Genomic DNA, 69,367 nt, shown 5'->3' with positions numbered 1-69,367 from the left:
CCAGGAAAATGGAATATGAAACTGGCCATCAACTTGATTAAAACCAACCTTGGGTTTTGACCATTTGGTTCCAGAAGTGGGCATCCAAAAAATCCAGTTGATGAGCTTTGCATGTGGCTAACAGCAACTTCCTAAGGGCTTGCATTTGAAAAGGGAACTCGGAGTAATCTCTGCCAGCCAGCTTTCTGACACAAACTCCTTTCTTCTCGCAGATCTACACAGGCTCTTCCATTCAATCTGCTGTAGCAGCAGCAGCAGCAGCATCTAAAGGAGCCTTTGTTCCCCAAGCTGAGCAGTGGATCCTGGGCAGTTTGTCCATTTCCAGCAGTGACACATCTGCTGCTCAGCTCCAGGAGAGCCTGGGAGACTTCGTGGAGCAACTGAGTACGTCTGGTGTATTTCTTGTCTGAGGGACAGTGTATTGTGTGCACGTGCCAGCAGAGCTGTAGCAAATGATCCTCCTCACTTTGGTGTCCCAGAGACATTTAGGACTCCCCACAGGAACTGCTGTGCTCTGAGGCAGCGAGAGAGCGCTCTGGCTGTTCCTGCTGCCTCTGAGGGCAGCTTGGACTGGCTCGGCTTTGCCTGGCATTCCCTTGCCACTAAAGGCAGAAGCAGGAATTGTTCTTGGATCAGCAGAAGGCTGTGGCCCAGCAAATGATCTATGCAAGTTCTGTGTGCTAGTGGCCAAACTGAACAGAGTATTTAATTCCTAAATTCTCCTTAGACTCCCGACTTCCCACCTGTTGTCAGCACCAAAAGACTTCACAGAAACTGATTTGGGATTTTGTCTTTTTGTTGTGGTTCTGTTTTCTGTGTGGTGTTTTTTATAGATTTTTGTTTTGGTTTTGGTGGTTTTTTGGTAGTTTTTTTTTTCTCCATCCTGAAAGAGCTGTTCTGCCCCATGTGTCTTACTGGTGTCATTTTTAGGACTGTTTTTATTGCCTCTACTACATCTACAAGGTTTTTATGAGAATGCTGTATTTTTGTCAGTGAGGACTCCTTTGCAAGAACATCAGGTGACAGCAGAAACAGAGAGCAAGAGATGTTTTCATTGGGCCCACAATGAAGAAACAGATACTTGTATAACAATCTGTAATTAAAATCCTAGTTTTATTTTTATAAAGATGTGTCCAAGAGACACATCCACGTGGTGTGATCAGATAAAACAGCACTGCAGGCATTTCTCAGGAGCGAGCCTGCAGCCCCTGTGCTGTGTATTCCTCAGATCCATGGCACTTTTTCATCCCTGATTCCCAGCCATTCCCATGACTCTTAGAATCCTACCTATTGGCCCAAGCCCTGCTCAGATCAGTCTCTGGGAAAACACATCAAGCCCTCTGTGATTCTGCAGCACAACCCATTTAATCTGCTTCTTGCCCATGACAGCTGCCAGTGCTGTGCTCTCAGAAAAGACCTGGTGGGGCTGAGGAAAGATCCCAGCTGATTTGGTGTCTACCTTCACCTGCTGGGACACAAAAGGGCCTTGATCTGCACCTGGCTGTGTCTGATCTCCAAGGCAATGCTGTTGTGTCCTGAACGGGGGCCACAGCTTGTCAGGGGCTCAGGCTGGCTGTGTCTTCTTGCCATTGCTTGTCAGTGCTCATGCTTGGCCTTTGCCAGCCTTGTGCTGTGCCCTGCTGTGCTCTCTGCGCTTCATTTCCTTCCAAGGACTGGACAAAATCAGTCTCTCTGCTGCCCATTTGTACTGCACAACTGCCTGTCTTGTTGCTGCTGTGCTTGCTGCCCAGCTGACCACAGAGGGTTCAGAGCCCCAGACAGCGGGGCTGCCTTTGGCATCTCCTGCAAGTTCGGATCTCTGCCTGAAAGTCAGCATCTTGCATTTTGTTTCCCTCAGGGAGAATGGTGAACAAGGAAAATCCTGTCACAAAATACATTGAACTGGAAAGTCTTGGCAGCGGGTGAGTCCAACCACAGTCACTTCTACACAGCCATGGGCCAGGGGTTTCATTGGGGGAATATCCATCAAGTGGGAAGTCAGACAAGTTGTCCACATGTTTAGACAGCGGGCTTAGTCTGCCCCATGTCTCAGTACTGGCCAGAATTTGTCAAGTGTGCTCAGAAGGCATTGTCAAAGACATCTCCATGCTGCCAAGGTCTTGCCTGCAGCAAGGAACAGAACCTGGGAAATCTGCTTGAACGAATAAGCTGCCTTTTGGAGCTGAGGCAGTAAATCCCAAGGCTTCAGGAACAGGCCCAGTGCCCAGGCACTTGAGGGGAAAATGCATCATCTGCCTTCTGGCAGACCCCTCCTGCAACCTGCAGCTTTTAGGCATTTACAGCAGAGCTCTCCTGTCTGGACTGGCTTCCACTGCAAGATCTAAATGGCTTCTCCTTTCTTTGCTGCTGTTTTGTTTCTAGGGGTTTTGGAGAGGTTTCCAGAGCACTTGACATTGCAACAGGAGGAGAGGTAAATGTCAACAGCCCCTGCAGCCTCTGCTGCTCTCCAGGCCTTTCCCCACTGCTGACAGCTGTGGCTGGAGCTTTGAGTAGAGCTGTGCTGAAAAGGCACAAGAAGCACAGACTGGAGCCAGCCTGCAAATTGCACTTGGAACAGGCTTTGTGGACAAGGCAAATCGCCAGTGGCCACATGTCCTGTAACTGACCCCCAAGGGAGCAGAGAAATGGGCTGTTGGAATGTCACTTCCTAATTACTCCAGTGATGAGGTCTAATCACAAAGCACTTGGGCACAGTTTGGCTGTGCCATTCCAAAATCACTTGCTCCATGTGGGTTGTGGTCTCATGCTACCAATTTTCTCAAATTACTCCTTTTCAATGTCATTTGAGGTGGCCATAAAGAAAATAAATGTGCAAGGAGTGAGCAGGAAGATACTAACCATGAATGAAATCAGGATCATGGAGAGTAATAGGAGTCCCAGGATCGTGAATTACTTAGCCAGGTGAGTGGTCACGGTCCTATCCCTTGAATGTTTGTTTACATACTACAAGCATGAGAGCTTAAAAACCCACTTTGGTCACTGGCAGGAAATAGAGCTGTTAATGATTATTTCTCTACTTATCTCCAATGGATGGGAAGAGACTGCATTTTGTCTGCATGAATCCACCCTGGCAAATGCAGACTGAAAATGGTTCAAAAACCTGCATCAGCCCTATCTTAAGAATTCAATACCTTCTAAGTTCATTGCCTCCACAGTTCTTTGGGACTCAGTTTTTCAAGTTTCTTAAATGCTGATGAACCATCCAAGAGAGGATTGCCCTTGCATTGTTGCCCCTCTTTTCCATTGCTGTGCATGCCAGGAAGACTAGGTGCTTATTTCCAGAAATGCCATACGTGACAGGTTTTTTATCTGGGCTCTTCCTAAACTGCCTTTCTCCTTGAGACAGCACAGACTGCAAACACTGCACAGCCTAGAGGCATTGTCTATGCCTTTACTTCTGCCCTTGTCTCCAAGGGACCCAGAAACAAGACTCAAGCAAAAAACCAACCTAGGCGTGCATGTTCACCTGCATGGCCTTGTTTCCTTTTTTCAGCTACCTTGTGCATGAGGAACTCTGGCTGGTGATGGAGTACATGGACGGAGGCACTCTGAGAGATCTCATTGACGAGATTCAAATGTCTGAAGGAGAGATTGCAGCTGTCAGTCGGGAGGTCAGGGATCCCATCTGTGCTTCCAAGGCCTTGAGCTGCATTGTCTGGGAAACAGGGGCTCAGAACGGGAGGGATTTCATGGGCCAGGCTTGGTTTCTGTGCTGCTGCTCGGCTATGGGCAAGCAAGAGCATCTCAAGGGAAATGTCTGCCAGTGCCCCTACACTCACTGGACTCACTTCCTGTACTCTTATCCCCTGCTCTTGTATTCTATCTCTGTCTCATGCATTGGCATTTGCAGTTCTCCACTGAGAAAGGTGCTGCTCTGCTACTGTGGGAGCAGCAGGCTCTTGCTCTCAATGGCGCTGTGTTCTGCCATTCCTCCCCATCCCCCTGCAAAGGGAACCTTCCACAGCTGTTTCCTTGCTTGTGCGATGAACTCACAGCACTACTTTTTGCCCCCCTGGTTCTCTTTTCTCTCTCAGTGCCTGCAAGGACTGGATTTTCTTCACTCCAACCACGTGATCCATCGAGATGTCAAGAGCAACAACATCCTTCTCAGAACCGACGGCTCTGTCAAGCTGGGTCAGTGTATTCTTGCTCAGCTTCAGCCTTCCAGGAATGGGGGGTGTGGGGCTGCTTTCAGTGACTGCCAGCTCCCCAAAAATGCTGCTGCTGGCAGTGCAGGGGTCCCCCCTGCTGTGGGCTGAAGGCACAGTTGCAGGGTGCACACAGCTATGACAAGGAACCACAAGCAGCCAAGAGTGCTATTGCTCTGTGTGTGTGTCTGTGTGTGTTCCTTCCAGAGGGAGGGAGCTGCAATCTAAACCTTCAGGGGAACAAAAGGCACTGCTGGAGGAAGTGTAAAAAATGGGGGGATGTTTGAAGTAGCCAATTCATATTGCCTTGGCTAAAGCCCTAAGGAAAGAGAGCAGGGAGTGTTGTCCAGGAAATTCAAGTGCACATTCTCAAACTTCCACTGGGGAATTCTCTGGCTTGGTTTCCTAATTGAGAGTATTAAAATTAAAAGAGTATTTTGCTTTCTCCTCAGCTGATTTTGGCCTTTCTGCTCAGCTCACCCCTGAGCAAAATCAGCGGTGCTCGGTGACCGGGACTCCTTGGTGGATGGCACCTGAAGTGGTGAAGCGTCAACCATATGGCCCCAAAGTGGACGTGTGGTCTTTTGGAATTGTGGCAATTGAAATGGCCGAACAAAAAACTCCTTATGACAGTTTCACTGCTCGATCGGTAAGGAGCAAATACTCTCTGATCCCGCTGTCTTTCTCACCTGTCCCGTGTTCTCTGCTCACTGCACAAAATCCCATGGCCATCTGCTGGAAGTACTTCCACCAAGGCCCCTTCTACAAATGGCCCTGCAGCACATCAGCATCTGCTGGAGCTTTGGTTGCAGCACTGGGGGAACTCAAGCCTTACCTCGCCCAAACCATCTCCATTCTCAGGCAGCATTTTGCTTTGCCTTAGAAGTCGTTCCAGCTCTTTTGGCTGTGTAGATGGCCCCAAGAATAGGAAACAAGCATCTCAGAGCTGGTGTTATCTTTCCAGAAATGAAGCAAAGAAACTCAAGCAAACCAAGTTTCAAAAATAGTGCTTTTGAGAGAAGAGGTGCAGCCTCATTCTTCTCACAGGGAAACTTGCCTGAAACCTGGAGATGAGGCTGTAAAGCCAGAGTCTCTTCTGCTTCTTGTGCAGTGCTGCTGAGACACTCAGTGACCACCTTCTTTCCTAACCCAAGCCACTTTCTCCATATCACCAAGCTGGAGCCTGGTGACGGGGAGAGCCTGCCAAAACCTCCTGTTTGTTTCCTGGCACTTTCTGGGATGGGCACAGCGTTAATGCATTGACTTGAGAATCCAACGAGCACAGGCTTACCACAGGGATGACACTTCTGATTTCACCATGAATATTTTCCTTTTGCCACATAAGGGAACCTGAAATTTTCAGAGTGCTGAGAGACAGAGCTGCAGGTGGCTCCTGTGTGCCCAAACAGGCATTTTCAACCCAATACATTTGTGGAGGCATCTTAATGTGTCTGTGTTGAAAATGAGATTCCAAAGGTTTGTTTCCTTCCCTGAGGAACACCTGCTGCATTTCCTTTCTTTTCTTCCAATTACCATCATTTTCAAGAACAGGACAAAAAGCTGGATGAGTTTTGCTTTATGGCAGCTGTGCTTAAGGGACCAACAAGCACTGCAGAGATTCTTTTCATATAAGAATCCTTGGAAATAGTAGAGTTAGTTAGAATAGCAAAATCCCTCTTCCAAAAAGGCTGCCAAGCTGCTGGGAATCCTCCGAGAAGGAAACACGTATTTGCTGATGTAGTTGCCACTAACTAGAGCAGGCAATGAAATCAGCTGCCAAGGCAAGATCTGCTGATCTGATGTTGGCAAAGCTGTGGCTTTGGGGCTTGGGTTTTTTCATGATACAGGAAAGTCGTCATCCAAATGCTACAGGAAAGTCATGTCTGCCTCTCTGCCAGGGCAAAAACTGCCACTGCAGAGTGGAGCTGGAACAATGGGCTCTGGGAGAGCAGTTCCAGATGGGAAAGAAGCAGGTGGAGCCTTGTGTTTCCTTTTTCTCCAGGCTAAATTCCACATAGCCACAGAAGGGAGCCCACAGCTGCGGCAGCCCGAGCAATTCTCGCCTTTGCTGCGTGACTTCCTGAGCTGCTGCCTGCAGAAAGGCGAGGCGCAGCGCTGGTCTGCCAAGGAGCTGCTGCAGGTAAAATGCCAAAAGGGCTGCAGGTGAAACAGTGTCCCAGGGATGGGCTCCTCCTCCACTGAAATCCAAGGCATCAGATGAGCCCCCATCCTCCTCCCTTCCAACCTTGGTGCTGTTCAGCTGACAGTGGGGAGGAATCCTAGACTGGGCTGGGCTGGCAGGGAGTGCTGGGTTTTAGCACTGGCTAAAATCACCAGGGCACTTACTCATTTCTTGCTGGGAGCTATGGATTAGGAGAAGGGCAAAACAGGCTTCAAACTTCAAAGGAATAACAAATTTTATTATCAGGCCCACAAGAATAAGAAAGGTCTCATCTGTGCAGTGAAAGGGTTCAATCTCACCCAGGTCATGGCAGTCACGGTGTTGGATTTCAGGCTGTGCTGGGCCCCTCTCTCTGCCCGGGAGCCGCTGGGAGGGGAGGCTCGGCCTGGAGCCGTCACTGCACGCTGGGGAGAGGGTTTAGTGTGGGCAAGATGTCAGCAGCCGTGGCCTGGCCCAGCCTGGGGCCGGGGTCCCGCAGCCTCCATCCCCCGCCCGGGAGCCGCTGGGCTCTGGCCCGGCCTCCCCCAGGAGCACAGGCCGTGGGCGAGCAGGGCCGGCCTCACCAGAGCTCCGTTACCTTCAGGCTCCGGAAGCAAAGAGGGCCAGTGCCCGGGCTGCTGGTTTTCAAAATGTGCATCATCACAGAGGCGCATCTCATTTCTAAATGGTGCAAAATGTTGTCAGTTCTCAGAACTAGCCAGCCATTGGCCTGTCTCAGGCACAGGGGAAGCTCCCAGCAGCTTCTCTCAAAGAAATCACTTCCGTGCGGGGTTTCTTACTTCTTTCCCTAAATGTCAATTCATCTCAAACTAACACACAGGGATATGGAAAGGTCATCTAGTCTGTGTCCTGCAATGAGCAGGGACATCTTTCAAGAGATCAGGATACTCACACCTCAGATATTTCCAGGGGTGGGCCACCTACCAGCTCTTGGGGCAACCTGTGCCACTCTTGCCCCATGCTCCTGACCTACTCTGACTCAATCCCCATTTTGTTTAAGAAGTATTCCCCTGCCTTTGAAGCTCTTAGCTTGGAAAATCATGCTTTCTTGTTGTTTTCTTTTCCTTTCTGCAGCATCAATTTATAACATCGGCCATGCCTGGGTCCAGCCTGGCACCTCTCATCGTTGCAGTAAAGAAGTGGAAGGAGGAGGCAGGAATGCAACAATCAATTTATAAACTGTCTTCTCCATGAAAAACTTAGAGTAGGATTATAGAGTAGGACTGCAGAGTAGGATTGTAGAATAGGATTATAGAGTAGGATTGTAGTGCAGGATGGTAGTGTAGGTTTGTAGTGTAGGATTGTAGAGTAGGATTTTAAATAAAATTTCTAAAATCTCAACTCCTTTGGAACATTTCTCTCCTTCTGACCCTGTGAGAAAGCTCAACATTTCCTCCTGAATTGTCAGTTTTTTCTTAGAGGTGGAAAGTGACATTGATGGCTTCTTTGGTACAGTTTGTAAGGGGGTAAGGCTCCTCTTCATTCATCCTCTCCAGACCACACTGCCTTTGGAATATGGCCAACTGGACAAGTTTTGCCCAGCTCTGGCATTTCTATTTGAGGCAGAAACAGCAATGGCATTTGCAGGAAAAACCACAGGAGGAGCGGTGCAACGCAAACATCCTGTGCAGATGCAGGCTGTGCAGATGTGACTCAAGAGTATTTGAGTTCCTGCCACTTGGATTTGTATCCCTAAGAGAAATCTCTTTGGCTGGAGGAGAGTCTGGCTGAAGAGAGAAAGCAGAAAGAGCAGTGAGGGTGCTGTGCAAGGTCTCCTGTGGTGCAGAGCTGTCAGCGCCTGTGAGGTGAGAGCGGGCCCGGCCTCGGCCAGGCTGGAGCCCCAGCAGAGCCCTGGCAGAGCCCGGAGAAGCCTGAGCCTCGGCACAGGCAGGCTGGAAGGAGGCCCTTGGAGCTGCAAGAGGCAGCAGCCTGGCCCTGGCTGCCTCTTGCTGGCACCAGGCAAATCCTCCGCTCTCAGAGCCAAGCTGGCAGCTGGCTGCTCCTGAGGGGAAGCGGCGCCGTGCTGGGCACAGCACACACTGGTGCCATGGGCTGTCTGGAGTCTGCACAGGAGGAGAGAAAGGCAAAGAGCAGCCCAGGGCTGCTGCCCTGCCTGACCATTGCTGCTCTTCTGCCGCCTGCCCTGGAACTCCTGGCAATGGTCAGCAGTGTGTGCAGCACTCTGGGCACAGGGGGAGGGAGCCGGGCTGCTCCGCAGGCTCCAGCACAGGGCAGTGTCCTTCAGGCACGGCATTTCTGCCAGGGGAACCGAGGCCAGCGTGAGGCACTGACAGCAAGTCAGGGCACATCTGCACGAGCCAGTGCCTCACACAGCTCTGGGACCAAGCGCCTGCTATCCTGGAGCTCTGCACTGAGCCACAGCAAAGGTGTGAAATGCAGAGGGTTTGCAGAAATATTCAGGGGCACCAGGCCAGCCTGCTTGGTGCTCTCTGGGGCACAGCAAGCACTGTGCAATGCAGCTCGGAGCTGCTGGCAGAGAGGGACTATGGGCATGTGCCTGAGGCTTGTTCTTGAGTAGTGATTTGGGAGGGAGCAGAAGTGTCTCAGTAGGCAATTGGTGTTTTCTTCATGAATGGCTGAATGAAAGACACAATGTGGCTTTACGCAGCAAGAGCACTTGCAGAACTTACTAAGTTTGTGTTGAATTCCCAGAAAAGGAAGCAGAGGTGTTGAAGTGTAACAAATAGGGCTCCTGAATTCCATTAGCTTTAACAAACAATGCTGAACCCTGTATTCCCCCACTGCAGTGATTCATGTCTGCAAGTGGCTATCTTAGCCTTGAGAATAAAGAGAGTGGTCCTGGTAAGAAGGTAGCTGGAATGCATTCACAGGAAGAAAGTGGTTTTAGGAATCTCTTGACATCCAGAGGAGAAGAGGAGGAACGCTTGTTTCCTAAAGATTGTGTCAGGGACTGCAGTCGTGTTTGAGGCCCTGCCACATTTGATCCATGTTTGAGCAGGTTGACAAGACAATGAAGAAAAACTGTATCGTTTAAGGGATGGGAACTTGACCCTTGCAAGAGAAGCAATGTATTGGTCAGTCGGTGGGCAGTTAACTTTTGAAAGAGGAACAATGCATAATGGAGGCCTTGTTGGCTTGGAGTCGCTATTCTGAGCCATTGTGGCCTCATCTCATGCTGGCCCTGTGGGAGCTGATGCTGGAACTGGGAAAATGCCACTCCTGAGCAGGAGATATAAGGCCTGCGTCTGGGGTGGAGAGGTGAGAAGGACGAGGTGCACACTGTTTTGATGCAGGGGATGTCCTGAAAGGGCACTGCCTACCTGCCCTCCCGCTGAGGACGATGCTTCAGCTCCTTCTCCCGCTCAGCGGGTTTTTGGGAATGCTGGGGTTGGTATGCAGTATTTGCTACTGCAACTAATAGAATAAATTTGCTTTGCAACCCCATCTGAGTCTTGCGTTCTTTTGTGCATGGGTCTCCTCCTGAACCTATGACAATGACTACCAGAGACCCTCAGGACAGCCCTACTCTCATGTTGATAAATTCTGAGATGAGATTTAAATATGTCAAATAATTTAGGGGAATGTTTAGCCTGTGAGCTTCAGCAAAGTATTGAGTATGTCTTAGTTCCATGGATACAAACGAGTAGGTGAGATTGCTGGGTGTGCACAAGTTAGGGAAGGGATTTCCCACACAGCCAGTGCAGAAATACAGTATTGCCTTCTTTCTAACTGTTTCTGAGCTGGATGTGGGGATCACACCCTGCTTGGTAACTTTCATTTTGGCCATTTCTGTTGAGCAGGTAAGAAAGGTTGAAATGAAACCTTTTCCAGCTGTTTCCCTCTGGTTTACGTTTTTGGGGGCCAAAGCTCTGTGCCGTAGGTGGCCTGAGTGTGTGAGGAGCAGTGCAGCCCCCACAAAGCTCTTGTTTTTCCCACAAGTCATCATGACTTGTTCCCAGGTGTGCCCAGCAGGAGGAAGAGCCCGCAGTGCGTGGGCACCGTGCCCTGCCCAGCCGGGGCTCTCTGGCACAGAGCAGCACCAGCACCAGCACCAGCACCAGCACCAGCACCAGCACCAGCACCAGCACCAGCACCAGCACCAGCACCAGCACCAGCAGCGCTTTTCAACCCTGCCCTGCCTTGGCTTCACCTGGGGGACAGAAGCCTCTGGAAATCAGCACCGCCAGTCACGTTCCCAGCTTGGAGCAGCTGCTGCTGGTGGGCAGATCTGTGGACATGATTTTCTGAACCTGAGACAGTTTCAAGCTCTCAGGGGCTGATCTGTTCCCAAGGGAAAGTCTGTTGAGAACTTTCTTCTCTCTCAAGGACTGTAGTGAAAACAAGGTTTTAGTTTCTCAAAATAATCATACAGATGTTCTGAGAGTGTTTCTCTCTTGTCCCACCAATGGGATGAGGGAGCTGTTGTTTCTTCTACCAGTCAGCCTAACCTGTATTGGAACACCTTATAAAAAGGGTTGAAAAACCCCAAAATAAGGGCTTTAAGGGCTTTTGCCTCATGAAATAAACCTCTGGCTGTTTCGTGATTCAAACCCTCGTGCTCCACTTTGTGTCCTTAGCGACACAGATCCGGCCAGTTCCACCGCTTCCAAAGGGGAATTAAGGCAGAGGTAGAGACGGACACACAGAGCAGCCCTGGGCTTGTCCAATAAATGGACAAATGTATGGGGGAATGGGTTTGGAATTATTACAGCTCTTTTGTCAATAGTGCCTTTTCTCCTGCCCTTTTCTCCATTCACATTTCCTGTCCTTTCTCCCTCACATTTCCACCCCTTCCCAACCAAGACTGTCACACTTCTCCTGATCATTTTTACTCACGATTCCCAGCCTTTTCACCTCATGTTCCTCACACTTTTCCTCTCACATTTCCCACCTTTTTCTCCCCTCTTGGTTCTCTCCTTATCCCAGTTTTCCTTCTCAAAATTTCTCCTTATGTTTCTCACTTTTCTCCTCATCGTTCTCACTTCTTTCTTCTCATGTTTCTCACACCTTTTTCTTCACATTTATCATTCTTTTCTCTTCATGTTCCTTACACTTTTCCTCTCATATTTTGTGCCCTTTTTTCACTCATATCTTCTGCCTTTTTCCACCCTCAGGTTTCTCTTTTATTTTTTTCCCCTCAGGTTTCCACAATGTTTCCCTCACATTTCCTGACTGTTTTACTGTTTTTAATAGTTAAGTTTCTCATGTTCTTCCCCTCACATTCTCTCCCTTCTCTCCCCTCATGTTTCTCACCCTTTTGCACTCATGTTTCTTAGAATTTTCCCATCATCTTTCCTGCCCTTTTCTCCTGTCACCTTCTTCTCCTATTTTCACTCACATTTCTCACTGCAACACCATGGACCAGCCCCTGGGAACCCCAAGGAATTCATATCAGGAGCCAGAGAACCCATTCATCATTTCAGTGCCATAATTAGATTACAAACTGTCAGTGAAATACCTGAGAGGAATGACAGATTTGTCTTTATAAACAAGCTGTGGGTCTGCTGATACATGAAACCAGCACTGAGAGATAGAAGAAACAATGAGAAAGTTTCCACTGATGGATGAATGGAAAATATCTATTTGTCTTTACAGACTGTAGGATTGCTGATAAATGAGATTAAATATTGAAAAATGAAAGAAATAATGCAAGAAAACCATAAATTCCATAAGAGTTAAAAATTAAGAGGGAGGGTTACACATTAGAGGGGAATCTTAGGTATCAGGCATTCCGGGAAGTCTGTACCTCTCCAATACCTCAGGCAGTGGGGAAAGAGAGGGACACGGAGCCGGGAAATTGGGATGAAAACAAGGTTGTGTCTTCCAAAAATTTGAGAGACCCCAGGGGAATGCCCCATGGCCTCTCCCTTTATTCACATGAAGTCAAAGGACTCCCCTGTATCCTTTTTAGACATAAACCTCTGGGGTTTGTGGATTAATTTTCCTGACATACTCAATCAGACAGCTCCCAACCTTCTTCCCAACCAATCCACTCAGATGAGGAACACAACATTTCACCATGGGATGGATCAGATTACCTTTTAGCAGAAAATCGAGGCAGAGTTTGTGGAAAGGTAAATGACTCAAACTGCTCTTGGCAAATAGATCACAAAGGAAAAGTGGAGGAACAGATAAAAAAGGAAATAAAAAAGCAGCTCTTGTACTGGTCCAAACGTAGAAAGGATGGGAATGGGACATAGTCTCATGGTACACTCACAGACCGTGGGTTAAACAAATGCTGTTTCTCCTCTCATGTGCTACAGCAACTCTCATCTTTTTACCATGCACCACACCTTGCTGAGTGCAGCTCATTCAGCAGCTGAGCAAGGGGATGCAGGTGGCAGCCAGGCCTCCTGAGCCACAAACGGCTACAAAAGGACAGAGAATGAGGCCACCGACAGCAATCCCAAAAACAAAGAAGAACCAGGAAGGAAAAACAGAGGCAATGAGAGAATCTGCTTGGAGATAGGGCCAGGGACTTGTACATAAGGAAGCAATGGGAGAAGTCACCAGTTTCATAAAATGTTACTAATTGACAAGGACTGCTGCTCAAACCAAGTCCCGCTACATGCCTGAACTTCCAAAAGAACAAACACTCCACAGAGCCAGGAATATCGGGTGTTATACAAAAAGGACATGCAGCAGGCGGATCGGGAAGGCTGAACCTTCCAAGCACCTCGGCCAGTGTTGGGCAAAGGGACAGGGACACGCGGCCGGGAAAATCAGGACAAAAACGAGGCCGCGTCCTCCAAGAACTGGAGAGAGCGCACGGCAAATGCCCCATGGCCTCTCCCTTTGGGCAGCAATAAAGTCACTTGCACACCACTCCTCTGGCTCCTTGGGCCACACAAACCTCTGGCGCCGGGAATTTTCCCGCCCGGCCCCGGGCCCAGCGCAGCCACCTCCGGCCTCCCGACACGAAGCGGGACGAGCCAGCGCTGCTCCGCCACCGCCTCCTGCCGAGGCCCCAGCGGCAAGGAGACCGCGGGCAGCCGCTCCCGCAGCGCCCTCAGCCCAGGGCCAACACGGGCCGGCCACGGCACAAGCCACCCGCCACAGCCCCCTGCCGCCCCCTCCCGGGCCCGCAGCGAGCCCCGAGCCCCCGCAGAACCGAGCGCGGCTCCCACCTGCGATGGCCGGGGCCGCCTCCGAGCTCCGCCGCCGCCTCACCGGGCTCCGGCCGCTGCTGCCGCCGCTGCCGGGCCCGCACAGACGCTCCGGCAATGGCGGCTCTCCTGCCCCACGGCCGCGCTGGGGGCGCCAGCGGGGCCGGGCTTGTCCCCGCTCTGCCCAATCAGCGCGCGCCAGAGCCACGAGTGACGGCAGAAGCAGCCAATCGCAGCCAGCGGCGGGCTCTGCACACGGCACGGCCTCGCCTGCCTTGGGCTGAGCTCGGCCATTTCTCGGCCCCCTGGGCTGAGGAGCGGCCCCGGCGCTGGGCCCGGCCCGGGCAGGAGGCCAAGGAAGCGCCGCTGTGCTGAAGCGCCGGGAGCTCGGGGTGCCCGGGAGCTGAGGGCGCTGCGAGCTGGGGGTGAGTCCGGGATGGAGCAGGGCATGCCGGAGCGAGGCCAAAACTCTGTGACTCTCCTTCCTGTCCCGGGCGGGGAGCAGAACACACAAGGAAAGGCTCGGGGGTCTGGATGAGGGTGGGGACAGTTCAATCCTTGGTCACGGGCACAGCACACCTGACTTGGGGAAATTAATTGAATTTATTGCCAAACGTATTAGAACAAGAAAATGAGAAGAGAAGTAATTCTTACGGAAATGCATCTTCCCCCCAGCTGTCCCTCCTTCCCGGGCTTGACTTTCTGCCCCTCTCCGTCCCCCTGCCCGCCCAGAGGCACAGGGATGGGGGTCACAGTCAGGTCATGTCACTGCCTCCCCCTGAGGGCCAGGAATCCTTGTCCTGCTGCAGCCTGGGGTCCCTCGCAGGGGCCAGAGTCCCTCAGGAGCAGGCTGCTTCAGCGGGGATGGCCAGGGGGATCCCCGAGTCCGGCCAGGAGCCACTTGCATGGCTGTGCAGGGGCTTCTGCCGGGCTCGGGGCCTCTCTCGGGCACCCCCTGCTCCGGCCCGGCCTCACTGCCCCCCTCACCCCCCATGCAGCGAGTGCCCGGGCAGGGAGATGCACGATTTTCACGGGGCTGAATCTTGGTGTTTTCTGAGCTTTATTGGGCTAAATGTTGGAGTTTTTTTTTTTTGTAGGGGCTGCATCTTTCTATTTTGAGGGGGATGTCAGATTTTTTGTGTTTTGGAAGTTTTTGATCTGTCTTTGTTAGCGTTCAGGAACACACATAATCACAGACTGATTGTATGCAGGTGCTTTATTGAAGCGTTGGGGAACTGGGGGTATCAGCAACCCAAATCTAGCTCCATTGTCTTTGTCCAAAGTGCACATATTTCTACAATTTCAGCTGTAGCAGTAATCACTATAACAACCTTATCAATATTGCTTCATTAATATTGCTTCATTAACTTTATCGAGATTGCTTCATGAGAGTTAGCTCATCCTTGTATGAACATGTATGACTCTTATCTCTGGGTGGGTATCTTGGAGACCCCAAGTACCAGTTCCCGTTACCGTAAACATTTCAGTTTCCTAGACCATCCCTAATACGAAGCATTCTTGTGGCCTACCTCTACATGATTTTAAGAAACATTTTCAGAAGCATTTAACCCCATAGCAACATATTTCCCCCCTTTGAAAATATTTCACTTTACTATAATAAGTGTAATGCTTTCACTATATACAGTCCTTTTTCTGAGATTATACTTGATGTTCATCTTCGAATCCACAGTTGTCGTAAGCGTTGTTACACTCTGGAGGACTTGGAGATGACAAATGCAGATGTGGATCTCTGTCCCATGTCAGCGCCTTTATTATCTTCTGGTTCCAGGATACTCTTTTCTTTATCTCTCCTTTCAGAACTGCACAGATTAACCAGATTGCTGAGAACACAATCAGTAGGATTATCAGACTCTCAAGAATAGTTTTGATCCATGAGCTCACATTCCATCCTAACCCTTCAAAACTTGTATCTACCCAACTTGTGGTCAGATCTTCCCTCTCTTTCTGTGCTTCATGTTCTATTTGTTTTAAGTGATTAATGTTGTGTTCTACATCTGCAGTTCCATTTGGGATGTGGATGCAGCAGTGATCAATTTGTCCTTTTAGGTACCCGCATACTCTGTGTTCTTTCATCAATAACATATCTAAAGCCAATCTGTTTTGCAGGGTCATTTTAGTTGTGGCTTGTAATTGTACATTTAGCTCTCTAAATCCCTCTTTGGTAACTCTTGCCAATCTTTCTACCTGGCCTGTAAGTTTGTACAACATCTTTCTATTGTTATAATTTGCTATTGGACCAAACAAGGATTCCAGAGCCCACTCAGATTTTACACTACTGGAGGGTTCCTGCCATGTTTCTTCATCTTCAGCTTTGTTTTTCTGAACTTCTCGTCTAGTCCTTATTTGCAGAAGTTCATGCTCTCCCTTGAATGGGGACCTTTTCCAAATTGGGCATAAGGTGGGGAGGCCTAAAGTAATCTCTTTTACTTTTTTACCTACAGGCAAATGTGTTGTCCAGGTGCCATCGCTTGCTGCCCATCCAAATTGGCCTGGACTCTGAATTGTTCTTCTGCTACATATTACCTTTTGGATCACTTGTCCTATCTGGTCATTTATTTCACCTTGTTTATGTTTGATTCCTCTGCAGGCACATCCAATTTACAGAGCTACCACTAGTGGTGGCATTTGTTTTATTTCTTCATCATCGGAAGTATAGTCCTAAGTTTTGTTCCATACCCACCAATTCACTTTGTCTGCCTCCATTCTATTGCTGGTTGCAGTGTTCCATACCCCTGGATCTGTTTCATTTTCAGAGCCTTCCCACTTAATGCACCAAGGGGTGTCTGCCATAGATTGGAATTTCTGAAGCACACTCATTGACCATGCACTGTCCCAAGCTTCAGCCCGATCTTTTCCTTCCTGTCCTTCACACTTCCACTTCAATACTGGAATCTTTTCTTTAATAACCGTTGCTATCTTTTCATAACACCATCCATAATTCCCTAATCCCCCATACCAGCCTAGTTTTGGTTCATACTTTCCTCCATTTTCATGACAATCCCATGTAGATGAATACTTTGGCTTCACAGCATTTTCAAACACTGTCTTATTTGGGTACTCGTAATCTATTTGCAATACACAGCTCACATTTTCATTTTTATTCTTTTGTATTTCAGGAAATTTTGATGTTATAATTCCCCAATTTATTGTGTCTCCTGCTGCCTTTGGTATTGTCAGACAGGCAGTTATTTTGCTGGTGTTTTGCATGTTGGCCAAATCTTGAATTAATCCAGTCATCCCATTTTCTGCCTGAATAGTATTAGAGACTTTTATCACTTGTGTTTCTGGCTGCACCCCCACATCCCTCTTCATTCTAAAATGAAGAGTTGTCAGCTGATCCTTTTGCATTTCACATCCCAAGGTAACATTGATTCCTACTGATGGCACTAAAGGCCATGAAATAATCACCATTACAGTCACTAGCAACCTAGACATTTGAAACAATCAAACCTGCTTTATCTGCAGCTTTGTTGGCCCTACAGTTTGTGCAGTCCACAGTGCAGGGGAAACCTTCTTCACTCTGGTGTAATGTATGCAGGGATCCAGTCCAGCTCCTTTGACTGCTGTCAAGGTAGTTAACAGTACCTGACAGGGTCCATTCCACCTTTCTTTTAATGGTTCTTCCTTCCAGCTTTTACCGTACACTTCATCTCCCGGGGGGATGTCATGAACTGGATTCTCAAGAGTCAGCGGCCTGTTCCACACAAGGGTGCTCCGAAGTCGAGCTCGAGCTTTTCCAAGAGACAGAACATAATTCTACACCTCTTGCTTCCCTGTAACATGTACATTTGGATTAGGTTCAGGGCATTCATATGGTTTCCCATCCAATATCTCATAAGGACTGACTGACATCCCACTTCTAGGCTTTATCTGAATCCTCAGCAGTGCTATTGGTAAAGCTTGTGGCTACTGCAATTTAGCCTCTTGGCATCTTTTGCTGATTTGCCTCTTCAATGTCTGATTCATCCTCTCTACCTATCCACTGGATTGGGGTCTCCATGGTGTATGGAGATGCCAAGCTATTCCCAGTAACCTACTCACCTCCCTCACTACTGTGGCTGTGAAATGTGGCCCCTATCTGATGATATTCCTGGAGGCACCCCAAATCTTGGAATGATTTCTTGCAGTAACCACTTGACTGTCTCCTTTGCTTGATTTGTGTGTCAGGGAAGAGCTTCTGGCCATCCTGAAAATGTGTCAACCCCTACCAGTAGATGTTTGTATCCTTGAGTTCTTGGTAATTCTACAAAATCTACTTGCCAATAATCTCCTGGTTCTACTCCTACCAGAATTTTCCCTAATTGTGCCTGTCATCTAGCCACTGGATTGTTCTTTAAGCAAATTTCACATTTTGACATTACTGATTTTGCCATTGTTAACATCCGTACTGAAATTAAATTTTGTTTTAACAATTTCACCAGTGTCTCTGCACTCCAATGACATTTGTTATGTTTAATTTGTAGAACTTCTCTCATTATCAAGGGGGGTACCACTACTTGTCCCTGTGTAATCACATACCACCCTTCTGAATTCTTCTGTGCATTCAGTGAGTGTCCCAATTTCTCATCCTCTATTGAATATTTTGGTTCTGGGGGTAAATTGAATTGAGATACATTAGTTTTTAAAGGTATCAATGCCATTGCAGTTTGCACTTCTCGAGCAGCTTGTCGGGCTGTCCAGTCTGCTTTCCGATTTCCCTCATGAATTTTGGAGCTTCCTGATTGGTGAGCTTTACAGTGTATGATTGCTACTTGGTCAGGCTTTTGTACTGCTTTTATTAATTGCAGGACTGCATCTTGATGTGTGTGCCTTGAGGAGACAGCAGTCCTCTTTCTTTCCCCAGTGCCCCGTGTACATGCACCACTCCAAAAGCGTGTTTTGAATCAGTCCAGATATTTACTTTGTTCCCTTCACTCATCTCTAATGCCCTGGTTAAACCAACCAATTCTGCTCGTTGGGCAGATGTGTTTGCTGGTAAAGAACAAAGCTGGATTCAAAGGTTTAGCTGTCTTTAATGTGAAATCATCGTGCTCGGTTAGGATTGCCTGGAATTTCATCATCCTGCTTGGAGATAGCCAATGGCCCCCCTTTTGTTCTAAGACAGTGGTCACCATGTGTGGCACATAGACATCTATGTCTCTACCCATCGTGAGTTTCCTGGCTTCTTGGATCAGCATCACAGTGGCTGCAGCCGCCCGCAGGCATGAAGGCCATCCGGCACTCACGTTGTCAAGTTGTTTGGAAAAGCAGCCTACCGGCCTTTTCCAGCTTCCCAAAGGTTGGGTCAGCACTCCCAGTGCTGGGTGTGATCTTTCATGCACAAACAGCTGAAAATCTTTGGACAAATCAGGCAATCCTAACACCGGAGCTGTTGTCAATGCCTCCTTCAGTTTGAGGAAGGCCTCCTTCTGTGGTCTGCCCCAGGTAAGCGGTTGTGTCTTCTGGGCTTCATACAGGGGTTTTGCAATTAGTCCATAGTCCATGATCCATAGGCTGCACCACTCTGTCGTCCCAAGGAAAACTCACAGCTCATGCAGGTTCTGGGGTTCTGGAATAGCACAAAGAGCTTGAATACGATTAGTACCCAGCTTACATTGCCCTTGTGAGATTTCATATTCCAGGTAAATCACAGTCTGCTGGGCAATTTGTGCCTTTTCTTTAGACACCTTATATCCTCCCATTCCTAGCTGATTTAAAATTTCAATTGTTACCTTTATGCAGGTTGTTTTCTCTTCTGTAGCTGTCAGTATATCACCAACATACTGTAACAGCAGGTATTGTTCTCTTGGTACTTGCCCATTCTCGTTCCAAATCTCCAGCTCCTTCGCCAGCTGGCTTCCAAATAGGGTTGGACTGTTCTTGTATCCTTGTGGGAGTCGTGTTCAGGTGAGCTGAGTTTTCCTTCCATTGTCTGGATTTTCCCATTCAAAGGCAAACAGTTTCCTACTTTCTTTGTCAAGTGGTATGCAGAAAAAGTCATCTTTTGAATCAATTACAGTAAACCATTTCTATTTCTCTTTCACAGATGTCAACAATGTGTAGGGATTAGCTACCACTGGGTAAATATCTTTAGTTATTCCATTTATTGCTCTCAAATCCTGTACTAGTCTGTACTCACCATTTGGTTTCTTCACTGGAAGTATTGGTGTATTCAATTCTGATTCACATTCTTCTAAAATTTGGTACTTCAAAAATTTTCCAGTAATCTTTACTATTCCTTGCCGTGCTTCTGGCTTTATGGGATACTGTTTAACCTGGACAGCTTTTGCTCCTTCTTTTCATTCTACATGTCCTGGTTGTGCCAACTTAGATTTTCCTGGTATGTCTGTTTCCCATAGAGAGGGAATTACTGCATCCTCTACTTCCCGAGGGATAGCAGGGTCTGGTTTTTCTTTTATCATTAAGATTTGTCCTGTCTTTGATTCAGGTATTTTCATTGAAAGCTCCCCGTTTTCAAAAGTTATCACTGCATCAAGTTTTGCTAATAAATCTCATCCTCAAAGTGGAATTGGACACTGAGGCATATCTAAAAATTCATGTGTTAACACTTTGTTTCCAAAACACAAATCCAGGGGTTGCAGGAATGGTCGATTCTCCTCCTTCCCTGTGGCTCCAACTATTGTTGCTGTTTTGTCTCCTGCTTGCCCTTTTAGATCATTTAGCATAGACTATGTAGCCCCCGAATCCACCAGAAATATTACTTCTTTATCTCCCAATTGTATAGTTACTAAAGGTTCTTGTGTTGGTTTTTGTTCCGATTCTAGTCAGCTGTTGTACTCCCCCAGCACCATTAATTTGGAAGCATTTTGATTCTGCTTGAACTGCTTGCCCTGGTTAAACCGATTTGGACATTCATTTTTCCAGTGCCCCTCTTGTCTACTAGAAGCACATTGATTTAACCCCAATCTTGGCAAAACCCATCCCCCTCGTCCTCTGCCAAGTCCGCCCCTCCCCAGTCCACGATCACCTCTGCCGCATCCTCTGAAACCTGGATTCTCTCTTCCTTGGATCACTGCCAAAAGATTTTGCTGCTGCTTTTTACTAGCTTCCTTTTCCCTGTTACTGTATACTTTCCAAGCCACTTCAAGTAATTGATTCAAATTCCTTGTATCTTCTCCTTCTGACTTCTGCAGTTTTCTCCTAATATCATCCTGCGACTGCCCAAGAAAAATGAATGCCAGCTGAACATTCGCTGTTCTGTTTCTAGTTGAAGATCTGTGTACTTTCTTGCTGCCTCCTTAAGCCTTTCCAAAAATGCAGCAGGGGATTCTTTCTTTTCCTGTCTTACCTCATACAATTTAGACCAATTCATAGCCTTAGGTACAGCATTCCCAACCCCTGTCTGGAGCCACTCTTGATATCTCTTCAGGCTCCGCATGTCCCCAAAGGCATTGGGATCCCACCCAGGATCCTCGGTTGGAAAGTTCTCATCTAAAGTCGCCGTCAGCACCCCAGTTCTGAGATCTTCTCTCACCTTCTCCTTGGCTGCTCTAAGCACCATCTCTTTCTCAGTAGAGTCCATTAAATTCTACACTTTTACTTGTATATCATCCCCAACTGGATCTGAGTTTTCATAATCATTTTTACCACCCCTGCTACTTTATCAGGGTTTTCTCTCTAAGTTCCAGCTGATTGTTTCCAAATTATCAAGTCTGCGGGTGAAAAAGGAACTTCCACAAACATCAGCCCTTCTACTGCTACTCCTTGTCTCAAGGGGGCAATCACAGTCCGCCTTTGTCTGCCCAAATCTTTTCCCGTTCTACCCAGAACTGGAGCAAGCTGTGACCGAGTCCGATGGGATACCGGTGTCGCTGATTTATTATCATCACCCCCGCTACTGCTATCTTCCTCCCCAGCATTTTTCACATTTCCTTGTATCACGGTTAGATTTGGATCATCTCCTGGAGAAGAAGGATCAGGTGAAGGCGGTAGAGGAGGATAAAGAGGGAAAGGTGAAGTGGGATTAGGCAAGATAGGGTTAGGTGAAATAGGATTGGGTGAAGTGGGGGCAGACAAAACAAAATTGTGTTCTTTTCGTTCTGCTGAAACCACTTGTAAATCAACATCCATCTCTTTCCCCCAACACAAACTTTCTTTTAATGCCAGGTGCTCTAAACAACTTTTTCTTTTACACAGACTTCACATTTATCACTCACACGTGCCTTAACTGCCATCAATCCACACTCAGCCTGCCATTCTGGCTTGTCTCACAAATAGAAAAACAAATCAACGTACGAAACTTCATCCCACTTTCCCTCGGGCTTACAGAACAACATCAACTGTAAAATGGTGTTCTACTGCAAAGATCCATTTCTCAGCCACTTTTCCCCACTGTCCGGGTCATATCCTGGCCACCATGTATTACAATAATCAATCAACTTTAGGTAAATCTTGCCCAAAGTTTCCCTGTTTGCAATGTGCTAATAAGCACCCCAAAGGAGAAGTAGGTGGTACAGGGGCATTGCCACCTCAAATCCCTTTAAGCTTCTCCATGTTACAGTTACAATACACCACACACCACTGCTGCCCAACCTGCAACGCTTTCGCAGTTGTCTGACAGGCGGCGCCTGGGCAATACCAGGAATTCCTCCAGCCCAACCGTGCGAAGCTTTGGCTGCGTCTTATCGGCAGGCACCAGAGCAGACCGAAAAGCACCTCACCTCTCTCAGAGGGACGTTGTGAGCAGCGCAGACGGTCGCGGCCGGATGGGCTTCCCGAGAATCCCTCGGTGCCGGCTGGAGCGTGATCGGGTCGTGAGCTCGCTCAGCAGCACTCACAGGGTCCCATCTGGGTCACCAAAATGTTAGCGTTCAGGAACACACATAATCACAGATTGATTATATGCAGGTGCTTTATTGAAGTGCGTGGGCACTAGGTGTATCAGCAACCCAAATCTACCTCCATTGTCTTTGTCCAAAGTGCACATATTTCTACAATTTCAGCTGTAGCAGTAATCACTATAACAACCTTATCAATATTGCTTCATTAATATTGCTTCATTAACTTTATCGAGATTGCTTCATGAGAGTTAGCTCATCCTTGTATGAACATGTATGACTCTTATCTCTGGGTGGGTATCTTGGAGACCCCAAGTACCAGTTCCCGTTACCGTAAACATTTCAGCTTGCTAGATCATCCCCAATACCAAGCATTCTTGTGGCCTACGTCTACATGATTTTAATAAGCATTTTCAGAAACATTTAACCCCATAGTAACGTCTTGATGTTTGGAGGATGTTTGTGCTGAATCTTGGTGTCCTGGAGGTTCTTCCAGACACAAGATGCCCAATGACTTCCTGCGATGAACTTGGGCAAGAAAGAATCCCCACCCCAAGACACTCTTCTCTTGTTTTTTCCCCAGACCAGGATTTTTCATTCCCAAACGGAGGCCAGATGGAGGAGAAGGAAAAGCCCCAGAGATCCCACACGAGGAGGGGCTGCAAACCCAGCCCAAAGAGCTGTGAAGAGGAAAGATCCCCCCTGTGCCAGGAAGGTGGCCAGAGATCCAGCCAGAGCTCGGAGCTGGGGGTGAAGCCTCATGGAGGGGAGAAGCCCTACAAGTGCTTGGAATGTGGGAAGGGCTTCAGAAAGAGTTCCTACCTGATCCGGCACCAGGTGATTCACACTGGGGAAAAGCCCTGCGAGTGTGGGGAATGTGGGAAGAGCTTCAGCCAGAGCTCCAGCCTCATGCGGCACCAAGTGATTCACACTGGGGAAAAGCCCTACGAGTGTGGGAAATGTGGGAAGAGCTTCAATGACCGCTCCAGCCTTAGGAAGCACCAGGTGATCCACACAGGGGAACGACCCTACACCTGCTTGGAATGTGGGAAGAGCTTTGGGTGGAGTGACACCCTGAGGACACACCAGCTCGTTCACACCGGGGAGAAGCCCTACGAGTGTCCGGAGTGTGGGAAGAGGTTTCAGCGCAGTTCCACTCTCATCAGACATGAGCGGATTCACACAGATGAGAGGCCCTTCCGCTGCCCTGACTGCGGGAAGAGCTTCAACCGCAACACCATCCTCACTGCCCACCGGCGCATCCATACTGGGGAGAGGCCCTACGAGTGTCCCCAGTGTGGGAAGAGCTTCTCACAGAGATCTAACTTGACCCAACACCAACGGAGTCACCATTAAGGGAAGCCCTGCGAGTGCCCCAAGTGGGGGAAGAGCTTCGTGCGCTGCTCCAGCTCCATCCCCCATGGGAGGATGGGCGTTGGATGATCCCCAGTGACCCCCGTTGGGCAGAGCCCTGGTGATCCGTGGTCCTGGTGATGCGTGTTGGGAAGACACCTGGCTGGGAGGCTCCACATCTTCCTGGCTCCCTTTGGACACCTGGATGAACACACGAGCAGGAACATCCATTCAGACACAGATCAACAATGGGAATTCCTTGGGGAAAGCTGATTTGTTGACTTTCAATCCCAGAAAATTGTTAAAAGTAATGGAATTCACAAGCCCTATTTGTTACACTTCAACATGTTGTTCTTCCCAACACCTCTCCTTCCTTTATTTGGAATTCAACACAAACTTAGAGTAAAAAAGTTTTCTAAGTGCTCTTGCTGCGTGATGCCACATTGTGTCGTCCATGCAGAAATTAATGAAGAAAACACAAATTGCCTGCTGAGACCCTTCTGCTCCCTTCCAAATCACTACTCAAGAACAAGCCTCAGGCACATGCCCATAGTCCCTCTCTGCCAGCAGCTCCGAGCTGCATTGCACAGTGCTTGCTGTGCCCCAGAGAGCACCAAGCAGGCTGGCCTGATGCCCCTGAATATTTCTGCAAAACCCTTTGCATTTCACACCTTTGCTGTGGCTCAGTGCAGAGCTCCAGGATTGCAGGCGCTTGGTCCCAGAGCTGTGTGAGGCAGTGGCTCGTGCAGATGTGCCCTGACTTGCTGTCAGTGCCTCACGCTGGCCTCGGTTCCCCTGGCAGAAATGCCGTGCCTGAAGGACACTGCCCTGTGCTGGAGCCTGCGGAGCAGCCCAGCTCCCTCCCCCTGTGCCCAGAGTGCTGCACACACTGCTGACCATTGCCAGGAGTTCCAGGGCAGGCGGCAGAAGAGCAGCACTGGTCAGGCAGGGCACCAGCCCTGGGCTGCTCTTTGCCTTTCTCTCCTCCTGTGCAGACTCCAGACAGCCCATGGCACCAGTGTGTGCTGTGCCCAGCACGGCGCCGCTTCCCCTCAGGAGCAGCCAGCTGCCAGCTTGGCTCTGAGAGCGGAGGATTTGCCTGGGGCCAGCAAGAGGCAGCCAGGGCCAGGCTGCTGCCTCTTGCAGCTCCAAGGGCCTCCTTCCAGCCTGCCTGTGCCGAGGCTCAGGCTTCTCCGGGCTCTGCCAGGGCTCTGCTGGGGCTCCAGCCTGGCCAAGGCCGGGCCCGCTCTCACCTCACAGGCGCTGACAGCTCTGCACCACATGAGACCTTGCACAGCACCCTCACTGCTCTTTCTGCTTTCTCTCTTCAGCCAGACTCTCCTCCAGCCAAAGAGATTTCTCTTAGGGATACAAATCCAAGTGGCAGGAACCCAAATGTTCTCGAGTCACATCTGCACAGCCTGCATCTGCACGGGATGTTTGCGTTGCACCGCTCCTCCTTTGGTTTTTCTTGCAAATTCCATTGCTGTTTCTGCCTCAAATAGAAATGCCACAGCTGGGCAAAACTTGTCCAGTTGGCCATATTCCAAAGGCAGTGTGGTCTGGAGAGGATGAATGAAGAGAAGCCTTCCCCCCTTACAAACTGTACCAAAGAAGCCATCAATGTCACTTTCCACCTCTAAGAAAAAACTGACAATTCAGGAGGAAATGTTGAGCTTTCTCACAGGGTCAGAAGGAAAGAAATGTTCCAAAGGAGTTGAGATTTTAGAAATTTTATTTAAAATCCTACTCTACAATCCTACACTACAAACCTACACTACCATCCTGCACTACAATCCTACTCTATAATCCTATTCTACAATCCTACTCTGCAATCCTACTCTATAATCCTACTCTAAGTTTTTCATGGAGAAGACAGTTTATAAATTGATTGTTGCGTTCCTGCCTCCTCCTTCCACTTCTTCACGGCAACGATGAGAGGTGCCAAGCTGGACCCAGGCATGGCCGATGTTATAAATTGATGCTGCAGAAAGGAAAATAAAACAACAAGAAAGCATGATTTTCCAAGCTAAGAGCTTCAAAGGCAGGGGAATACTTTTGAAATGGAAAGGGGATTGAGTCAGAGTAGGTCAGGGGCATGGGGCAAGAGTGGCACAGGTTGCCCCAAGAGCTGGTAGGTGGCCCACCCCTGGAAATATCTGAGGTGTGAGTATCCTGATCTCTTGAAAGATGTCCCTGCTCATTGCAGGACACAGACTAGATGACCTTTCCATGTCCCTGTGTGTTAGTTTGAGATGAATTGACATTTAGGGAAAGAAGTAAGAAACCCCGCACGGAAGTGATTTCTTTGAGAGAAGCTGCTGGGAGCTTCCTCTGTGCCTGAGACAGGCCAATGGCTGGCTAGTTCTGAGAACTGACAACATTTTGCACCATTTAGAAATGAGATGCGCCTCTGTGATGATGCACATTTTGAAAACCACCAGCCCGGGCACTGGCCCTCTTTGCTTCCGGAGCCCGAAGGTAACGGAGCTCTGGTGAGGCCGGCCCTGCTCGCCCACGGCCTGTGCTCCTGGGGGAGGCCGGGCCAGAGCCCAGCGGCTCCCGGGCGGGGGATGGAGGCTGCGGGACCCCGGCCCCAGGCTGGGCCAGGCCACGGCTGCTGACATCTTGCCCACACTAAACCCTCTCCCCAGCGTGCAGCGACGGCTCCAGGCCGAGCCTCCCCTCCCAGCGGCTCCCGGGCAGAGAGAGGGGCCCAGCACAGCCTGAAATCCAACACCGTGACTGCCATGACCTGGGTGAGATTGAACCCTTTCACTGCACAGGTGAGACCTTTCTTATTCTTGTGGGCCTGATAATAAAATTTGTTATTCCTTTGAAGTTTGAAGCCTGTTTTGCCCTTCTCCGAATCCAGAGCTCCCAGCAAGAAATGAGTAAGTGCCCTGGTGATTTTAGCCAGCGCTAAAACCCAGCACTCCCTGCCAGCCCAGCCCAGTCTAGGATTGCTCCCCACTGTCAGCTGAACAGCACCAAGGTTGGAAGGGAGGAGGATGGGAGCTCATCTGATGCCTTGGATTTCAGTGGAGGAGGAGCCCATCCCTGGGACACTGTTTCACCTGCAGCCCTTTTGGCATTTTACCTGCAGCAGCTCCTTGGCAGACCAGCGCTGCGCCTCGCCTTTCTGCAGGCAGCAGCTCAGGAAGTCACGCAGCAAAGGCGAGAATTGCTCGGGCTGCCGCAGCTGTGGGCTCCCTTCTGTGGCTATGTGGAATTTAGCCTGGGGAAAAAGGAAACACAAGGCTCCACCTGCTTCTTTCCCAACTGGAACTGCTCTCCCAGAGCCCATTGTTCCAGCTCCACTCTGCAGTGGCAGTTTTTGCCCTGGCAGAGAGGCAGACATGACTTTCCTGTAGCATTTGGATGACGACTTTCCTGTATCATGAAAAAACCCAAGCCCCAAAGCCACAGCTTTGCCAACATCCAGCAGATCTTGCCTTGGCAGCTGATTTCATTGCCTGCTCTAGTTAGTGGCAACTACATCAGCAAATACATGTTTCCTTCTCGGAGGATTCCCAGCAGCTTGGCAGCCTTTTTGGAAGAGGGATTTTGCTATTCTAACTAACTGTACTATTTCCAAGGATTCTTACATGAAAAGAATCTCTGCAGTGCTTGTTGGTCCCTTAAGCACAGCTGCAATAAAACAAAACTCATCCAGCTTTTTGTCTTGTTCTTGAAAATGATGGTAATTGGAAGAAAAGAAAGGAAATGCAGCAGGTGTTCCTCAGTGAAGGAAACAAACCTTTGGAATCTCATTTTCAACACAGACACATTAAGATGCCTCCACAAATGTATTGGGTTGAAAATGCCTGTTTGGGCACACAGGAGCCACCTGCAGCTCTGTCTCTCAGCACTCTGAAAATTTCAGGTTCCCTTAGGTGGCAAAAGGAAAATATTCATGGTGAAATCAGAAGTGTCACCCCTGTGGTAAGCCTGTGCTCGTTGGATTCTCAAGTCAATGCATTAACGCTGTGCCCATCCCAGAAAGTGCCAGGAAACAAACAGGAGGTTTTGGCAGGCTCTCCCCGTCACAAGGCTCCAGCTTGGTGATATGGAGAAAGTGGCTTGGGTTAGGAAAGAAGGTGGTCACTGAGTGTCTCAGCAGCACTGCACAAGAAGCAGAAGAGACTCTGGCTTTACAGCCTCATCTCCAGGTTTCAGGCAAGTTTCCCTGTGAGAAGAATGGGGCTGCACTTCTTCTCTCAAAAGCACTGTTTTAGAAACTTGGTTTGGTTTGAGTTCCTTTGCTTCGTTTCTGGAAAGATAACAGCAGCTCTGAGATGCTTGTTTCCTATTCTTGGGGCCATCTACACAGCCAAAAGAGCTGGAACGACTTGTAAGGCAAAGCAAAATGCTGCCTGAGAATGGAGATGGTTTGGGCGAGGTAAGGCTTGAGTTCCCCCAGTGCTGCAACCAAAGCTCCAGCAGATGCTGATGTGCTGCAGGGCCATTTGTAGAAGGGGCCTTGGTGGAAGTACTTCCAGCAGATGGCCATGGGATTTTGTGCAGTGAGCAGAGAACACAGGATAGGTGAGAAAGACAGCGGGATCAGAGAGTATTTGCTCCTTACCGATCGAGCAGTGAAACTGTCATAAGGAGTTTTTTGTTCGGCCATTTCAATTGCCACAATTCCAAAAGACCACACGTCCACTTTGGGGCCATATGGTTGACGCTTCACCACTTCAGGTGCCATCCACCAAGGAGTCCCGGTCACCGAGCACCGCTGATTTTGCTCAGGGGTGAGCTGAGCAGAAAGGCCAAAATCAGCTGAGGAGAAAGCAAAATACTCTTTTAATTTTAATACTCTCAATTAGGAAACCAAGCCAGAGAATTCCCCAGTGGAAGTTTGAGAATGTGCACTTGAATTTCCTGGACAACACTCCCTGCTCTGTTTCCTTAGGGCTTTAGCCAAGGAAATATGAATTGGCTACTTCAAACATCCCCCCATTTCTTACACTTCCTCCAGCAGTGCCTTTTGTTCCCCTGAAGGTTTAGATTGCAGCTCCCTCCCTCTGGAAGGAACACACACAGACACACACAGAGCAATAGCACTCTTGGCTGCTTGTGGTTCCTTGTCATAGCTGTGTGCACCCTGCAACTGTGCCTTCAGCCCACAGCAGGGGGGACCCCTGCACTGCCAGCAGCAGCATTTTTGGGGAGCTGGCAGTCACTGAAAGCAGCCCCACACCCCCCATTCCTGGAAGGCTGAAGCTGAGCAAGAATACACTGACCCAGCTTGACAGAGCCGTCGGTTCTGAGAAGGATGTTGTTGCTCTTGACATCTCGATGGATCACGTGGTTGGAGTGAAGAAAATCCAGTCCTTGCAGGCACTGAGAGAGAAAAGAGAACCAGGGGGGCAAAAAGTAGTGCTGTGAGTTCATCGCACAAGAAAGGAAACAGCTGTGGAAGGTTCCCTTTGCAGGGGAATGGGGAGGAATGGCAGAACACAGCGCCATTGAGAGCAAGAGCCTGCTGCTCCCACAGTAGCAGAGCAGCGCCTTTCTCAGTGGAGAACTGCAAATGCCAATGCAAGAGACAGAGATAGAATACAAGAGCAGGGGATAAGAGTACAGGAAGTGAGTCCAGTGAGTGTAGGGGCACTGGCAAACAGTTCCCTTGAGATGCTCTTGCTTGCCCATAGCCGAGCAGCAGCACAGAAACCAAGCCTGGCCCATGAAATCACTCCTGTTCTGAGCCCCTGTTTCCCAGACAATGCAGCTCAAGGCCTTGGAAGCACAGATGGGATCCCTGACCTCCCGACTGACAGCTGCAATCTCTCCTTCAGACATTTGAATCTCATCGATGAGATCTCTCAGAGTGCCTCCGTCCATGTACTCCATCACCAGCCAGAGTTCCTCATGCACAAGGTAGCTGAAAAAAGGAAACAAGGCCATGCAGGTGAACATGCACGCCTAGGTTGGTTTTTTGCTTGAGTCTTGTTTCTGGGTCCCTTGGAGACAAGGGCAGAGGAAAAGGCATAGACATTGCCTCTAGGCTGTGCAGTGTTTGCAGTCTGTGCTGTCTCAAGGAGAAAGGCAGTTTAGGAAGAACCCAGATAAAAAACCTGTCATGCATGGCATTTCTGGAAATAAGCACCTAGTCTTCCTGGCATGCACAGCAATGGAAAAGAGGGGCAACAATGCAAGGGCAATCCTCTCTTGGATGGTTCATCAGCATTTAAGAAACTTGAAAAACTCAAGCCCAAAGAACTGTGGAGGCAATGAACTTAGAAGGTATTGAATTCTTAAGATAGGGCTGATGCAGGTTTTTGAACCATTTTCAGTCTGCATTTGCCAGGGTGGATTCATGCAGACAAAATGCAGTCTCTTCCCATCCATTGGAGATAAGTAGAGAAATAATCATTAACAGCTCTATTTCCTGCCACTGACCAAAGTGGGATTTTAAGCTCTCATGCTTGTAGTATGTAAACAAACATTCAAGGGATAGGACCGTGACCACTCACCTGGCTAAGTAATTCACCACCCTGGGACTCCTATTACTCTCCATGATCCTGATTTCATTCATGGTTAGTATCTTCCTACTCATTCCTTGCACATTTATTTTCTTTATGGCCACCTCAAATGACATTGAAAAGGAGTAATTTGAGAAAATTGGTAGCATGAGACCACAACACACATGGAGCAAGTGATTTTGGAATGGCACAGCCAAGCTGTGCCAAAGTGCCTTGTGATTAGACCTCATCACTGGAGTAATTAGGAAGTGATATTCCAACAGCCCATTTCTCTGCTCCCTTGGGGGTCAGTTACAGGACATGTGGCCACTGGCGATTTGCCTTGTCCACAAAGCCTGTTCCAAGTGCAATTTGCAGGCTGGCTCCAGTCTGTGCTTCTTGTGCCTTTTCAGCACAGCTCTACTCAAAGCTCCAGCCACAGCTGTCAGCAGTGGGGAAAGGCCTGGAGAGCAGCAGAGGCTGCAGGGGCTGTTGACATTTACCTCTCCTCCTGTTGCAATGTCAAGTGCTCTGGAAACCTCTCCAAAACCCCTAGAAACAAAACAGCAGCAAAGAAAGGAGAAGCCATTTAGATCTTGCAGTGGAAGCCAGTCCAGACAGGAGAGCTCTGCTGTAAATGCCTAAAAGCTGCAGGTTGCAGGAGGGGTCTGCCAGAAGGCAGATGATGCATTTTCCCCTCAAGTGCCTGGGCACTGGGCCTGTTCCTGAAGCCTTGGGCTTTACTGCCTCAGCTCCAAAAGGCAGCTTATTCCTTCATCTCGGCTATCAGCTTCTAAACTGTGCAATTCTAATCCTGAGCACGGAGTATTTCCTTTAGCAAACTCTTGGAGAGAAATGTTCCTGAGAACTGTTATCTGACAGCTCTCATTGGGGGTAGGTTGTGCTTTCAGGCAAGCAAGATTCTTCTCCTTTCATTAGTGTGGCCAGATGATTTGGAGACATCCAAAAATGCGAAGGAAATGAATCCTGAGCTGTCCCACACTTGAGAGACAAGCAGATTTCCCAGGTTCTGTTCCTTGCTGCAGGCAAGACCTTGGCAGCATGGAGATGTCTTTGACAATGCCTTCTGAGCACACTTGACAAATTCTGGCCAGTACTGAGAGATGGGGCAGACTAAGTCCGCTGTCTAAACATGTGGACAACTTGTCTGACTTCTCACTTGATGGATATTCCCCCAGGGAAACACCTGGCCCATGGCTGTGTAGAAGTGACTGTGGTTGGACTCACCCGCTGCCAAGACTTTCCAGTTCGATGTATTTTGTGACGGGATTTTCCTTGTTCACCATTCTCCCTGAGGGAAACAAAATGCAAGATGCTGACTTTCAGGCAGAGATCCGAACTTGCAGGAGATGCCAAAGGCAGCCCCGCTGTCTGGGGCTCTGAACCCTCTGTGGTCAGCTGGGCAGCAAGCACAGCAGCAACAAGACAGGCAGTTGTGCAGTACAAATGGGCAGCAGAGAGACTGATTTTGTCCAGTCCTTGGAAGGAAATGAAGCGCAGAGAGCACAGCAGGGCACAGCACAAGGCTGGCAAAGGCCAAGCATGAGCACTGACAAGCAATGGCAAGAAGACACAGCCAGCCTGAGCCCCTGACAAGCTGTGGCCCCCGTTCAGGACACAACAGCATTGCCTTGGAGATCAGACACAGCCAGGTGCAGATCAAGGCCCTTTTGTGTGCCAGCAGGTGAAGGTAGACACCAAATCAGCTGGGATCTTTTCTCAGCCCCACCAGGTCTTTTCTGAGAGCACAGCACTGGCAGCTGTTATGGGCAAGAAGCAGATTAAATGGGTTGTGCTGCAGAATCACAAAGGGCTTGATGTGTTTTCCCAGAGACTGATCTGAGCAGGGCTTGGGCCAATAGGTAGGATTCTAAGAGTCATGGGAATGGCTGGGAATCAGGGATGAAAAAGTGCCATGGATCTGAGGAATACACAGCACAGGGGCTGCAGGCTCGCTCCTGAGAAATGCCTGCAGTGCTGTTTTATCTGATCACACCACGTGGATGTGTCTCTTGGACACATCTTTATAAAAATAAAACTGGGATATTAATTACAGATTGTTATACAAATATCTGTTTCTTCAGTGTGGGCCCAATGAAAACATCTCTTGCTCTCTGTTTCTGCTGTCACCTGATGTTCTTGCAAAGGAGTCCTCACTGACAAAAATACAGCATTCTCACAAAAACCTTGTAGATGTAGTAGAGGCAATAAGAACAGTCCTAAAAATGACACCAGTAAGACACCTGGGGCAGAACAGCTCTTTCAGGATGGAGAAAAAGCAAAAACCCCTAAATGCAAAACCAAACAAGGATAAAAACTGAAAACTAAAAACGGAACCACAACAAAAAGACAAAACCCCAAATCCAATCAATATCTCTGAAGTCTTTTGGTTCTGACAAGCGGTGGGAAGTCTGGAGTCTAAGGAGAATCTAGGAATCAAATATTCTGTTCAGTTTGGCCACTAGCACACAGGACTTGCAATGATAATTTGCTAGGCCACAGCCTTCTGCTGATCCAAGAACAATTCCTGCTTCTGCCTTTAGTGGCAAGGGAATGCCAGGCAAAGCTGAGCCAGTCCAAGCTGCCCTCAGAGGCAGCAGGAACAGCCAGAGCGCTCTCTCGCTGCCTCAGAGCACAGCAGTTCCTGTGGGGAGTCCTAAATGTCTCTGGGACACCAAAGTGAGGAGGATCATTTGCTACAGCTCTGCTGGCACGTGCACACAATACACTGTCCCTCAGACAAGAAATACACCAGACGTACTCAGTTGCTCCACGAAGTCTCCCTGGCTCTCCTGGAGCTGAGCAGCAGATGTGTCACTGCTGGAAATGGACAAACTGCCCTGGCTCCACTGCTCAGCTTGGGCAACAAAGGCTCCTTTAGATGCTGCTGCTGCTGCTGCTGCAGCAGATTGAATGGAAGAGCCTGTGTAGATCTGCGAGAAGAAAGGAGTTTGTGTCAGGAAGCTGGCTGGCAGAGATTACCCCGAGTTCCCTTTTCAAATGCAAGCCCTTAGGAAGTTGCTGTTAGCCACATGCAAAGCTCATCAACTGGATTTTTTGGATGCCCACTTCTGGAACCAAATGGTCAAAACCCAAGGTTGGTTTTAATCAAGTTGATGGCCAGTTTCATATTCCATTTTCCTGGATTTTCTGAAGGATGACTGCAACAACGACCATTGCACTTCCTCCCACGGATCCCTTTCCCCCTCCAAGGGCTGCAGACACATTTGCAGCTCCTTGTTCTAATGTTGGAGCTCCTCCCCCTCAGTCCTCTTTTCCTGCACCATCTTCAGAAGGTGCTCAGCCTGCAGCACTTGTGCTTGGGACAGTACCTGTGCCTCCCGCCGACCTTGGGGCTCTTCATCAGCCGGCATTTGCTGGAAGCCTTCGCAGGCTGCCAGGTGAGATATCAACACGTCCACCTCAAGTCAAAGAGAACAAAGCAGTCAGAGACCACAGCTTGTCCCTGTGTGCCAAGGCTCATTGACTGTGAGCAAAGGGAAAGAGCAGGACAGCAGCAGATTCACCAAGGCATACAGACAGCTTGCAGCTTGTATTCCAAATCTGTCTGGGGGACTGTGTTCACTTGCAAAAAGCCCTGAAGAAACAAGGAGAGCAGGAGCAGGCCAGCAGGAATCCCTTGAGATGAGTGCTGGCAAAAGGGGCAAATGACTGGTGCCACTGTCCAGGGCAGCAGCTGAGATTGAGCACAGCAGGAAATGTCCTTCCAAGCAGCTGGGATAGACACTACAGCAGGATGGCACTGAGAGGCATCAGCCCAGCCCCCTGCTGCTCTGCAGAGGAAAGGCAAGAAGGGCAGAAAGCACCAGACTGCAGTGACTGCTGTGCCTATCGCTCTTTCACTCACTCGATTTTCTAGAGCCTCTTGGTGCTGAGTGAGGAGATCTAATTTCTCTTCGATGATTCTCCTTTCTTCCTCCAGCCTGTTCTCCCTTGCCCTGATCCTAGCCTCAGCTTCCTGCAGCTCTGCCAGAAGCTCCTCATCGGAGGCCTGTGAAGAACGACAGAGAGGAATTTCTGTGAGTGGAGTGTCTGCCACTCTTTCACTCACCTGGTTTTCTTGATTTCCTCTCTGCTGATGGAGTGTCATCTCCTCCTGGGTGTTTCTCCTGTCCTCCTCGTGCCTCCTCTTCACTGCCATGATGGCCCTCGGAGCTTCAGGCAGCTCTGCCTGGGGCTCTGCCTCGATGTTCTGTACACACAAATGGAGAGCAAGTGCCTGGGAGCTGCCATCAGGCTCAGCTTCTTCCTCAGTTTCAGCCTCAAAATCACACTCATTCAGTCACTTCTTTCTACTTCCCTACCCACCTCTGCTTCCACTGTAACCTCCTGTCCCGCTGCTGATCTCTGCAGAGGCTCTTTGCTTTCAGGGCCTCTGGCACTCGTGGCCTGCTCAGTCCCAAGAGCTGCGTTTTATGCCCCTCTTCCTGCCCTTCACTCTGTCCCCTGCTGAGTCAGGCTTACCTGGCCATTCTCCAGTACCTCTTCCACCTGCTGCCCCAGCTGCTCTTCCTGCTCTTGGGCTGGGAACAGCTCTCCCTCAGGCTGGCACGGCTGTCCTGATAAAACAATCTGCTCCTGCTCTTTCTCTGGATGGACCTGCAGAGAAAGCAAGAGAAGATGGGCTTCAACTTCTCATCCAACATTTTTGTGGGCCAAGACTCAAAGACTGATGGGCTCCCACGTTCCCAAAGCTCTGTGCTGCTGCTCTCCTGCCTTGTTCTCTGCCCGTGGGGAAGCACAGATTCCAAAGTGACCCTGGCAGTGCAATCAGGGCCCATCTGGCACTGAATCTCCAACAGACTCTTGGGCAGCTGACAGGAAATGTGGGGCATTTCTCAAGGGCCTCCCTCCCCTTCTGCTGTGTCCTGCTTGTCTCTCCCTAGTGACTGACAGCCAGCCCTGTCCCACAGCTCCATCCTGGCTCTGCAGGGGCTTCCTGGGTGAGCTCAGCCCTTGGGAGAGACACTGCTGGAGTTCATGTTCTTTTCAGGCCTGCCCTGCCACTCCTGCCCCTCTGACATCTACACTCTTGTTAGAAATCCTGCTCATTCAGGAGACAAGGATGTGTGCAATTGGATCCTCTGCTGCAGGTCAGAGAGCCTCTATGGCCACCTCAGGATATGGAAGAGGACCAAGGTGTTTCTCCTCCCTCTTTTGTCAGCTGAGAATTCTGAGTGGCACTGACAGAGATCCTCAAAAGGCCCCATCAACAAATTAATTGACACACCCCTGGGGATGCCAATGAAGGAAGCCATGGGTCATGTAATGCATGTATGACCAAAGTCAGCAAAAACCACCTAAAGCATGGAATTGTCCCACCTCACTAGGACAGGCAGAAATTTAGAGGTTAAACAGGGAGTGTCAGGACAGAAGAGGCAGGAGGAGGAAAACAGCTCTAAGGAGAAAAAACAACCATCTCTAAAGGGGTTCTTAGCAACACAAGACAGCACTCAAGGACTTGCAGCTTTGCCCCCACACTAGGCCCCAATGCAGTTTCCAAAGCTGCAGACTTCACCACAAAACGTATCAAGAGAAACTTGCCACTTGTGGATTTTGCCTCAGAAGAAGGGTTCAGAACTACACAGTTTGTTTCTTTGGCCACACAGGACAAGAATGGCTGGCCACAGCTTCATGGACAACACAAACATCTCCTTGCAGCTTATCAAAAGCCAAAAGACAGGTGGCCTAAAAGACTCTGCAGAAGTGAAGAATTACTCCAGAAAACTGCAGAACACTTCTCCAGGTCATCCAGAGGTTTCCAAAAAGGGACAGCAAACAAAGCAAGCCCTGTGAGCCCCAGAAATGCCGTGTGAGCCCTTGGCCATGGCTTGGCAGAAGCCAAGAGACAGAGCTTCCCTGAGCCAAGCAGCCAGCTGCTCACCCGCAGGCAGCAGCACTTTGGGGCCTCAGCACGACGGCTCAAAGCCCAATTTCCAGCTGCCACGGGATGGGGGAATGGCTGGGTGCTGGCAGGACTCCAGCACTCAGCATCCTCAGCCAGCAACAGCAAGTGCTGGCTGCTCAGAAACTTGCAGCTCTGCCTTGCACTAAAGACAGCAGCACCCAGCACTGGCACTTACTGTCTGGGCATGGTCAGGCTGGGCTGTGACCACAGCTGGAGGCTCGTGCTCCTTTTGCTCATTTTGCTCCTCTTTGGCCTCTTCTCCAGGAGCAGAGGGAGCCACAGCAGAGTCTGCTCTTGTTTCTGGGCTCTGTGGACAGATGGTGGAGTTAGGGACAGGCAGCTCCCTATCATTTAGAACCTTATTTCTCTTCAGCTCGATTTCTACAACCAGCTCTACCAAGCACAAATCATCAGCTTTGATAGCAATGGGATTCTAAGTCTCTCCAACTAAATTAAAATGGGTTAATTCAGCCAGGCTGCAAATAGTTCTGAATTAGAGAGTTCACCCTGGCTACTATCAGCAATCAACGTTCTCTCTGCAAATCTGAGCTTTGAGTTCTTTTAAAGCTCTGCAATGGAAAATTAGGAAATAGCCAACAATGCCTTTGCTATTGCTGTTGTAAACATGGAAATGGATCTTCTTTCAGCCCACCCAGCTGGCCCTCTGCACTCTACTGCCACAGGCCAAGCTCACAGTTCCCTGCACAATTCTGAAACACCAGGAACATCAAATGTTCCTTTCTGACTCACCTCAGGATCGGCACCTCTGAACACACGGCTCAGATGACCTGCAGTGGGCAAGGAAAAGGAACCAAATTCTTTGAGAAAACTGGAGAGAACCATGGTCTATTTAGAGCAGCATCTGAGAAGATCTCCCAGTCTGCATTTTCAAAGGTGTCCTGCTTGACTGGTGTGGCTTAAAGCAGCAACTAAAAAATCACTAGAAAACTTACTTATTTCTTGCTGTGAGATATGGATTAGAACAAGAGCAAAACAGGCTTAAAACTTAAATGGAATACAGAAAGTTGATTAACAAAAACTACAAGAATAAGAAACCAGAATAAAACTTCCAGAACAAACCTTTTCTCCCCCACTACCCAACCATTCCCTTGTTTACATGACAACATAGAGACAAAAAACTTTGGATCTTTGGTGTTTACAACAGTCCCAATTCCTGCTAGAGTCTTTTCATCAGTCTTTGTAGAGAAACAGAAGTCTTCTTCTGCTATCTATGGAGTTTTTCACAAGAAAAAGATTTTTCTTCATAGCTTTCTATTTCTCTGATGCCAGCTGCCCTGAAATCTGCCATCAGTTGCCTCCTCCCATTTCCCATCACTCTGAGGTGTGTTATGGGTCATGAGTCTAGGGATGTCATTTTTATGAATGAGTTATTCAAAGGCAAAAGTTCCCTTTATCTGTTTTTGTGAGCCCTCCTGGAAACAGAAGCTTTCTCTTTTTGCTTCTTAATAGCCACAAATCTTCAACTATTACTTCTCCCCCTCTCTTCCAGCATCTCTCAGTGTCACAACTACTTCATCATTTGCTCAAAATCCACACTTGGAAACACTCCATTCCTCCCAATATACTCTGTCATGAATTATTGGAGTTTTTATTCAGAACACTACTGTCCATCTCCATAGCTTTAACAGAAAAATATTTCAGCTTATTAAAGCATCTCCTTCTTTCTCTTCCCCCTCTCAATTTAATTTTTTTCTTCACTCTCTTTGATGGGTTGATGGTTGATCACTCCCTCTCTCTCTCTCTCTGGAAAAAAAGGATTAATCTGCAAGTCTCATGCAGGCAGTAAAAGAGTTAAAATCTTGCTAAAGCTGCAGATGTTGATGGTGTCAGGTTTCAGTTCAGTGGCAGAAACTGCAAACCAAGTCAGGCCGGCCGGCTCCGTTTCTCCCCCCACCCCGCCCTCTGCAGCCTTGTCCGGCCTGGAGGGGGGGAGGAGGCCGAGACAGAGCCCTGTGACCTCGTCAGAAGCCAGAAACCAAAGAGAGCAAGAAATTCCCGGCCTCACATCTTAAGGTGCTGTTCACAGGTTGATCTCACTTCTCAATAGTTAAAACCACTGCCAATTCTCACCCATGGCCAGGAATTAGTCAGGAGAAAAAACTCCCATCAGCCTCCAGCAGTTTCAACTTCCCGAGCTCTCAGAGCTATCTTAAAAGTAAAGTCACCCCAAGAGATTGAGCCAGCAAAGTGAGGAAATGCCAGACTCTGCTGCCACAGGCTCTCCCGTGGAGGGAACAGAAGCCCTGCAAATGCTGCCCGCAGCCCCCTGGCTACAGACACCCTGTGTTTTGCTGAAGGTGTTGACAGGAGCTTGACCAAACCAGGGGCATCCTCATGGTCTTTCTGTTTCAATAGCAACCCGGTCACTAAGGAAGAGCAGGGAGACCTACAAAAGCCAGCTCAGGTTCCAGCCAGGGAAAACCTCTACTTACGTGCCAGGTTGGTCAGGTAATAGCCGGAGTAGCCGATGACATAAATGGTGCAAACGGCAACAGCGAGCTGCTCCATCACTGTAGCACTGCTGTGCCAGTTTGCACACTCTGCTCCACCACAAAAACAAACAAGGCTCCTGTCAGTGTGCAGCTGCCCACTGACAAACGCCTCAAGCAGGAGGATGCTCCTGCACTGTGCAAGCCCAAGAGCTGCTCTGACCCTGAGGCCTTCCGTGCACCAAGGCAACCTTGGGATGTCACCACGACAAGGTGGCATCCATGCCCTGACATCACAAAGCCAATGCTCTGCGCTGCTCTGGGAATTGATGCAGAGCAACCCAACCTTCCCTACAGCAAACACAAAATTGCCTGGGAGCTTCTCCTCTGTCACAAAGTGTCACAAATCCTTTGCTGGGCTGTGGGAAATGGAAAGACAGAAACTTCCACAGATACTGAAGGGTTTGATTGACAGCCTTGGAAGGAGCTTGGGTTCATGCAATGCTAAAGGTTCACAGACATTGACTCGAGAATTCATAAGCTTATGTTCCTATAGCTGCAAGTAAGAATATGCCAGAAGTAAATAAGAAACTGCATTGAGTGAGATGGTGGAGAGTTTTCAACTGTAATTGTGTGATTTTATAGAGTAAGCTATGAATCTAAATATTATCATAAGAAGCACATATGTGTAGGTGAGCTAGCAGTCTATTGAGTGAAAAGCAGACACAGTGCAGCAGAACTTGGCAAAGGTGAAAGATGATTAAGTAATAATAAACCTCTTCAATTTAGTGCATTAGCCAAAAAACTCAAATTAATGAATCTCAGCCACTGCACCAGGCTGAAGCTGAGGATCCCCAGCCGAGCTCAGAGGGAGGAGAACACAGCATCTGTGGGATCCTTTCCAGTCTGACTTGCTTCAGCTGGAGCCTGGAGTAGGAGAGAGCAGGAGAAGGGTTGGCTGAGTTCTCTCCCCTCTGCCTTGCCCTTCTCTGCTGGATCCTCAGTTCATCCCACACCCACCCCAAGACTCCATCCACATCCTACTGGTGCTGACGGGATTAAAGGAGATAAAAGCGAAAAAACCAAAAATGTGGATAAGAGAGTAAAAGAGAAGCTTAAATGCAGCTTGAATATGAAAGAAATACATATGTTAGTGACTGCTGGGTGTTCAAAGGGAGCTGAAGGGGAATCACCCCAGAGCCCTCAGCCTTCCTTGTGCCCATCCCCGGGGCCCCTTGTCCCTCCCAATGGCTCCCGTGGCTCTCCCAGTCCATCCCAGTCACACCAAGTGCCTCCTCTTGTCCATCTCTCCCCTCCGTGGATCTGCCGCCTTTCAGCCAATCAGAGCGCGTCTTTCTGATGACTCATCAGTTGCCGGGCAGATCCACAGAGCCGAGAGCCCCGCGCCGGACTCGGCCTCTCAGTGCCGCGCACTTCATTCCCAGTCCCTCCCAGTGCCACCACAGTCCCGCCCAGTGCCACCACAGTCCCTCCCAGTGCCACCACAGTCCCGCCCAGTGACACCACAGTCCCTCCCAGTGCCACCGCAGTCCCGCCCAGAGGCCCCAGTGTCCTTCCCACTCCTTTTTAGCCTATTCCCAGCCTACTCCGAGTTCATTCCTACTTTACTCCCAGACCTCCACACTCTCTTCCAGTGTCCCAGTATCCACTCTCATCTCTTCAGTGCCACCCCAGTCCCTCCCTGTCCATTCCCAGTCCCTCCCAATGCCACACCACTCCTCTCCACTCTCTCCCAGTTCCCCCATCTCGCTGGTGCCCTCCAGCTCCCAGCCCGGCCCCGGCCACCTGCTCTGCTCCCTGATGGATTTCTCCCCTGCCCACATCCAGCTGAGCTGCTCCCAGGGCCAGCAGCAGCTCTCGGGCCACGTGCTGGCCACTGCCGTGCTCCCCAGCGGGGACTGGAGCCAGCAGCTCCTGGTGCTGCTGGAAACCGCCCCCGGCAATGCGGGCTCAGCTCCAGCTGCCAGGTGGAGCACGGCAGCCTGGAGCACCCCCTGAGCCGGCACTGGGGCACGGCCCGGCCCCCACAGCGCCGGGGGCAGCGGGGGAGGCACTGGGGGGGCCCAGAGGGGGATTGGGCTGTGCTGGGAGGAACTGGGAGGGAGTTTGAGATAGACTGGTTTAAACTGGGAAAAAGATTCAGATGCCTAGAATGGCTGAGGAGGGTTTTGAAGAATGTTGGGGAGGATGGGATGAGGTTTCAGGGACCCTGGTGGAAACTGGGAGGGAATTTGGGGGTGCTGGGTGTCACTGGGAGGGATTTGAGTGAGCCTGGAGGAGCTGGAGGGAGATTGGGCATTGGAAAGCAGGGATTGAGATGAGGTTGGTTGTGCTGGGAAGAGACTGGAAGGAGACTTGATGAGTCCTGGTGGGGCTGGGAAGGGACTGGGAGAGGGTTTGGGGGTCCTGGGGCAGTGGGGGGAAATTGGGAGGGGGCTGTGGCATCCTGAGAGGAACAGGAGGGGCTCTGGTGGGTCCTGGGGAGGCTGGGAAGAGACTGGCAGTGATTTACCAAAATAGCAATATTGATCCAGTATCAACATCAATCTGTTAATGGAAAAAAACCTCTCCAACAGCTTAAAGTTACAAAGTGGATGTTTAATCACAGCACTGGGCAAGAGCAGGAGTCACCCCTTAATACGCACTGCAAGCTGAAAAAATATTTCAGTGTCTATTGACAAAAGTCTTAAATATCCAAAATGCTATCACATATTAATACTAATACATATTTATAATGCTAAACATTTTCTATTCCCCACTTTGGATTAAAATGCACAGAAATGATTTTTAAAAGTCGTAACACCTGCCTGGTTGGCTCCCTAATTTGAGGAGAGGGTCATTTTGGTGAGGAGGGGTCATCAAGAGATGAAGGAAAACCGTTCCTCCTCACTCTCACTTTTCTACCTTTACAATGGTTGACATTACAAATGACATTTGGTACAACTCCAGTTTCCTCCCTTGTGACATTTAAATGGGTTTCCAGATGTAAGGTCTGTGATCTTCCTGAACCCATTTATCACTTTCTCTTTTCTCATTATAAAGCACATCTAAACAAACATACAGTGACAAGTAATTTTTTACCTAAGTCTGAGATTCATTATCTCAAATCCTTCTTCTCACTGAATCATTAACTCTAACTAGTTCCAGCAAGGCCTATCTCTTATCTCTAGCTAAGAACTCAATTTTTTCTAAAATTGTTAATTCGTTAGTAATTCCAAAGGAGGTTTCAGAGGGTCCTGGGTGGGCTGGGGGAGACTGGGAGGGTGCTTGGAGAAGCGTGGGATGTCTGTGAGAGGTTTTGGGGGTCTTGACCCCTGCAGACCCCCCAGGGATGCCATGAAATGCTGCCCACAGCAAGATGCTGACGGGGATCGGGGACTCCGTGTTGGGTTTCGTCTTCCTGGTGCAGGGGCTTGGCTTCTACCTGAGCAAGAATGTGACAGGGGGTCCCTAGGTTGGGATATCCCCTCCCCCAGAGTGTGTGTGCTCTCCTCAGGGACCCCAAGCCTGGTGTCACCCCCTTTTCTCTGTCCACAGAGCTCCTGAAGCAGCAGCAAAAGGTTCTCTAGGATTCTAAGTCAACAAATCCACTCTCCCCAAAAAATTCCCATTGTTGGTCTGTGTCCTGATGGATTTTCATTCCTCTGATTTCTTCCAGGTGCCCACAGGGAGCCAGAAAGATGTGGAGCCTCCCAGCCAGTTGTCTTCCCAACACGGATCACCAGGACCACGGATCACCAGGGCTCTGCCCAACGGGGGTCACTGGGGATCATCCAACGCCCATCCTCCCATGGGGGATGGAGCTGGAGCAGCGCACGAAGCTCTTCCCGCACTCGGGGCACTCGCAGGGCTTCCCTTACTGGTGCCTCCGTTGGTGTTGGGTCAAGTGAGAGCTCTGTGAGAAGCTCTTCCCACACTGGGGACACTCGTAGGGCCTCTCCCCACTGTGGATGCGCCGGTGACTGATGAGGTGGGAGTTGTGCTTGAAGCCCTTCCCGCAGTCGGGGCAGCGGAAGGGCCTCTCGTCTGTGTGAATCCGCTCATGTAGAAGGACACAGGAGCTGGTCTGAAACCTCTTCCCACACTGGGGACACTCATAGGGCCTCTCCCCAGTGTGGATGCGCTGGTGTGCCCTCAGGGCAGCGCTCCACCCAAAGCTCTTCCCACATTCCAAGCAGGTGTAGGGCCGTTCCCCTGTGTGGATCACCTGGTGTCTCATCAGTTCAGAGACATCTCTGAAGCTCTTCCCACATTTCCCACACTCATACGGCCGTTCCCCAGTGTGGATCCTCTGGTGATTCCTCAAGCTGGAGCTCCGGCTGAAGCTCTTCCCACATTCCCCACACTCATAGGGCTTTTCCCCAGTGTGAATCACCTGGTGCTGGAGCAGCTCAGAGCTCCACCTGAAGCCCTTCCCGCATTCCAAGCACTTGTGGGGCTTCTCCCCCAGCTCTGAGCTCTGGCTGGATCTCTGGCCGTGTTCCTGGCACTGGGGGGACCTTTCCTCCTCGCAGCTCCCTGGACTGGGTTTGCAGCCCCGCCTCGTGCGGGATCTCTGGGGCTTTTTCTCCTCCTCTTCCATCTGGCCACAGTGCGGGAATGAAAATCCTGGTTTGGGGAAAAAACAAGAGGACAGCGCTTTGGGGTGGGGATTCCTCCTTGCCCAAGTTCATCTCAGGAAGTCATTTGGCATCTTGTGTCTGTAAGAGCCTACTACAGACCAAGATTCAGCCCAGACATCCTCCAAACATAAAAACACTGATCCAAAACGATCCAAACACCAAATTCAGGCAAACCTCCTCAAGAATAAAAAGATTCAGCCCCTGCAAAATAAGAAACCACGAACATTTAGCCCAATAAAACTCAGAAACACCAAGATTCAGCCCTGTGAAAATCATGGATCCCCCTCTCTAGTCTCCGGCTGACTGTGGGCAGGGCAACACTCCTGGGACTGCACACACAGGGAGGGTGGAACATTGTGCTTCTTCCTCTACCTGCTCTTCCTCCTCCTGTGTCCTTACTCATCCTCACACTCCTCTTCCTCCTACTATTTCTCCTCCTGCACAATCCCACCTTCTCCTCCCACGTGCATCCTATGCCCATTTTGTTCCTCAGCCCTGCTTCTCCTTCCCTTCCCCTCCTGCCCCCAGGCCCAGCACCCACTGCCGCCTCCCTCTTCCCCCCCAGTCCCACAGCATCCCACCGCAGGGGCACCGATGCAGCTGGGCCAGCTCGGCCTGGGGCAGCGCTGGGCTCTCGGCCGCTTCCGCCCGCACTCGCTCCCCACTGCAGCCGCTCCCGCCACCACAGCGCGGGGGGGCCCGGCCTTGGCGCTCCCCCCTCCCACCTCCCCAAATTCCCCTCCAGGGGGGCACCAAGGCCCGGGGGGGAGGGGCGCAGCTGGGATCCAGCTGGGGAACGCTGGCAGCTGCGGCTCTGCCTGGACACTGATGAGTCATCAGCGCCGCGCGCTCTGATTGGCTCAGCCCTGCCTGAGCCCTGCGCCTGCACCAAGGGGGGACACCCTGCTCCAGGGGGGATGGCCCCAAAACGGGGCAACCCCAGCAATGGAACAACAACAAAGCCTCTTTACAAACTGATCCTCTCAACCTCATTGTACATAGGGCCAGGGACGTGGACATAAGGAAGTGACAGGAGGAGCCAGCAGCTGCAGAAAATGTTATTAATTGATGACACAGACTGCTGCTCAGCCAAGGTCCTGCTAAATTCATCAACTTCCAGAAGAACAACAAAGACTTAACACAGCCATCAATATCGTTAGCTATACAAAAGTGGGCTGCATATTAAGGGGGTATGTAGGAGGTGCATTGGGAAGTCTGTACCTGTCCAGGACTTCAGCCAATGGGGAAAGGGAGAGGGAGATGTGACCAAGAAAATTAGGATGAAAAGGAGAAAACAACTGGGGAGACAGCATAGGAAATGTCCCATGGCCTCTCCCTTTTTTATGAATGAAATTACTTTTACAGGACTCTTCTGCCTTCCTTGTGGACAGAAACCTCTGGGGATGTCAATTTTTCCACACACCTTGGGGCTCCTCCGCAATTCCTTCCACCGTCCGGGCCGGCGGGCAGTGAGTGCAGCTGAAGGGGCCTCACCCAGTTTGGGGGATCGGCTCCCTCGGCTGGCGGCGGCACCGGGCATTGATTGGGTACCCGAGAGTGAGCAGGAGACAGACGAGTGACGGATCAGGGCGGCTCTCAAGAGTCGGCAGGGAGAGAGCACTGAAAATCTCAGCAGTGACTACAGTGGCATCTTCGGGGAGTGAACATGGCAGGGCACCCAGGGAGGGGACAAAAGGGAAAGCCACAATGGGGTCCCAGCCAAAGGGATGAGGATCCCAAAATATCTCTCAAGGGTCCCTTGGGAGCATGTGGAGGTCGTTTGCACATTCTCCCAGAGGGAATTAAGGACATGGACACCCAGGGGGGGGCAAGAAGGGAAGTCCAGAAGGGATTTAGACAACAGGGGATGGATGGTGTTGGTGTGCTGGGAAGGGATTGGCTGAAGGGGAGTGTGCAGGAATGTGCTTAAGGCAAGAAGCAGCAGGAGGAATCTATGGGGTAAGAGAAAGGATGATGGAAGAGGATGAGAAAAATACTGAGGATTGGGATATTTTTCAGAAGGATCTTATTCTCAGAATTTGCCAGCTGACTCAGATCCTTTGTATCCCAGTTTTCCAGGACAGGAAAACAAGGAGGTGAGGTTTTCAGGGGGTTTCTCTGAGCTGGGAGCGGCAGGAGCGGGTGCAGAGCTGCGGCACCGGGAGCACGGGCTGGGGGCCTGTGGGGAGCTGTGGGGCCGGGCCGGGGCTGTGGGGCAGCCGGGGCTCAGCGCCGGGCGCTGCCTGAGCCCAGCACCCCCCGGGCAGGGCCGGCAGTGGCCCCCGGCCCCCAGGAGGCTGCGGGACGCCCCGGCCGCTGCCCGGCCCCGTGGAGCTGCCGGCCCTGCCCGCCGGGGGGGCCGCCTTTGGACACTGCGGCAGGACAGGGACCGGCTCTGGGATACGGGCTGGGGAGGGGAGCCTCAGCACAGCCAGCACGAGGAAGGAACAGCTCACAAATAGGGATTCGACCTGGGAGGATTGAGATCAAGTATCTGGCAGAGCCACGGCTGAAGTGAACCCACAAGTGTGGGCAGCCCCAGGGAAATTGGCAAAATTAGATATGGAGCCTCTCCAAATTTCCCTGAAGCAACCAGGACAAGAGGTGTCGAAAAGCAATCCCCTGTTCCAAGGGAGGGAAGGAAGGGCTCACAGCCTGTCTGGGAGTCCTGCTCAAGGCACGGCTTGGGGAGCCAGGGATGGCTCCCTAGAATGCTCCTGTCCTGCCAAACAAGAAATCCAATGGAATCCACAGAATGCTGCAGGACCCAAGAAGAAGAAATGAGATGATGAAACCGAGGCACCCCACACTCTCAGATCCTTACACCATCCTCAACCAGGTGCCCTCCTCACACTGCTGCCATTCACAACTCAATGCAAAAGATGCTTTCTGGGGATCTGCCCACTTCCAGAGGATGCAAACACAATTCTGCCTTGGGCTGGCAACAAGAGCTAGAAGGGAAAATGCTCAAGACATGGACGGTCCTTCTGCAGGGATGCACGGAAGCACCGGCCTGATTGGGGCAAGCCTTGCAGGAAATATCAAAGGAATTGACCTCACCCCCAGGGACTGGCTTCATGCAGGATGTGGATGACTTGATCCAGTCAGAAAAACAAGGAGAAGAGGTAGCGGAAGCCTCTGTGAAATGGCTTCATTTTCAGGCTAAAAACCAGCTTTGAGTACCTGGAAAAAAAGGAAGATCAAATTGTAGAGAAAATGGTTAAATATTTGGGACATTTTTTGATTGAAGGCCGGTGGTGAACTGACTCAGAGAGGGTTCAGGGAATCTCAGAAATAATGTGACCCAGGACTAAAAATGAGCTCAAACAATTCTTAGGATAATTAGGGAATTGCAGGAGCTGGACTGAGGATTTTCTTTTCCACCCAGAACATTGTGTGACTTCTTTAGCCCCAGATAGTCTCAATGTTATACAGTAAACATAAGAAAGAGAACAAAACTTAACAAAATGAAAAAAATAAAATGATTGATGCCCCAGCCATGGCTCTTCCAGACTCAGAAATCTGAACTGCAAGGGAATATTAAACAGGCCACCCCTGAGCCTGCACTGAAGGCAACGCAGCAGCAGCCAGGGCTCCCCAGCGGGGGAAGCTCCTGGGCCTGCCCACAGATCCTCTGCTCAAATCCTCGGCCTGGGCACCCTCCTTTGCCATCTCCAGCCACTGCGGGACAATCCTTGCTCTCACTCTTGCAGCTTCAGGCCTTTCTGTGCCTGCCCTCGCCACAGCTGCTGGGGAAGGCACCGGGACAATTCCACTCTGCCTCTCAATTACACTCACACTCTGCCCTGCATGGGATTACAATCTGGCAAAATAGACCAACTTGAAAATGGCTTCAAATCTTATTTCTCTAAAGAGACTTGGTTTGCCTTTGCCTTGGGGAAAGGAATTTTAATGTTTCTTTTCTACCACTCAGAAGAGATGAAATTAACATCTCCACAGACTGGGAATAGCCCAAAAGATTCTCCCCAAGATAACGACCATCAACAAAACATCAAGACCCAGCAGCAAACATCAACCAACACCTGCCCCAGACACTGCCCCAGGCACAGCTGGAGACACCTGGTCTGGAAAAGGCTGAGCAGGAAATCCAGGAGTGCCCACCTAACTCCCATCACAGGCACAGAAATCCGGCTGCAACAGGAAACCAAATCCTAACAGTTCCACACCTTCAAACCAATGAACATTAAACCAACGGATTTCTATGGGGTCAGAGTGTATGAATTTAGGAAAAATCTAGTCAAAGTCATGTGTCATGGAATGATTTTCTCTGCACACCCAGCCAAAGTGAGCAATTAATGATTTCTGTTGTACATTCTGGCCAGAATCAAGTAATGCCTAAGACATCATTGGAGAGTTTTTCAGTTTCAGTGAAAAGATTACACCATTAGAATAATTTTTCATAATAATTTTACTTCTCTATTGTCAGTTCTGTTTGGGCCAGTGGTGTGAGAATCAGTTTTTAGTCCCAGGAGAATAAAAAGAAAACGATTGCTTTCTCATTCTTGTTTTATATTTGTAAGTGACTCTTAGTGATGACAAAATGATGGTATGAGTTTTTGATGTTCACCTTTAAGCTGCACTCTGAAAACTAGAAGAGCTTTAAAGTTGGGGCTTTAATACATAAACTGTTAATAAAATATTGTTTAAAAAAAAAAAAATAGCAGATCAGTGCTGGGGGGGCACGTGTGAGTCATGGGATGTCTGCCCTGGAAGAGAAACTTTGTTCCAAGCAGCCAGGAGAGGAGCTTTAGAAATGCAAATTAACACTGATGGCCCAAAGCCTGCACAATGGCCCAGGGCTTTCCTGCCTGCAGGAGGAATTGGGCTGATTCCCTTTGCCCCTCAGCCCAAGCTCTGCCTGCTTGCACAGATGGAATTTGCACAGCTAAAGGCACAGCCCATTGTGAGGATATCTGACTCTGCAACACAAATTGGTTCAGCTGCAAAGGAAAACAGAAAATGGAGAATGCTGTGAAAACTTCACTAAAACAAGTGGGGGGGAATCATTCCTGTCCCCACTCAACATGTGCTATCTCTGTCTATGTTATATAGGGTGTATCAGACCACAGGGGTTTATTTGCTACCACAAGTTCAGGGAAATCAGTTGGGAATCCAAATATGTGATGAATAAGAATAGCCAACTATTTATGAATACCTGCCTGAAGGGTGCACCCAGAAATGGGGAAAAGATGGATGGCCACCAGAACAAATCCTGCAACACCATGGAGCAGACCCTGGCAACCCTGATGAATTCATATCAGGTACCAGAGAAACCATTTCTCATTTCAATGGCATAATTAGATTACAGGATGTCATTGAAATAATAACCAACCACACAGCTCCAGCTCCTGATCTTCCCCTCACCAATCCAGTCAGATGAGGAACACAACATTTCACCATGGGATGGGATCAGATTACCTTTTAGCAGAAAAAGGAGAGGTTTGGGAAAAGTTAAATGATTCAAACTGCTGATGGCAAACAGATCAGCAAGGAAAAGGTGCAGAAACAGATAACAAAGGAAATAGCAAAGCAGCTCATGTACTTGTTCAAACGTGGAAAGGATGGGAATAGGACACAGTTTTGTGGTTCCCTCACAGACCATGGGTTAAACAAATGCTGTTTCTCCTCTCATGTGCTACAGCAACTCTCATCTTTTTACCATGCACCACACCTTGCTGAGTGCAGCTCATTCAGCAGCTGAGCAAGGGGATGCAGGTGGCAGCCAGGCCTCCTGAGCCACAAACGGCTACAAAAGGACAGAGAATGAGGGCACTGAGACCAATCCCAAAATCAAAGAACCAGGAAGGAAAAACAGAGGCAATGAGAGAATCTGCTTGGAGATAGGGCCAGGGACTTGTACATAAGGAAACAATGGGAGAAACCATCAGTTTCAGAAAATGTTACTAATTGACAAGGACTGCTGCTCAGACCAAGTCCCGATACATTCCAGAATTTCCAGAAGAACAAACACTTCACAGAGCCAGGAATTCTCCGGAAGCCCATCCAGCCGCGACCGTCTGCGCTGCTCACAACGTCCCTCTGAGAGAGGTGAGGTGCTTTTCGGTCTGCTCTGGTGCCTGCCGATAAGACGCAGCCAAAGCTTCGCACGGTTGGGCTGGAGGAATTCCTGGTATTGCCCAGTTGATGTTGTTCTGTAAGCCCGAGGGAAAGTGGGATGAAGTTCCGTACATTGATTTGTTTTTCTATTTGCGAGACAAGCCAGAATGGCAGGCTGAGTGTGCATTGATGGCAGTTAAGGCACGTGTGAGTGATAAATGTGAGGTTTGTGTAAAAGGAAAAAGTTGTTTAGAGCACCTGGCATTAAAACAAAGTTTGTGTCAGGGGAAAGAGATGGATGTTGATTTACAAGTGGTTTCAGCAGAACGAAAAGAACACAATTTTGTTTTCGCTGCCCCCACTTCACCCAATCCTATTTCACCTAACCCTATCTCGCCTAACCCCACCTCACTTTTCCCTCTTTATCCTCCTCTACCGCCTTCACCTGATCCTTCTTCTCCAGGAGATGATCCAAATCTAACCGTGATACAAGGAAATGTGAAAAATGCTGGGGAGGAAGATAGCAGTAGCGGGGGTGATGATAATAAATCAGCGACACCGGTATCCCATCGGACTCGGTCACAGCTTGCTCCGGTTCTGGGTAGAACGGGAAAAGATTTGGGCAGACAAAGGTGGACTGTGATTGCCCCCTTGAGACAAGGAGTAGCAGTAGAAGAGCCGGTGTTTGTGAAAATTCCTTTTCCACCCGCAGACTTGATAATTTGGAAACAATCAGCTGGAACTTAGAGAGAAAATCCTGATAAAGTAGCAGGGGTGGTAAAAATAATTATGAAAATTCAGAATCCAGATTGGGATGATATACAAGTAATAGTGGAGAATTTAATGGACTCTACTGAGAAAGAGATGGTGCTTAGAGCAGCCAAGGAGAAGGTGAGAGAAGATCTCAGAACTGGGGTGCTGACGGCGACTTTAGATGAGAACTTTCCAACCGAGGATCCAGGGTGGGATCCCAATGCCTTTGGGGACATGCGGAGCCTGAAGAGAGATCAAGAGTGGCTCCAGACAGGGGTTGGGAATGCTGTACCTAAGGCTAATGAATTGGTCTAAATTGTATGAGATAAGACAGGAAAAGAAAGAATCCCCTGCTGCATTTTTGGAAAGGCTTAAGGAGGCAGCAAGAAAGTATACAGATCTTCAACTAGAAACAGAACAAGCGAATGTTCAGCTGGCGTTCATTTTTCTTGGGCAGTCGCAGGATGATATTAGGAGAAAATTGCAGAAGTTAGAAGGAGAAGATTCAAGGAATTTGAATCAATTACTTGAAGTGGCTTGGAAAATATACAATAACAGGGAAAAGAAAGCTAGTAAAAAGCAGCAGCAAAATCTTTTGGCAGTGATCCAAGGAAGAGAGAATCCAGGTTTCAGAGGATGCGGCAGAGGTGGTCGTGGACTGGGGAGGGGCGGACTTGGCAGAGGACGAGGGGGATGGGTTTTGCCAAGATTGGGGTTAAATCAATGTGCTTCTAGTGGACAAGAGGGGCACTGGAAAAATGAATGTCCAAATCAGTTTAACCAGGGCAAGCAGTTCAGTCAGAATCAAGATGTTTCCAAATTAATGGTGCTGGGGGAGTACAGCAGCTGACTAGAATCGGAACAAAACCAATACAAGAACCTTTAGTAACTATACAATTGGGAGATAAAGAAGTAAAATTTCTGGTGGATACGGGGGCTACATAGTCTATGCTAAATGATCTAAAAGGGCAAGCTGGAGACAAAACAGCAACAATAGTTGGAGCCACAGGGAAGGAGGAGAATTGACCATTCCTGCAACCCCTGGATTTGTGTTTTGGAAACAAAGTGTTAACACATGAATTTTTAGATATGCCTGAGTGTCCAATTCCACTTTGAGGATGAGATTTATTAGCAGACTTGATGCAGTGATAACTTTTGAAAACGGCGAGCTTTTAATGAAAATACCTGAATCAAAGACAGGACAGACCTTAATGATAAAAGAAAAACCAGTCCCTGCTATCCCTCGGGAAGTAGAGGATGCAGTAATTCCCTCTCTATGGGAAACAGACATACCAGGAAAATCTAAGTTGGCACAACCAGGACATGTAGAATGAAAAGAAGGAGCAAAAGCTGTCCAGGTTAAACAGTATCCCATAAAGCCAGAAGCACGGCAAGGAATAGTAAAGATTACTGGAAAATTTTTGAAGTACCAAATTTTAGAAGAATGTGAATCAGAATTGAATACACCAATATTTCCAGTGAAGAAACCAAATGGTGAGTACAGACTAGTACAGGATTTGAGAGCAATAAATGGAATAACTAAAGATATTTACCCAGTGGTAGCTAATCCCTACACATTGTTGACACCTGTGAAAGAGAAATTGAAATTGTTTACTGTAATTGATTTAAAAGATGCCTTTTTCTGCATACCCCTTGACAAAGAAAGTAGGAAACTGTTTACCTTTGAATGGGAAAATCCTGACAACGGAAGGAAAACCCAGCTCACCTGAACATGACTCCCACAAGGATACAAGAACAGTCCAACCCTATTTGGAAGCCAGCTGGCGAAGGAGCTGGAGATTTGGACTGAGAATGGCATGTTCTGAGGGAGCAATACCTGCTGTTACAGTATGTTGGTGATATACTGACAGCTACAGAAAACAACCTGCATAAAGGTAACAATTGAAATTTTAAATCAACTAGGAATGGGAGGATATAAGGTGTCTAAAGAAAAGGCACAAATTGCCTGGCAGACTGTGATTTACCTGGAATATGAAATCTCACAAGGGCAATGTAAGCTGGGTACTAACCTTATTCAAGCTATTTGTGCTATTCCAGAACCCCAGAACCTGCATGAGCTACGAGTTTTCCTCAGGATGACAGAGTGGTGCCACCTGTGGATCATGGACTATGGACTAATTGCAAAACCCCTGTATGAAGCCCAGAAGACACAACCGCTTACCTGGGGCAGACCACAGAAGGAGGCCTTCCTCAAACTGAAGGAGGCATTGACAACAGCTCCAGTGTTAGGATTGCCTGATTTGTCCAAAGATTTTCAGCTGTTTGTGCATGAAAGATCACACCCAGCACTGGGAGTGCTGACCCAACCTTTGGGAAGCTGGAAAAGGCTGGTAGGCTGCTTTTCCAAACAACTTGACAACGTGAGTGCTGGATGGCCTTCATGCCTGCGGGCAGCTGCAGCCACTGTGATGCTGATCCAAGAAGCCAGGAAACTCACGATGGGCAGACACATAGATGTCTATGTGCCACACATGGTGACCACTGGTTTAGAACAAAAGGGGAGCCATTGGCTATCTCCAAGCAGGATGATGAAATTCCAGGTAATCCTAACCGAGCAGGATGATGTCACATTAAAGACAGCTAAACCTTTTGAATCCAGCTTTGTTCCTTACCAGCAAACACATCTGCCCAACGAGCAGAATTGGTTGCTTTAACCAGGGCATTAGAGATGAGTGAAGGGAACAAAGTAAATATCTGGACTGATTCAAAACATGCTTTTGGAGTGGTGCATGTACATGGGGCACTGGGGAAAGAAAGAGGACTGCTGTCTTCTCAAGGTACACACATTGAACATCAAGATGCAGTCCTGCAATTAACAAAAGCAGTACAAAAGCCTCAGCAAGTAGCAATCATGCACTGCAAAGCTCACCAATCACCAAAATTCATCAGGGAAATCGGAAAGCAGACTGGACAGCCCGACAAGCTGCTCGAGAAGTGCAAACTGCAATGGCATTGATACCGTTAAAAACTAATGTATCTCAATTCAATTTACCCCCAGAAACAAAATATTCAATAGAGGATGAGAAATTGGGACGCTCACTGAATGCACAGAAGAATTCAGAAGGGTGGTATGTGACTACACAGGGACAAGTAGTGGTACCCCCCTTGATAATGAGAGAAGTTCTACAAATTAAACATAACAAATGTCATTGGAGTGCAGAGACATTGGTGAAATTGTTAAAACAAAATTTAATTTCAGTACGAATGTTAGCAATGGCAAAATCAGTAATGTCAAAATGTGAAATTTGCTTAAAGAACAACCCAGTGGCTACACCACAGGCACAATTAGGGAAAATTTGGGTAGGAGTAGAACCAGGAGATTATTGGCAAGTAGATTTTGTAGAATTACCAAGAACTCAAGGATACAAATATCTATTGGTAGGGGTTGACACATTTTCAGGATGGCCAGAAGCTCTTCCCTGTCACACAAATCAAGCAAAGGAGACAGTCAAGTGCTTACTGCAAGAAATCATTCCAAGATTTGGGGTGCCTCTAGGAATATCATCAGATAGGGGCCCACATTTCACAGCCACAGTAGTGAGGGAGGTGAGTAGGTTACTGGGAATAGCTTGGGCTCTCCATACACCATGGAGACCCCAATCCAGTGGACAGGTAGAGAGGATGAATCAGACACTGAAGAGGCAAATCAGCAAAATATGCCAAGAGGCTAAATTGCAGCAGCCACAAGCTTTACCAATAGCACTGCTGAGGATTCGGATAAAGCCTAGAAGCAGGATGTCAGTCAGTCCTTATGAGATATTGGATGGGAAACCATATGAATGCCCTGAACCTAATCCAAATGTACATGTTACAGGGAAGCAAGAGGTGTAGAATTATGTTCTGTCTCTTGGAAAAGCTCGAGCTCGACTTCGGAGCACCCTTGTGTGGAACAGGCCGCTGACTCTTGAGAATCCAGTTCATGACATCCCCCCGGGAGATGAAGTGTACGGTAAAAGCTGGAAGGAAGAACCATTAAAAGAAAGGTGGAATGGACCCTATCAGGTACTGTTAACTACCTTGACAGCAGTCAAAGGAGCTGGACTGGATCCCTGCATACATTACACCAGAGTGAAGAAGGTTTCCCCTGCACTGTGGACTGCACAAACTGTAGGGCCAACAAAGCTGCAGATAAAGCGGGTTTGATTGTTTCAAATGTCTAGGTTGCTAGTGACTGTAATGGTGATTATTTCATGGCCTTTAGGGCCATCAGCAGGAATCAATGTTACCTTGGGATGTGAAATGCAAAAGGATCAGCTGACAACTCTTCATTTGAGAATGAAGAGGGATGTGGGGGTACAGCCGGAAACACAAGTGATAAAAGTCTCTCATACTATTCAGGCAGAAAATGGGATGATTGGATTAGTTCAAGATTTGGCCAACATGCAAAACAGCAGCAAAATAACTGCCTGTCTGACAATACCAAAGGCAGCAGGAGACACAATAAATTGGGGAATTATAACATCAAAATTACCTGAAATACAAAAGAATAAAAATGAAAATGTGAGCTGTGTATTGCAAATAGATTACGAGTACCCAAATAAGACAGTGTTTGAAAATGCTGTGAAGCCAAAGTATTCATCTACATGGGATTGTCATGAAAATGGAGGAAAGTATGAACCAAAACTAGGCTGGTATGGGGGATTAGGGAATTATGGATGGTGTTATGAAAAGATAGCAAAGGTCATTAAAGAAAAGATTCCAGTATCAAAGTGGAAGTGTGAAGGACAGGAAGGAAAAGATCGGGCTGAAGCTTGGGACAGTGCATGGGCAGTGAGTGGGCTTCAGAAATTCCAATCTATGGCAGATAGCTCTTGGTGCATTAAGTGGGAAGGCTCTGAAAATGAAACAGATCCAGGGGTATGGAACACTGCAACCAGTAGTAGAATGGAGGCAGACAAAGTCAGTTGGTGGGTATGGAACAAAACTTAGGACTGTACTTCTGATGATGAAGAAATAAAACAAATGCCACCACTTGTGGTAGCTCTGCAAATTGGATGTGCCTGCAGAGGAATCAAACATAAACAAGGTGAAATAAATGACAAGACAGGACAAGCGATCCAAAAGGTAATATGTAGCAGAAGAACAATTCAGAGTCCAGGCCAATTTGGATGGGCAGCAAGCGATGGCACCTGGACAACACATCTGCCTGTAGGTGAAAAAGTAAAAGAGATTACTTTAGGCCTCCCCACCTTATGCCCAATTTGGAAAAGGTCCCCATCCAAGGGAGAACATGAACTTCTGCAAATAAGGACGAGACGAGAAGATCAGGAAAACAAATCTGAAGATGAAGAAAGATGGCAGGAACCCTCCAGTAGTGTAAAATTTGAGTGGGCCCTGGAATCCTTGTTTGGTCCAATAGCAAATCATAACAAATAGAAAGATGTTGTAAAAACTTACAGGCCAGGTAGAAAGATTGGCAAGAGTTACCAAAGAGGGATTTAGAGAGCTAAATGTACAATTACAAGCCACAACTAAAATGACCCTGCAAAACAGATTGGCTTTAGATATGTTATTGTTGAAAGAACACGGAGTATGCAGGTACCTAAAAGGACAAATTGATCACTGCTGCATCCACAGCCCAAATGGAACTGCAGATGTAGAACACAACATTAATCCATTAAAACAAATAGAACGTGAAGCACAGAAAGAGAGGGAAGATCTGACCACAAGTTGGGTAGATAAAATTTTTGAAGGGTTAGGATGGAATGTGAGCTCCTGGATCAAATCTATTCTTGAGAGTCTGATAATCCTACTAATTGTGTTCTTTGTAATCTAGTTAATCAGTGCAGTTTTAAAAGAAGAAATAAGGAAAAGAGTATCCTGGAACCAGAAGATAATAAAGGCGCTGACACGGGACAGAGATCCACATCTGCATTTGTCATCTCCAAGTCCTCCAGAGTGTAACAACGCTTATGACAACTGTGGATTCAAAGATCAACATCAAGTAGAAAAACAGAAAAAATGACTGTATATAGTGAAAGGATTACACTTATTATAGTCAAGTGAAATATTTTCAAACGGGGGAAATATGTTACTATGGGGTTAAATGTTTCTGAAAATGTTTGCTAAAATTATGTAGAGGTAGCCCACATGAATGCTGGGTATAAGGGATGGACTAGCAAGCTGAAATGTTTACGGTAATGGGAACTGGTACTCGGGGTCTCCAAGATACCCACCCAGAGATAAGATTCGGACATGTTCATACAAGGATGAGCTAACTCTCATGAAGCAATATAGATAAAGTTAATGAAGCAATATTAATGAAACAGTATTGATAAGGTTGTTACAGTGATTACTGCTACAACTGAAATTGTAGAAATACGTGCACTTTGGACAAAGACAATGGAGCTAGATTTGGGTTGCTGATACCCCCAGTTCCCCCACGCTTCAATAAAGCACCTGCATATAATCAGACTGTGATTATGTGTGTTCCTGAACGCTAACAAAGACAGATCAAAAACTTCCAAAACACAAAAAATCTGATATCCCCCCAAAATAGAAAGATTCAGCCCCCACCAAAAAAAAAAAAAAAAAAAATCACCAACATTCACCGCAATAAAGCTCAGAAACTCCAAGATTCAGCCCCGTGAAAATCGTGCATCTCCCTGCCCGGGCACTCGCTGCATGGGGGGTGAGGGGGGCAGTGAGGCCAGGCCGGAGCAGGGGGTGCCTGAGAGAGGCCCCGAGCCCGGCAGAAGCCCCTGCACAGCCATGCAAGTGGCTCCTGGCCGGACTCGGGGATCCCCCTGGCCATCCCCGCTGGAGCAGCCTGGTCCTGAGGGACTCTGGCCCCTGCGAGGGACCCCAGGCTGCAGCAGGACAAGGATTCCTGGCCCTCAGGGGGAGGCAGTGACATGACCTGACTGTGACCCCCATCCCTGTGCCTCTGGGCGGGGAGGGGGACGGAGAGGGGCACAAAGTTAAGCCCGGGAAGGAGGGACAGCTGGGGGGAAGATGGATTTCCCTAGGAATTATTTTACGTTTCGTTTTCTTGTTCTGACATGTTTGATAATAAATTCAATTAATTTCCCCAAGTCAGGTGTGCTGTGCCCGTGACCAAGGATTGAACTGTCCCCACCCTCATCCAGACCCCCGAGCCTTTCCTTGTGTGTTCGGCTCCCCGCCCGGGACAGGATGGAGAGTCACATAGTTTTGGCCTCGCTCCGGCATGCCCTGCTCCATCCCGGACTCACCCCCAGCTCGCAGCGCCCTCAGCTGCCGGGCACCCCGAGCTCCCGGCGCTTCAGCGCAGCGGCGCTTCCTTGGCCTCCTGCCCGGGCCGGGCCCAGCGCCGGGGGGCCGAGAAATGGCGGAGAGCAGCCCAAGGCACGCGAGGCCGTGCCGTGTGCAGAGCCCGCCGCTGGCTGCGATTGGCTGCTTCTGCCGTCACTCGTGGCTCTGGCGCGCGTTGATTGGGCAGAGCGGGGACAAGCCCGGCCCCCAGGGCGGCCGTGGCTTGGGAGAGCCGCCATTGCCGGAGCGTCTGTGCGGGCCCGGCAGCGGCGGCAGCAGCGGCCGGAGCCCGGTGAGGCGGCGGCGGAGCTCGGAGGCGGCCCCGGCCATCGCAGGTGGGAGCCGCGCTCGGTTCTGCGGGGGCTCGGGGCTCGCTGCGGGCCCGGGAGGTTGTGTAATAAATGGAATTGATTCGTGCTGACTAAATTGTAACTATTCGGAAAGCTATTATTAGAAACAACCAAAGGAATCAGTGTTATGAGGCAGATGCACCCCTTTACAGATGTTACATGTTAAAATTGAGGTACAGGATGTAGTTTAGTAGATAAGTGATGTCTCATGACCAAAACTGCCTTGAGATGGACAAAATTAAAATGACTTTAAGAATTGGGGCTAAAAATCAGTAAATATCAGACTAATTAGTAGAGTAACATAACACAACGCTTAGTACGCACACACAAACCTGTAAGGTTATCCAAAGGACAACGAGGAAGAGGAGAAGCCTTCGCCAAAAGACCCCCAAAAGAAGACTGAAGACCCCCTAACAACAAGTGAAGCATGTGCCGTGAAGAAAAGTGACATAAAATCAAAAAAAAATCAGAAATAGGAGAAAACATATGGGAAACATGAATGAATATGTATAAGCATACAGTATATAAGTTTAGCTTGAAGTGATTTGTTTTGTATGTGAGGTGGGGTGAGAAGCACCCCACGGACCCTGGTCGGTTTTGCTTATGCTTTAATCGTACTTAATTACTGGCAAATTATATATATAAATTGTGAATTTTTTGCTTAATGATATTCTTTTACTAAATTATATTGTTTTATACGAAATTACTATTCAATTTACTAATTTGTATTCATTTTTAATTAAACTGCCATTAACCCAAGGGACCTAGTTGTCAAAATTGTAATTTCATTGATAACAACCGGAGAGGCGGCGGCGGAGCTCGGAGGCGGCCCCGGCCATCGCAGGTGGGAGCCGCGCTCGGTTCTGCGGGGGCTCGGGGCTCGCTGCGGGCCCGGGAGGGGGCGGCAGGGGGCTGTGGCGGGTGGCTTGTGCCGTGGCCGGCCCGTGTTGGCCCTGGGCTGAGGGCGCTGCGGGAGCGGCTGCCCGCGGTCTCCTTGCCGCTGGGGCCTCGGCAGGAGGCGGTGGCGGAGCAGCGCTGGCTCGTCCCGCTTCGTGTCGGGAGGCCGGAGGTGGCTGCGCTGTGCCCGGGACGCTGCGCTGGGGCCGCCTCCGAGCTCCGCCGCCGCCTCACCGGGCTCCGGCCGCTGCTGCCGCCGCTGCCGGGCCCGCACAGACGCTCCGGCAATGGCGGCTCTCCTGCCCCACGGCCGCCCTGGGGGCGCCAGCGGGGCCGGGCTTGTCCCCGCTCTGCCCAATCAGCGCGCGCCAGAGCCAGGAATGACGGCAGAAGCAGCCAATCGCAGCCAGCGGCGGGCTCTGCACACGGCACGGCCTCGCGTGCCTTGGGCTGCTCTCCGCCATTTCTCGGCCCCCTGGGCTGAGGAGCGGCCCCGGCGCTGGGCCCGGCCCGGGCAGGAGGCCAAGGAAGCGCCGCTGCGCTGAAGCGCCGGGAGCTCGGGGTGCCCGGGAGCTGAGGGCGCTGCGAGCTGGGGGTGAGTCCGGGATGGAGCAGGGCATGCCGGAGCGAGGCCAAAACTCTGTGACTCTCGTTCCTGTCCCGGGCGGGGAGCAGAACACACAAGGAAAGGCTCGGGGGTCGGGATGAGGGTGGGGACAGTTCAATCCTTGGTCACGGGCACAGCACACCTGATTTGGGGAAATTAAATTGAATTTATTATCCAACTTTTCAGAGAAAGAAAATTAGAAGTAATTCTTACGGAAATGCATCTTCCCCCCAGCTGTCCCTCCTTCCCGGGCTTGACTTTCTGCCCCTCTCCGTCCCCCTGCCCGCCCAGAGGCACAGGGATGGGGGTCACAGTCAGGTCATGTCACTGCCTCCCCCTGAGGGCCAGGAATCCTTGTCCTGCTGCAGCCTGGGGTCCCTCGCAGGGGCCAGAGTCCCTCAGGACCAGGCTGCTCCAGCGGGGATGGCCAGGGGGATCCCCGAGTCCGGCCAGGAGCCACTTGCATGGCTGTGCAGGGGCTTCTGCCGGGCTCGGGGCCTCTCTCAGGCACCCCCTGCCCCGGCCCGGCCTCATTGCCCCCCTCACCCCCCATGCAGCGAGTGCCCGGGCAGGGAGATGCACGATTTTCACGGGGCTGAATCTTGGAGTTTCTGAGCTTTATTGCGGTGAATGTTGGTGATTTTTTTTTTTTTTTTTTTTGTGGGGGCTGAATCTTTCTATTTTGGGGGGATATCAGATTTTTTGTGTTTTGGAAGTTTTTGATCTGTCTTTGTTAGCGTTCAGGAACACACATAATCACCGTCTGATTATATGCAGGTGCTTTATTGAAGCGTGGGGGAACTGGGGGTATCAGCAACCCAAATCTAGCTCCATTGTCTTTGTCCAAAGTGCACATATTTCTACAATTTCAGAACTAGTACTAATCACTGTAACAACCTTATCGGTATTGTTTCATTAATATTGCTTCATTAACTTTACCTAAATTGCTTCATGAGAGTTAGCTCATCCTTGTATGAACATGTCCGAATCTTATCTCTGGGTGGGTATCTTGGAGACCCCAAGTACCAGTTCCCATTACCGTAAACATTTCGGCTTGCTAGTCCATCCCTAATACTCAGCATTCATGTGGCTCTACATGATTTTAAGAAACATTTTCAGAAACATTTAAACCCATAGTAGCATATTTCCCTCCTTTGAAAATATTTCACTTGACTATAATAAGTGTAATGCTTTCACTATATACAGTCCTTTTTCTGAGTTTATAGTTGATGTTCATCTTGGAATCCACAGTTGTCATAAGCGTTGTTACACTCTGGAGGACTTGGAGGTGACAAATGCGGATGTGGATCTCTGTCCCGTGTCAGCGCCTTTATTATCTTCTGGTTCCAGGATACTCTTTTCTTTATCTCTCCTTTCAGAACTGCACAGATTAACCAGATTGCTAAGAACACAATTAGTAGGATTATCAAACTCTCAAGAATAGATTTGATCCAGGAGCTCACATTCCATCCTAACCCTTCAAAAATTTTATCTACCCAACTTGTGGTCAGATCTTCCCTCTCTTTCTGTGCTTCCTGTTCTGTTTGTTTTAATGAATTAATGTTGTGTTCTACATCTGCAGTTCCATTTGGGCTGTGGATGCAGCAGTGATCAATTTGTCCTTTTAGGTACCCGCACACTCCGTGTTCTTTCATCAATAACAGATCTAAAGCCAATCTGTTTTGCAGGGTCATTTTAGTTGTGGCTTGTAATTGTACATTTAGCTCTCTAAATCCCTCTTTGGTAACTCTTGCCAATCTTTCTACCTGGCCTGTAAGTTTGTACAACATCTTTCTATTGTTATAATTTGCTATTGGGCCAAACAAGGATTCCAGAGCCCAATGAAATTTTACACTACTGGAGGGTTCCTGCTATCTTTCTTCATCTTCAGCTTTGTTTTTCTGAACTTCTCGTCTCGTCCTTATTTGCAGAAGTTCATGTTCTCCCTTGGATGGGGACCTTTTCCAAATTGGGCATAAGGTGGGGAGGCCTAAAGTAATCTCTTTTACTTTTTCACCTACAGGCAGATGTGTTGTCCAGGTGCCATCGCTTGCTGCCCATCCAAATTGGCCTGGACTCTGAATTGTTCTTCTGCTACATATTACCTTTTGGATCACTTGTCCTATCTGGTCATTTATTTCACCTTGTTTATGTTTGATTCCTCTGCAGGCACATCCAATTTGCAGAGCTACCACAAGTGGTGGCATTTGTTTTATTTCTTCATCATCAGAAGTACAGTCCTAAGTTTTGTTCCATACCCACCAATTCACTTTGTCTGCCTCCATTCTACTACTGGTTGCAGTGTTCCATACCCCTGGATCTGTTTCATTTTCAGAGCCTTCCCACTTAATGCACCAAGGGCTATCTGCCATAGATTGGAATTTCTGAAGCCCACTCATTGACCATGCACTGTCCCAAGCTTCAGCTCGATCTTTTCCTTCCTGTCCTTCACACTTCCACTTTGATACTGGAATCTTTTCTTTAATGACCTTTGCTATCTTTTCATAACACCATCCATAATTCCCTAATCCCCCATACCAGCCTAGTTTTGGTTCATACTTTCCTCCATTTTCATGACATTCCCATAGAGATGAATACTTTGGCTTCACAGCATTTTCAAACACTGTTTTATTTGGGTTCTCGTAATCTATTTGCAATACACAGCTCACATTTTCATTTTTATTCTTTTGTATTTCAGGTAATTCTGATGTTATAATTCCCCAATTTATTTGGTCTCCTGCTGCCTTTGGTATTGGCAGACAGGCAGTTATTTTGCTGATGTTTTGCATGTTGGCAAAATCTTGAATTAATCCAATCATCCCATTTTCTGCCTGAATAGTATGAGAGACTTTTATCACTTGTGTTTCTGGCTGCACCCCCACATCCCTCTTCATTCTAAAATGAAGAGTTGTCAGCTGATCCTTTTGCATTTCACATCCCAAGGTAACATTGATTCCTGCTGATGGCCCTAAAGGCCATGAAATAATCACCAATACAGTCACTAGCAACCTAGACATTTGAAACAATCAAACCTGCTTTATCTGCAGCTTTGTTGGCCCTACAGTTTGTGCAGTCCACAGTGCAGGGGAAACCTTCACTCTGGTGTAATGTATGCAGGGATCCAGTCCAGCTCCTTTGACTGCTGTCAAGGTAGTTAACAGTACCTGATAGGGTCCATTCCACCTTTCTTTTAATGGTTCTTCCTTCCAGCTTTTACCGTACACTTCATCTCCCGGGGGGATGTCATGAACTGGATTCTCAAGAGTCAGCGGCCTGTTCCACACAAGGGTGCTCCGAAGTCGAGCTTGAGCTTTTCCAAGAGACAGAACATAATTCTACACCTCTTGCTTCCCTGTAACATGTACATTTGGATTAGGTTCAGGGCATTCATATGGTTTCCCATCCAATATCTCATAAGGACTGACTGACATCCCGCTTCTAGGCTTTATCCGAATCCTCAGCAGTGCTATTGGTAAAGCTTGTGGCTACTGCAATTTAGCCTCTTGGCATCTTTTGCTGATTTGCCTCTTCAATGTCTGATTCATCCTCTCTACCTGTCCACTGGATTGGGGTCTCCATGGTGTATGGAGATGCCAAGCTATTCCCAGTAACCTACTCATCTCCCTCACTACGGTGGCTGTGAAATGTGGGCCCCTATCTGATGATATTCCTAGAGGCACCCCAAATCTTGGAATGATTTCTTGCAGTAAGCACTTGACTGTCTCCTTTGCTTGATTTGTGTGACAGGGAAGAGCTTCTGGCCATCCTGAAAATGTGTCAACCCCTACCAATAGATATTTGTATCCTCGAGTTCTTGGTAATTCTACAAAATCTACTTGCCAATAATCTCCTGGTCCTACTCCTACCTGAATTTTCCCTAATTGTGCCTGTTGTCGAGCCACTGGATTGTTCTTTAAGCAAATTTCACATTTTGACATTACTGATTTTGCCATTGCTAACATCCGTACTGAAATTAAATTTTGTTTTAACAATTTCACCAATGCCTCTGCACTCCAATGACATTTGTTATGTTTAATTTGTAGAACTTCTCTCATTATCAAGGGGGGTACCACTACTTGTCCCTGTGTAGTCACATATCACCCTTCTGAATTCTTCTGTGCATTCAGTGAGTGTCCCAATTTCTCATCCTCTATTGAATATTTTGTTTCTGGGGGTAAATTGAATTGAGATACATTAGTTTTTAAAGGTATCAATGCCATTGCAGTTTTCACTTCTCGAGCAGCTTGTCGGGCTGTCCAGTCTGCTTTTTGGTTCCCCTCATGAATTTTGGAGCTTCCTGATTGGTGAGCTTTGCAGTGCATGATTGCTACTTGCTCGGGCTTTTGTACTGCTTTTATTGATTGCAGGACTGCATCTTGATGTTTAATGTGTGTGCCTTGAGAAGACAGCAGTCCTCTTTCTTTCCCCAGTGCTCTGTGTACATGCAGTACTCCAAAAGCATACTTTGAGCCAGTCCATATGTTTACCCTTTTCCCTTCACTTAATTCTAGTGTTCTGGTTAAGGCAACCAGTTCTGCCCTCTGGGCAGATGGATTTGGTGATAATGCTTTTGCCTCCACTGTTGTACTGACTGTTGTTGCCTGGGGGTCCCAGAGGATCTTCCTCTCTGCCTTCTTCTCCTCCATTTGTCTAATGCTTGGGCATGAGAAGTCTGGGTTTGGGGGGAAGAAAAGGGGTGAACACCTAGGATTCAGGGTTCCTCCTGCCCGAGTCCATCTCTAGAAGTCTTCAGGTGTCTTGTGTCCATGAAAATCTCCAAAGCATCAGGACTGAGAGGAAAAAATCCCTCCCTGAGGTTTCCCTTTCCTGGGGTCCCCACTTTGGTGTCCCAGGGCTTCCCCCTCTGCAGGCTCATCCCTTCTCCAGGCTGCCCCTTCTCCAGGCTCCCCTCACTCCCGGCTCTCGGGGTCCCCCCTCTCCAGGCCCCCATTTCAGGCTCCGGCACTCCCGGGGCTCCCCCCTTTTCGCTGCTCCCCTCCCCCTGCCGGTACCGGGCATCTCAGCTCAGCTTTGGAGTCCTGCAAGATCCAGACATCGCTCTGCCCGGCCCGGCCCCAAAAAAAGGAACAGGGGTCCCCAAAGCTACTTCGAGTGAGCTCCAAATATCCCTTCCCCTGTAAACAAATCCTGCCAGGACGGCCCAAGAGCTTCGGGGCGAGGTTCCCGTCGCCGGTGAGCTGCGGGCTGCGGGGCCCGATGCTCCCAGCGCGAAGGGGCTGCAGATCCAGAGAGCGATGGACGCACCTGGGTGATTTGCGGAATAAAAGGAACTCTATAACTCACAGAGTAGTTATAAGAGCAGGTATGAATTTATTCAGCGCTGAGGTGCATGGGGGATATCTCCTCCAAAAAGCATGCACACCCTTTTGATTGGGTTTTCCGTTTTTATCCTTTACAGAGCAGGTTTACACGATACGGCTAATACATATTAATTTCCTAACCCCGCCTGTCTTCACTTCATATTAAAATTAGCCCTGTGCCCCTTTCAGTCCTTTGGCCACTTTTTTTGGGGGAGGGGGACGTCAAATCCGTTTCCTCCGGCTTAGGGTCCAGGAATCTCCTTTATCCTGTGGTGCCTTTGTCTTTGCATCTTGTTTGTGTATTCCAGCTCCTTATCTTATCTTGCAGTCTGACTCTTTTTCCTGTTCTTGTGGATTAGGGTGTCAGGGTCTGGTTTTTGTCAGACACCCCTTTTAAACATTTCTTCTTAATTCTTAATTTCTTTGTTTCATGGGACCTCCTCTGCTGCTCCTCTTGCAGTTCCTGCTCCTCCTCTACCCCTCCTCTTCCTCCCGCTCCTCCGCTTTCCCCTCCTTGCCCTCCTCCTCCTCCATCTCTCGGCTGCTGGCGAGGAGCTCTGGGGTGAGCGGAGCGGGGCCGGGAGCCGGTGGGAAAGGGCTGGGAGAGGGGGATGAGGGGAGCTGGGCCAGGGGGAGAGGGGTTCTCAAGGAGGGGCTGCCAGTTAAGGCCAGGAGCCCCAAATCCCCTCCGTGTCCTGCCAGCCCCTGCCCCCGGCGCTGTGGGGGCCGGGCCGTGCCCCAGTGCCGGCTCAGGGGGTGCTCCAGGCTGCCGTGCTCCACCTGGCAGCTGGAGCTGAGCCCGCATTGCCGGGGGCGGTTTCCAGCAGCACCAGGAGCTGCTGGCTCCAGTCCCCGCTGGGGAGCACGGCAGTGGCCAGCACGTGGCCCGAGAGCTGCTGCTGGCCCTGGGAGCAGCTCAGCTGGATGTGGGCAGGGGAGAAATCCATCAGGGAGCAGAGCAGGCGGCCGGGGCCGGGCTGGGAGCTGGAGGGCACCAGGGAGATGGACACGCTGGGATGGGCAGGGGGCTTGGGGACCCCCCAGTGCAGATCTTCCTCCCCACAAGCCGCAGGGAATTGCTCCAGGGATCGAGTGCTGCAGGACAGGGAACCACGTTTCTTTCATCCCAGCCCCACCTTTCCCTCTCCCCTCTCCCCTTTCTCATCCTTTCCCCGATCCCCATCCATTCCCCCCGAATGCAATCTGGGTTTCCCAGCACCCTCCCCCACACTTTGTGGGTCCCAGCCCTCTCTTTTTCCCACTCTTGCCCCTTCCCAATCATCCCTCCAATTTCCAACCCCCTCCCCCGTGCTTGGATTTGGGGGTTCCAGGCCCCTCCTGCTCAGTCTGGGGGTCCCATCCCCCCTTTCACTCAATTTGGGGTGATCCTAGCAGATTTTTTTTCTGGAAGGAATCCCCGAGTTACAGGATTTTTGGGGTGTAGGTTTGAAGGGGGAGAGCTCTGTCTGGCATTTGTTTAACCCATGGTGTGCCGGGGAAGCACAAAAACGTTTCCCATTCCCATCCTTTCCTCATTTGGTCTGGTTCATGAGCTGCTTTCTTGTTTCCTTTGGTATCTGTTCTCATCTATTTGTCAACAGCAGTTTGAGTCATTTACTTTTCCACAAATTCTGCTACCTTCTGTATAAGTCCCTGGCCCCATCTCCAAGCAGATTCACTCATTGCCTGTGTTTTTACTTCCTGGTTGTTCTTTGTTTTTGGGGTTGCTCTCAGTGCCCTCATTCTCTGTCCTTTTGTAGCCGTTTGTGGCTCAGGAGGCCTGGCTGCCACCTGCATCCCCTTGCTCAGCTGCTGAATGAGCTGCACTCAGCAAGGTGTGGTGCATGGTAAAAAGATGAGAGTTGCTGTAGCACATGAGAGGAGAAACAGCATTTGTTTAACCCATGGTCTGTGAGGGAAGCACAAAACTGTGTCCCGTTCCCATCCTTTCCACGTTTGGACAAGTACATGAGCTGCTTTGGTATTACGTTTTTTATCTGTTTTACTATTTTCCACTGCCATCTGTTTGCCAAGAGCAGTTTGATTTACGTAACTTTTCCCAAACCTCTCCTTTTTCTGCTAAAAGGTAATCTAAAAGGTATCCCATGGTGAAATGTTGTGTTCCTCATCTGAGTGAATTGGTTGGGAGGAAGGTCAGGAACTGGAGCTGTGTGGTTGGTTATTATTTCAATGACATCCTGTAATCTAATTATGCCATTGAAATGAGAAATGGTTTCTCTGGTACCTGATATGAATTCTTTCAGGTTCCTGGAGTCTGGTGTTGCAGGATTTGTTCTGATGGCAGGTCATCTTTTCCCGTTTTTTGGGTGCTCCCTCCAGCCAGGGCTGCATCAATTGTCAACTTTTCCCTAATTATTCATCACATACTTGGATTCTCAACTGATTTCTCTGAACTTGTGGTAGCAAATAAACCCCAGTAGTCTTCTTAAAAACGAGATTCACTTAATAAATTATAAAAAGAATTTAATATAAACAAAAGACAATTAGGAGACAAAAGAAATAAAGCAAAGGGTTAAAACGGCCGGGTGCCCTGGTGGGTTACCAGGAACACACCTGGTATCTCAGGAGTGTCCTTTTTATCCCCTCTTTGCTGTGAGAGGTTAATGCATATTCAAGCATGTCCCCTCCCTGGTTCCACCTTCTTGGATCATGTTATTTTCTGCTGGTCAGCATTATTTTGGAGTTTGGTTTCTTTTTTGCTGCAGATGGTCACTTGTTGATAACAGCCTGGGCCCCTCATCCTTCCCCTGAGGGCAGCTGGTCTTCATATCTTCCGCTGATAACAATTTGGGCTCTATTGTTCTCCTGATAACAACTTGGGCCCCACTGTCCTTGCCCTCTGGAGTTTCCTTGCCTTGTACCTAGGAAATTCTTTTAAACTTAAGACTTGTTAGCATAGCTAAAAAGTATTTAATATATAATATTCATCTGCGAAAGCCAATATCACAATACAAATTTATAACAAACCCCTCCTCTTCTTTTTTTATAAATCATTTGGCTTGAGCAATAATTCTTGTTTTCCAGCTTCTAGCACTCGTTCATTTTTCTCACAAATCAGTTTAGCTTTTTCCAATACATCTTTCACATTATTTTGTTTTCCTAATACCATGATTTTTTTTTTGTGCCATTCTAGATGTAGCCAATTTTGAGTCTGTAGGCATTACTACTATTTGCATGCCTTGCACTACTTTGGTGATTAGCCAAATTAAACAGGGGATTAAACAAGGAAGAAATATTAAACCAGCTGTAGCACTGCTACAAGGAGAAGAAACTTAGCTTCTTCTACTACTCTATACCCAATATATTATCCCACCAGTTAGTGGTCATTACTGGTTTTCATTTTTGGACTGGCACATGGGCCATTTTTCTGATTTCTTTGGCGATATCTAGAACGGCATTTTTATTGTCATTGAAAACAACAATCTTATGTATTAATTTTCTCACAGAACACCCCTTCTTTTAGCCAATAAATAGTCTAAAGCCAGCTTATTTTGATATATTGCCGCTGTGGCTTTCATCACTGACTGGCTATTAATTCTATAGCTCCAGCTGTTTCACTGGTTATGATTTCTACAACAACTTGGAGTTTCATAATGCAAAAATTGGGGTTCGATATCTCCAACTTCCATCTTGTGCCCAAGAATGTTTCTAATATGTGTTCAGGGGCTATTGCTCATCTCCCCATTTTTGAGGTACTCAGACTATTTCCTTTTATTTCTTTTTAGGACCTCAAAAACCAACACCCCCAACTAATTTCTGTCTTGTCCTGACAAAAAGAAAAATCCTAGCTGAATCATTCTCAGAGTACAATTCCCCTTCCATTGCGAAGGGAGCTTTGGGTATGCCCTTTTCTCACATATCCCAAAATAAGACCTCTGGTGCTTTCTAATAGTCATTTTTCTGTTGATTTATATTTCCTCAAAATTTGGCTATTTCCAGAGTAAGGATTTTTCTCTGTACTATTACACTGGAAGAATCTGGTTCTATTACTATGTACACAATTTTTTCTTTTACTTTCCTTGGGGTCTAATACCGAGTTGGTTTCTCTGGAACTTACTATGTACAAGTTTTATTACCAGCTTTATACTTTTTACCAGGAGTATTTCTCACTTCATGAAGAAGTTTTCTCCATTTAATTGCTGTTTGAGCTTTGCTTACATGTCCTGACGTGAGGTTAATACAGGTCTAGGTTACTGTGTTGGCTTTATCTTTTCACTTACCATTTGCTCTCTTACCAAATCTTGGTTATTTCTCCTGGCAACAACTGTGAAGCAAATCCATCTTTTTCTCCTTTTTGGGCAGTTGTTTTCTAATCTGTTACTACTTGTTCCTAGATTTTCTGTAGTCTAATATTTTCCCTTTATGCCTACAGGTACTTAATTTGGATGGGTTATAGCAGTGATTATTGATACTGGTGTGGGTAATAAGAAAGAAACCCTGGTGTCATTCCATGTAAAGCTTTTGATAGCATTTGTCACATGGCTTTGCTGGTGTCCCAGAAGGGAGAAGGATAAGTGACAGAAGAAGGAATAATAGGGGTCCAGTATGGCTTACACCCCCACCAATCCTGCCTATGAGGTTGCAGCTCACAGCAGGTGTTTTATATTCTTCTCGGTGGCGAGTTGTAGTGGTCAATCTGGTCTTGCCCCCTTATTTCCTTGTCACTTCCTCTTTTGTAATTTCCAAGCAAATTTCTTTTGACACCTTTTAACAACAGTTTCCCACCGTTCCTCAGGTACTTCCCACTCAACACGCACTAGTAATTTCCCATCTGTAAAAAAAAGTTATCATTTAAGTTATTCTTAATAGATTTGACACCTCACACTTCCTGCAATGAGAGGCTTAACTTTATGGACCACAATACCTATTATTCTCTAATTTAAACACTTATATTTAATCCAGATAACATGTCCCGTATTGGGATGATTTAGACAAGGTATATGGTGTGGCACTGATGGAAGTTGTGGTTCTCCCCCCTCCTTT

At 48.7% G+C, this 69,367-nt stretch overlaps 4 protein-coding genes across 6 annotated transcripts in view; 2 read left to right on the top strand and 2 right to left on the bottom strand.

Moving 5' to 3' along the window:
• The window catches only part of LOC147645775 (uncharacterized), a 13,217-nt gene extending 5,525 nt beyond the window's left edge, over positions 1–7,692 (top strand). The window contains exons 7-15 of the mRNA XM_086874242.1: positions 213–384; positions 1,859–1,922; positions 2,383–2,431; positions 2,810–2,922; positions 3,515–3,632; positions 4,056–4,155; positions 4,622–4,818; positions 6,172–6,309; positions 7,426–7,692. Of these exons, the coding sequence (XP_086730368.1) occupies positions 213–384; positions 1,859–1,922; positions 2,383–2,431; positions 2,810–2,922; positions 3,515–3,632; positions 4,056–4,155; positions 4,622–4,818; positions 6,172–6,309; positions 7,426–7,545 (1,071 nt within the window). The 3' untranslated portion in view covers positions 7,546–7,692. The remainder of the gene's footprint in view (positions 1–212; positions 385–1,858; positions 1,923–2,382; positions 2,432–2,809; positions 2,923–3,514; positions 3,633–4,055; positions 4,156–4,621; positions 4,819–6,171; positions 6,310–7,425) is intronic.
• Positions 7,693–13,713: 6,021 nt separating this feature from the next.
• Positions 13,714–24,014, top strand: LOC111943223 (uncharacterized). Its single transcript, XM_086874247.1, has 2 exons — positions 13,714–13,864; positions 22,821–24,014. Exon 2 carries the CDS (start codon positions 22,853–22,855, stop codon positions 23,591–23,593), a length of 741 nt encoding a protein of 246 aa, XP_086730373.1. The 5' UTR covers positions 13,714–13,864; positions 22,821–22,852; the 3' UTR covers positions 23,594–24,014.
• On the bottom strand, positions 22,298–38,775 carry LOC147645774 (uncharacterized). Of its 2 annotated transcripts, none has more exons than XM_086874244.1 (15): positions 38,464–38,775; positions 36,761–36,798; positions 36,186–36,317; positions 33,950–34,294; positions 33,414–33,503; positions 32,843–33,014; positions 31,309–31,372; positions 30,564–30,612; positions 30,073–30,185; positions 29,363–29,480; positions 28,840–28,939; positions 28,179–28,375; positions 26,691–26,828; positions 25,445–25,574; positions 22,298–23,791 (listed from the first exon to the last, which is right to left on the bottom strand). In XM_086874244.1, exons 1-14 carry the CDS (start codon positions 38,738–38,740, stop codon positions 25,455–25,457), a joined length of 1,953 nt encoding a protein of 650 aa, XP_086730370.1. In that variant the 5' UTR covers positions 38,741–38,775; the 3' UTR covers positions 22,298–23,791; positions 25,445–25,454. The 2 variants fall into 2 exon arrangements, with proteins under 2 accessions (XP_086730370.1, XP_086730369.1); XM_086874243.1 differs by lacking the exon at positions 22,298–23,791 and adding an exon at positions 34,567–34,701 and having other exon boundaries at positions 25,387–25,574.
• Positions 38,776–41,058: 2,283 nt separating this feature from the next.
• Positions 41,059–57,304, bottom strand: LOC147645773 (uncharacterized). Of its 2 annotated transcripts, none has more exons than XR_015282159.1 (3): positions 57,149–57,304; positions 46,164–46,286; positions 41,059–43,304 (listed from the first exon to the last, which is right to left on the bottom strand). XR_015282159.1 is itself a non-coding variant. In XM_086874245.1 (3 exons), the coding sequence occupies exons 2-3, from the start codon at positions 46,180–46,182 to the stop codon at positions 42,338–42,340; spliced, it is 771 nt and encodes a 256-aa protein (XP_086730371.1). In that variant the 5' UTR covers positions 46,183–46,286; positions 57,149–57,304; the 3' UTR covers positions 41,059–42,337. The 2 variants fall into 2 exon arrangements, 1 of the variants encoding a protein (XP_086730371.1); XM_086874245.1 differs by having other exon boundaries at positions 41,059–43,089.
• Between the last annotated feature and the right edge of the window lie 12,063 nt (positions 57,305–69,367).

This window comes from Cyanistes caeruleus, unplaced genomic scaffold (assembly GCF_971803275.1).
Source record: "Cyanistes caeruleus unplaced genomic scaffold, bCyaCae1.hap1.1 HAP1_SCAFFOLD_174, whole genome shotgun sequence".
Taxonomy (NCBI): Eukaryota; Metazoa; Chordata; class Aves; order Passeriformes; family Paridae; genus Cyanistes; species Cyanistes caeruleus.
The sequence above is the reverse complement of the archived record's forward strand: the minus strand, read 5'-3'. Positions and strand labels throughout refer to the sequence as shown.

Bases quoted from the DNA above. Each gene is read 5' to 3' on its own strand.
- LOC111943223 (XM_086874247.1), top strand. From the start codon at position 22,853: ATGGAGGAGAAGGAAAAGCCCCAGAGATCCCACACGAGGAGGGGCTGC.
- LOC147645774 (XM_086874243.1), bottom strand. From the start codon at position 38,740: ATGCCACCTTGTCGTGGTGACATCCCAAGGTTGCCTTGGTGCACGGAA. The intron at 36,799-38,463 runs GTAAGTAGAGGT...TGCCCACTGCAG, and splicing joins TTACCTGACCAACCTGGCAC to GTCATCTGAGCCGTGTGTTC. The intron at 34,295-34,566 runs GTAAGCCTGACT...TTGTGTGTACAG, and splicing joins AGGTACTGGAGAATGGCCAG to AACATCGAGGCAGAGCCCCA.